The 72,089-nt window shown below is 38.5% G+C and overlaps 1 protein-coding gene across 1 annotated transcript; it reads right to left on the bottom strand.

The window, feature by feature from the left end:
* Positions 1-11,509: 11,509 nt before the first annotated feature.
* chrna6 (cholinergic receptor, nicotinic, alpha 6) lies at positions 11,510-57,818 on the bottom strand. The gene is made up of 7 exons (XM_041797541.1): positions 57,787-57,818; positions 25,821-25,960; positions 25,687-25,731; positions 25,500-25,609; positions 23,466-23,673; positions 21,818-22,810; positions 11,510-13,272 (listed from the first exon to the last, which is right to left on the bottom strand). The coding sequence occupies exons 3-7, from the start codon at positions 25,711-25,713 to the stop codon at positions 13,147-13,149; spliced, it is 1,464 nt and encodes a 487-aa protein (XP_041653475.1). The 5' UTR covers positions 25,714-25,731; positions 25,821-25,960; positions 57,787-57,818; the 3' UTR covers positions 11,510-13,146.
* Positions 57,819-72,089: the final 14,271 nt, after the last annotated feature.

Below are 72,089 nucleotides of genomic sequence, written 5' to 3'. Positions count from 1 at the left end.
AAACTACTTTAGATACACCAAATGGGGGAGAAAGAAAGACACAGAGGGAGGGGGGCATAATAGGCAAAATGAGATGTTTTATTTCATAAACATGACTTTTTCAAAATCTTGAGAAAAGATGCTAAAAAAGTTGAATATGCAGCAGAATTATTAAATAACAGTAAGCAAGGAAAAACATGGGGTGCCATACAACAGACTCCCATAATGTGACAAGTCTGTCATCCTGGTGTCCTGCTATCTAGGAGCTGGATGTTAGCAGTTGGCGTCAAGAGTGAAGAATCGTGTAAAATATTCATCCATGTGGCTGGCTTAATAATGTATTATCCCTCAATTTAGCACCCAGAGCTTTGCCGCTTTGCTCCGGCTGCCACCAAGTACTTGAAGTCCAATCATTCAGGAGCCATCCACAGCTTTAAAATATCAAACTTACACCATTACAAATTGAGATTAAAGTGGCTGCCACTTTCTACTAGCATCCAATTTTTTTTCTGTCTTAAAATATTACATAAGCTACATCCAAAAAAATCTTGAAGAGAAAAGGATTTGTTGAGGAAAGATTGGAGCCAGATATGAGAGAATGCAGCTTTGAAACAATAAAAACATGTTTGGCCTGTTTAAAATCTGAAGGGTGGCTCTCAAAGTTCAGGGAGAGTCAGTGATGAAAGTTAAATGCATCAGACAAATGTTTTCCAAATATAGCTGAGTTGCTGGTTCATTGGCTGATCTCTTCATTCTGTCATAGGCAAGCGCTGATATGACCCTGTCATGCAGCAGACTGAGACTGATAGGATACTGTGTGTGGCCGCTGTACAGCTGCTGCATCACCATATTTATAACTATCCATCCCATAATCCCCATGAAGTGAGAAGCACGCGGCTGAATGCACGTATGGACTTGCATGAAGACGCCAACGCTCTGTCACCATCTCGTCTCCCTCCCTCCCTCTTTTTCTCTCTGTCTTATTTGTATTTCCTCAGGTGACATGTGTAATCTTCCTCTTCCCGTCTTGAACACACACATGCACACACAGAAATGTGCACATGCTCACTCTGTAGTTGGATTAAATGTGAGCAGTTGTTGGGAGCCACGGGCTGTGCCAATTCAAAGCCAGAGTCAGACTCCAATCTGACTGGAAGGGGAAGGAGCTGTGCCTTAACTCCCCCAACTTTCAGTGTGTGTGCGTGTGTGTGTCACTGCTGACAGGCACATTCAGACTCACCCGTGACCTTTGATAGAGGGAGGGAAAGAGGGATAAGTCAGAAAAAGAGGGAGCTTCAAAGAAAAGTGCTTTGCTGTGCTTTTGCTTTGGAGATTCAGTTTGGCCCACACAGTTTTTCTGCAGTGAGACTGTGTATCTGAGAAGCCCCCTCAAGTAGGACATCAAACTCCATCTTCCATGTGACCTGAACTCACCTGAAACACTCAAAAAAAGTCTTTAGAAAACATTTCTTTGATAATTACACAACGAGTGGACAGTCGCATGCAATCCAGACAGGCAGCACAAGCTGCACTGATTTCATACTTGACATCTATCACCTATTACATGCATCCTTCCATTTCGCAGTCTGTTTATGCTGTAATATTTCTGGTTTTACTCTCTGCTTTGTCAGTGCTGTTGCTATACCATATTAGTGCTGTGCTTGTACTCCCAGCCCCACCACTCTTCAGCATCCATCTATAGGTTCCAACAGGGGTTAAAATACTCATCACTCCTCAGATTTCTGCATGTAAAATAAATCTGTGAGAAATGACACATGTTTTGCTGAAGTAGTAAACATTGTACTAGGGGTGTGAATCTCTCCTTCTCAAGACAATTCGATTCACTGACGATTCATTAAAATACAATTCGGTTCGAGTCAGTTTGATTCGGTCCAATTTGATCCGGTACAATCTGATTATAGAATCAAAATAACTTTTTGCTTTAACAAAAATTAGCAACAAATGGGAAAACAAGATAATTTCATAATAATCTTAGTTTGATTTTATTTATAAAACAGACTAAATGCCAGGCCTCCTGTGCTAACATTCTGAAATTATGTTTAAGAAAGTTTTCATCACACCCAGGTGCCCAGGTGCATGTTAAAGAGCTGTAAAGATTTTCGTATCTGTTAGTGGTGTTCTCAGGCTGCAGAAATACAAATTATGGGCTGTAAATTAGGCTGTACATTGTCATTAGAGTCTGCACATTCAAATGCAGACATGCGGTCGATATGTGTCGTTTTAACAATCACCGAGTGGAACAAGTGGCTATAGGGTTTTAATATTTAGTAACGCAAAAGTTCTCAAACGCGTTCGTTTTAGAAGTAGGTAACGCAGGAATGTAACAAGTTACTTTTCTCAGTATGTAACGCAGTAATCTAACGAGTTAGTTTCAAAAGTAATGCTTCCTAACTCTGCTCCTGATTAATGTGTAAGTATGATATGAAATCAGGATAATGAACCATACCTAAAGTAGGCTGTATTACTTTAGTTTAGCATTGTTTAGTGAGGCTTTCTCCTCACTGGAGATTGTAGAATCCACAGCAAGTCTTAACACTTTTCTTTTGGGAAACAGGACAGGCTGGAGTGCCTCACAGCTCCATGGACAGTGTAAGCAGTATGTTAGTATGTCAAACATAACATTGTAAACATTAAAGAGTCTGAGAGCTAGTGTTGCTAATGCTAACAGCTTTAGCATTAGTTTCAAATGTTTTTAGAAACATGTGGCTCTGGTGTGAATTTATTTCTCCAGCACCTCCAATAGTTGCCCACTGCAATTAAGCCTCAGAGAAGGACACCCCCCAAACAGCAGTCCACAGAAGACCTACATGTCCTTGTGATAAAGTTCAACAGTGAGCATCTGGTAGCCAAGCTTCAGGCCATGTGTCCGGGCATACCACAGCAAAACAAAGAATTCAGTCTCTTTCCTTCAGGCTGCCCGCCAGCAATGTAAGCATCAGTGTCAGCTTCTTTGTAGGTCAGACTGCAAGCAAAGGACAAGTCCTTGGTCTGTTGTCTCCTTGCATCCCACTTTGGACATACAGATGTGAAATGTTCCCACTCTGGTTGGAGGGAACCATAGCTTTTGTGGATGTAACATCGTACCGCCCACATTTGTCGTAGCTTACCTCTAGCTCTGGGACAAAACTCCTAGACTCTCACTTTTTCACAGTCCCAGCACCAGAGGTAAGCACCTGGCAAGGAAATTTGATTTATATGGCTGACCCAACTTTTTAGAATAAGAGATTCACACTGATGAGCTCAGTATGTATCGTATATTATTATTTTTTTAAATACCACAATTTAGTACAGGCTATAATATGCTTATTTACTGTAGGCTCATATTTTAACCAGTCATCTGAGGTGGGTTATGATAGAACTAGGACACAAATGAACCTTGCGTCTGCAACTGACACCATACATGTTTACAAGACTGGCAAAGTGACCTCTGAAACAAGTCATGTCATCTCACAACACTGTCACAACTTACAGTTCATCTATAAACAGTCTGAGACTTCAGCGAGTTATTAGTGCAAAAAAATACAACCTGTAACACTGTGGCATCATGACAAATATCGACCCACCTATAGCACCTGGTCTGCTTCATATAGTTTCACAGGGTATGAATCACAAGCTTGTGTGGTGATACTCCAGAGTCTACAGCTGAGGGAAGCTGGGCTAGAGTTCTCCCCGGGGACAGAAAAGTTGTCTCCATATGACTTTGATGTAAGGCTCAGACTTTTGTGTGTCGTTATGCACCAACAGAGTATGACGCCTTCTTGAAGTGTCTTGTAGGCGTCCTGGAGAGGATTATGTTGAGGGATTCCAAAATTATGCTGGGTGACTTCAAAACTGATGTAGGCAGACAGAGACACCTGGAAAGGGATAAACGCAAGGAACGGCCAGCCCAGACTGTGCCACAGGAATATGAAGTTAAAGGGATAGTTCCTTTTTTGAAGTGGGGCTTGTTTGAGATACTTTACAATAACAAGTGTATTATCCACAGGAGATGTCAGTCAGCTCAACTCCTTGAAGGATAGATGGGTCAGATTGCCAACACAGATGCTAGGCTATACATAATAATAATAATAATAATAATAATAATAATAATAATGATAATAATACACCTTATTTATATAGCACTTTTTAAAACACAGTTACAAAATGCTTCATGTGATTTAGCTAGTTGTCTGTGACCTCGAAATCAATGATGATGTAAGTATACACCATACTGTACGTCTTTGCAATCAAGTGATCCTGAATGCCTGTTGGGGGTCAGGAAGTGGGGGACAGAATTGAAACAGAGGAAAGTAAGTTTTTCACACTTATACATGAATCCGTAGGCTGTAACTATCATCAGGGAATTTCTACATACATTGAATACAATCCCTGATTTACCTGGATGATAGGCTCCACCTGCTAAGATGACCCTGTTATAAAGTCAGCTTGAAATCACACAGTGCACACCTGGCATTAGTTTGTCTGGCATAATCATAATCATAAAGTTGACTGGTAAACTGCAGATCCATTGAGTTGCAATTGGGAAAACTTTGAACAAAGCAGCTTGCTTGAGGCAAAGTCAAGCACTTAAGAATCCTCAGTAGATAAAAAAGTATATTGTTATTGATTTTCAGGTTAGAATTAGCTTATTTGTGTGGTACAAATGATCCCATCTGCAGCAATACAGTGCCCATAAAAGGTTTCACCCCCTTGGATGTTTTATCCTTTTATTGGTTTTATAAATCAATCATGGTCAGTAAAATGTGTCTTTTGACAAAAAAAAAAAGTTACAAAAAAGAAAACCTTTTATTGCTGAAGTAAAAGTAAAAGGTAAAGTAAAAGTAAAATTCATTTGAATTAAAAAAAATGTAATGTAAAAGAAGTGACCACCTTTCACCACCTTAAAAGTGACTGACCTAATTCAACAGAGGTCCAGCCAATTGGTGCTAGTAACCTCACAATTAGTGGAATGGAGAGCACCTGAGTGCAGTGAATGTCGTCTCAAGTGATTGTAGTGTAAAGACACCTGTGTCTAGATGGTCCAGTCACTGGTTAATCAGTATTCCTGGCTATCATTTCACCATGAAGACAAAAGAACACTCCAACAAACTCAGAGAAAAGGTTATTGAAAAGTTTAAGTCAAGGGATGGATACAGAAAAAAAAAAATCCAGGGCACTGAACATCCCCCTGAAGTTCAGTTAAAGCCATCATCAATAAATTGAAGGAATATAGCACATGTGTAAATCTGCCCAGATCAGGCTGTCCTCACAAACTGAGTGAGTGTGCAAGAAGGAGACTAGTGAAGAGGCCACCAATACATCCATGACCTTGAAGGAATTACAAGCTTCAGCAGCCTCAATGGGAGAGACTCTGCATAAAACTGTTCCCATGGCTCTTCATCAACCAAACCTTTAGCTATAGGAAACTGGCAACTCTTGACTAGAGTTCACCAAAAGGCATGTGAGAGACTCCATGGTCAAGTGGAAAAAAGTTCTTTGGTATAAATATAACCATAAACACACCATCCCCATTATGAAGTATAGTGGTGGCAGCATCATGCTGTGGGGATGCTTCTCAGCAGCCGACCCTGGAAGTCAAGGTAAAGGGTAAAATGAATAAGGCAAAATATAGGAAAATCCTGGAGGACAGTCTAATTCAGTCTGCAAGAGAACTACATCTTGGGAGATTTTTTTCAGCAAGACCATGACTTGATGCATACAGTGAAACATGTACAAAAATGGTTTAAAGACAACAAGATGAATGTGCTGGAGTAAAAGCCCAGACCTCAATCCAATACAGAATTTGTGGCTGAACTTGCAAAGGGCTGTTCATGCCCGGTCCCCATTCAACCTGACAGAGCTTGAGCAGTTTTGCAAAGAAGAATGGAGAAAATTGCAGTAATTTAAATGTGCAGGCCCGATTGAGGCTGTTTTCAAAATCACTCCCTATTAAATTTATAGTGCACTATAAAGTGAATATGCCATTTTGTGGTGGTGTCCGAATTCTGAGTGAGCATTGTTATTCACTATATAGTGCACTCATTCTATCCCACAATGCATTTTGAAAAGTAGTGAACAACTGGTGCTCACTAGCCCAGCAATATTTACCATCATGCATAGTAGTTGCTGCTCTCAAACATGACGGACGAATGAGGGGAGCACAGGAACACATATAGAAACTTTATTTTATACCTTTTGTTTGTTGGTTTTAACCAAATCTGTAAGAAAATGTTAAGGATTTAAAAAGGAGTAACTCTGAGGATTGCAAGACATGAGACCATCATCTTAAGTTACATTACACACAAAAATGTACACTACTTTGCCACTAAAGACACAAGCTTTTTTATCTATTAGTATTTTTATTTTTAAGGGGAAAATACATCACATTTACTATTAGTTTTCAGTTAATTTCGATCCTCAGCCATTGTCATAAAAACTACAGACCGTTGTTGCTAAACGATTTAATTGTGAGACGGCGTTGATGTCATTGCCTGCGGCCGGGGTAATGTTCAAAATCATTTTTGTGTTTTGCAGTTGAGTCCACTATATAGTCCACTATATGCTGCTCACTATACAGTATAGTGGATAGGAAGAAGGGAATGAGTGAGTGGTTTTGGACACAGCCTGAGACTATCCACAAAGACTGAGTGCTGCAAAGATTCATCTATTGAATACTGATTTGAAGGGGGTGAATATTTATGCAGTCACTTATTTTACATACATTAAGTGACATTACTTTGCTGAAATCTGTTTTCACTTTGATATTAAAGAGGGTTTTTTTTTTTGCCAAAAAGCCAAATAAAATTGACCATGATTGAGTTATAAAATGAATTAAAGGGTAAAACATCCAAGGGGGTGAATACCTTTTATAGGCACTGTTTTATAGCCTACTGAAGAGCTGGCATTTGGCTGGTTAATGATATAAGGGCTATGCTGAACAGCATCTCCTCAAATAACCCCACTTCCAAAGGTCTGAACCATCCCTTTAAGCTAACATGGGTTGACTTAAACAACAGGCTACTATTTTTGTATGTAGGTTGGTTGTACATATGATTGTAAGGAGAGTGTCTTTATACTGTTGTGATAAGACATGTGGACGTTTGTGTGTTGTACTGAGGTAACAAGCAGAGCAGCTGTCACCTGGAGATGAGTAAAATCATCTGAAGCTGTGTGACCATCCTCATTAACCTTTATTTGTTGTATAAAAGCACTGGTGGTGGCTGTGGAAGCCCTCTGTTAGTCAGGTCTTAAACTCCCACTTAGGAGGGAAAACACATTAAAAATTAAGAGGGAACACCCCAAGCAATTGCTTGGCAGAGGTTGTTGTAGTTGTCAGTAAGGTTCATCATTGCCACACTTAATGTTGTTGAGTCAGCACTAAGATGATGAAGGTTCTGGATGTTTTTGTGTTGTTATGGCTGACCTCTTTTGAGTTGCAAAGAGGAATAATGATGCTTTTGTGAATTGAATGCCCAAAATTGTGTTTTTCTTTTGTCTTCCTTTTTTTCCCAAAGCTTAAAGTTGAAGGCTGTTCGGGCATCACACTGCTCTGACTGCCCGGGAAATGTCATCACAGAGAGCTGCAGAGGAAAAGCAATCTGTCTTCTATAAAACAGAGGATAGGTTTTTACCCTTGCGGTGTGTTGGTGGGGTCATGGAGTTCACTGATCAGTTCTATGTCTGTTTTTGTAGAGAAGACTAACGAACCTTGTTGGACTTACTGTAGGACCTTGAGATAGCAAAGGCTCATTGATGCAGTATAAGCAATACTACTTAAGTTTCAGCTAGCTGTTGCAGTGACTAAGAAGTTTCCTTACTCCTCTCCTCCCTCCCTGTAATCATATTTCATGTCTTTTAATGCTGTGCCAGCTGTTTTTATATAGAACTTGCTGTTCCCACTGTGTCATTTATTTTGTGGCCGGTGGCTCCAAATTAGAGTATTACCCTCTGTAATAAAAAAAAATTATTCTCACCTGCCTGCACCAAGTCCCGTTTGTCTTAGCTGAGACCCAGCTGCAGATGGTGGTGAAAAGCCTTGCCCTAAATTTGATTTTAGCTGAATGGCTGTGCAATATTCATTCAGTTCATTACACCGATTTCCTCAAATCTTCAAAATGCACTGTATGGACAGAGGTGTTTGGCTACCAGACCATTACACCAGCAGGGACTGTAATGCCATTTTATTTAAACACATGCACTTTAATATGGAGTTGTTCCTCCTTTTGCAGCTATATCAGCCTCCATTCTTCTTGGAAGGCTTTCCCTCAGATTTTGGAGTGTTTCTGTGAAAATTTGTGCTCATTCATTCTGCAGAGCATTGAAGAGGTCAGGCACTTACACTGGAAGAGGAGGCCTTTGCCTGCAATCTCCATTCCAATTCATCTCTAAGGTGCTTGATGGGGTTGGGGTCAGGGTTCAGCACTGGCCAGTCAAGTTCTTCCACACTGAACTCATCAAATCATGTCCTATGTCTTAAATCATACTGGCCCAAAAGTGCGTCGACCCACCAGGAAATGTCCAGTATGCCAGATAGCGAGTCCATCCCTGCTTGCAAAGTTGTCTAAGTGTTTCCACGGTAAACAATCCAGCATGGCTAGGGGGGCGGCTCTCTGCATTGGTGGTGTGCTCGGCCAGCGAGTGATACTGGGTATGGGGTATTTTTTATATTTTTTGGAGATCAAAGGACAAGATCATTGGCCCTCATACACATCCTTTGCTTACCAGGCCATTCTTCTGAACACAATATCGTAAGAACATTTTGAAGAATTTTCTTTAAACTTTGCACAAATATTTGTCCTGGCTCAGGGGTGATTACAATTTAGAGGTCAAAAGTCTCTGAAATGTGAGTTTGTCTTCAAACTCAAGCGTACAAATTTCTTCTAAGACTCACGGATAAGCTGATCAAAGGTGATGGAGCTTATGTACATCCTTTGCTCAACCACACAATTTCTCAATCATGCTTTAAGGATTTTTTTCAAACTTTGCACAAGTGTCCACATCACTCAAGGATAAACTGATTAGATTTTGGTGGTAAAAGGTCCAAGGTAAAGGTCATTAGGCCTCATGATGAGCCATTCCTAATAACATTTGTACTGCAGAAAACACCCCTATCTTACATCTTAACCCATTACTATACTTTTACGGCTCAGCAGCTGGAAACTTTGTGCAGGTATATCACAGCCAAGCAGTAATTCTTAGACCTTCCCACCCTTTTTATTTGTGTCTGGGCAAATCTAATCAATATGCAGATCAGCATTACACAAGCCACTACAAACAGAAGTTGTGAGGGATCTTTTTTTTTTATTATTACATGATTTGACACAATATGGCCTTTTTGCGTTTTCATACAAGTTTATTCTACATTGTGCATTTCAAAGTGTTTCTATACATTGTCAGTTTACAGTGAGGTTGTGAATTGATGTTAGATGCATAAACATACTTTGTGTGCCCAAAATGTGGAAAAAACATAACATGTTTATTGCCATAGCCAGTGTCCTTCTCGGTAGCCATGCATAACCCGCTTCTAATTTACAAATGTTTACACAGGTCATCAAAAAAGCAAATAAACTGACAAAGAAACATTGTGGATTCATAGAGGCAGCCATTACCACATCTTCAGATAACATTATGTATGACATCATCAACAAGGGATGTAATGTTAGACTCAATTTACAATATAATATGCATCATGATATTGTGTTCATGATTCCATTTATCAGGTTATTTAACATTTCTCCAATTTCTACATAGACAAGACTGACATCTTTTTTTTTCAGTTCTCTGCCATACAAAAAAAAATACAAAATATCCCTTTTTCCCTTTTTGTTTTCATAAGAATACGTAATTGTGTGTTCATGATCCTCATGATCCTCCTCTTAGCTGGCAGCTGAGAGGAGGATCAGGAGAGGAGGGCAGAACTCTCCTCCAAGCGGGGAGGGCCAACCGAACCTGGGGACGGTGCTAACTTCCCACATGACTTCATGAGGGGGAAATCTGAGAATGGCTTGTTTCAGCACACATTTTCTGAAAGATGGAGAAAGGAGGGGGGCTCTGATTCTTGGGGGGTTGTGGACAGGCCAGGGGCACATATTTTTGTTAGAGAAGCCCGAAAAAGTGTATTTTGCATAATATGTGACCTTTAAATTAACATAAAGTATCTGGTATTCTGTATTTATTTGGTCAAAGACTTAGGACTTATACAAAATTATGTGACCCAGGCTTTACAAGAATATTTCAGAGATATCTTTACTTTCAGATGGATCAGGGCACGTTGTTTATCTGTTGTTATATTATATTATATTATATTATATTATATTATATTATATTATATTATATTACAGTTTATTATTGCAGCTGACCCCTCTCACCCCAGACTCTTTGAGGCCCTCTTCTCTGGCAGGAGGCTGAGGTCCATCAGGACCAAAACCTGCCACAAGAAGTTTCTCCACCTCTGCTGTCAGTCTAATGAACAGTACTCTGGCCCTCCCCTCTCCCCCCACAGTCTCTGTGAGCACAAAAATCAGTCAACAGAAAAATGCATGTTTATGCTCTCTGTGCGTTTCATTAACTCACATCAGACTTTATCTCTTCTGTTCACAACTACACACTGTGTGTTAAACTCATTTAAAAAATGGCACTATTCTCCAGTACACTTGCCCATCTGTACACTTTCACTCTTTTTCACCTTTGCACACACTTTTATGATGTTTTTATTGTATTTTGTTATTACATTGTTATAATAATCTATTTGTTTCTTGCATCTTAATATTTTTATTAGCTGGAAAATATTTCTATTAGCCTCTTATTTTTTATTCTTTCCACTGTTACTTGATTTGCACCAAACACCAAGTCCAATTCCTTGTATGTGAAAATTTACTTGGCAGTTAAACTTAATTGTGATTCTATTATTTGGATGAAATGTTGTTATTTTTCATAATTTTATACATAACATGTTATGTTTTTTAGACCTGCCCTGCACAATGCTTGTAAAATACAATAAATAAAATAGATTCTAAAATCTGTGAGCCGGCCATTTCCACTTAAATGTTGCTCCAGTAACTAAATTACCATGTATTTGCATTTTTTATTGAGGGCATTCTGTTAAGTCTGGGCACTAGCCAGAGTAAAAATAGGTTCATGGAGGGAATGACTATTTTTTAAATCTCACACTAGAGCGTGACATGTAACATAAGTAAGAAGCGTTATATATACAATGCTTAACAAATGTATTAGACCACCTGGCAGATTTGTCTCAGAGACCATCCAGCATCATGAAGTGCTTTAATGTGGACTCTTTCATTTTCAGTCAACTCTCCATGTTTTACCATTTTGAACAGGAATGAGGGATTTCACACTGAATTCACCCAAATTTGAGCTGGCTCACTGGGTTTCTCTGAGAAGTCAGAAATTAATCAAACATAACATTCAACCACTAAAACTAATTTTTCTGTTCAGGAATGCAAGTAAGTAACTATAATTTGACATATTAATCAAGAAATAATAATGTGCTTTACTGTTTTTTTCAGTTTTTTGGGAATCAGTAAATTTAAAAATTCATGGATAACAATAATATTTATATTTTAGCATTAATATGGGTTATATAATGGGCATATGGGTTAAAGAGCTTCCACATATTGGTGTATTAACCATTGCAGAAACATAAAAAATGATTTTGGTAATTACCAATGCTGTTAATTTAGGGCAGCTGTGGCATAAACCTTACTTTGGTTAGGGTTAGGGTGGTCTAATAAATTTGTTAAACACTGTATATACAAGCTATTTAGGTGTTCGGTCATTTTAAAAGCACACAAATGAGACACCAAACAGCTTAAGTGTCCCACATTTGTCGTTTATGATCTCACATTTCGAGCATGGCTCTATTACATACTATTTATGATGCTGGGTAGGCTTTATAGCGACATGCAACTGTTACGCTAATGCTGCCCATCATCTTCCTACTAATGGGCCAGCCAGCTAGAACTCAAGCGAACCAGTGAACATGTCTGTGTGTTTGTCACTGAGGTGCTTGGTGACCTGCTCCATGGGAGACATCGCTAGCCCGTGCTGCTCAACTGTGCAGGACGCAGATTACAGTGGATGACTCGCTGTAGTTGTTATTGGTAACAGACATGCTTTTCTCTCATTGCTGTGGCTTGGGCTGTGTAAAACTGAATAAATGAGTGGAGTCAGCTGTCTGACCTCACCATTGACACTGTGCCATATTTGACCTACAAATACCAAACATCAAGAAACACCAGTAACGTACTGAATACCAACATTTTTTATACCATCCATCAGTTTTAAGTAATACTTTTTAATCCTGAGGTTGAAAACATATTAAGAACACCCTCTGTTGGTTTAAGAATGGATTAGCAATATATATTTTGGACAAATTGATTTAAATTGTCCATGTTAGTACTGAGTTTTAATTGTACAGTGAGGTATCATTACATCCCTATAAAAAGCTGTCCAACAAACTGAAGTGTTTGTTTTTATAAGACATTAAACACTGATATACAGCACTATATTTCTCAAGTGTTTGTCTTAGTTGTAATGGTTTAAAATGTCAGTGGTTCTGAAAAACAAAAAACATTTGAGTCCTTCCCCCTCAATGATCTGAATGTTGACAGATTCTTGCATGGTAATTATAATACCAACTAAAATAATTCATCATTGTTAAACATAGTATAAGCAATAGTGATGATAAAGTGGACATATTGAGATAAACACAGTATAAAACAGAGAGAATAACAGACACAATGAGAGCAAGATAAGCTGCAGGCAGTGACAGGTCAAACCATGGCACTAGAGAAAAAAAGAGAAAGAGCAAGGAAAAGGAAACAGATGTAGTAATTGTTTCAGCAAAAAAATGAGGAGGAGGAGACTGGATAACAGCACGGTGTGCAAATTGAAGGGGCAAGGCAAAAGAGAAATGGGGAAATGAGAAGTCATACAAGGAAATGGAGAGATAAATGCTAGAATTGATAGGTGATTGAAGAGAAGCCGCAGGAAGAGGAGAGACAAAAAGCCAGAAAGAGAGAAAGAAGACATCTCAGCTCTGTGATGTGAAAGAGCTGCAGGAGGTGTAATTCCCAGAGCAATTCAAACGAGGGGGGAGGAGACGGGCAGAAGAAGTCAAAAAGAGAGAAAGAGAAGTGAGAATGTGCTTCATTTCATGAAGCTGATGAGTGGCTGGAGGAAGAGTCCCAGTGTTCCCAGCACACACACCATCACAAAAACCCACAGGAAGATCCTGTCGATCACCATGGCCACATATTTCCAGTCATCCTCCACCTGGAGAAAGGAAAAGATTACAAGAATGTAAGCATAGACAAAACATCAATGGCACACAAGTTCAACTGCAGCAACACTGAATGCTCTTCCTCTCTATCTCTCTTTGACTTTCTACCTTCTTTTTCTTTTTCTCTGTCCTCTTTATCTCACATGCTTACTTTCATTGTCTTCCCACTCTTTGTATTAGGGTTTACAGATGCCACAGTTCGGTTAATTAAAATTAATCTAATAAAAGGCAGCACATTAATAAATATTATCCCTTGAATTGAATTATATAATAATAACCAAAAAAAGTGCAGAAAATACGTGCATGCTGGAGCAACGTACCATACTTAAGATTTATGATAGCATCATCTGTGGCCTTCTCTGCTTTCACATCCAGAGACTTTTTTGAAGGTACGATACTGTCCACTTTATTTATATATCACATTTTAAAAACATTAAAGTTCACCAAAGTGCTGTATAGTAAAAACAGACACAAACAGGGATAAAAACATTAAGAGGAAGATATAAAAGAAAATATGAAGACCATAATATCAATAAAAGGAATAAAAAACACATAATAAAAACATACAAAAATAAGATATAAAACACAAGGATTAAGAAATTAAAGACATCACACAACTCTCATGCCAAATCACCGTAAAAGCCAGAGAATAAAAATGAGAAAAATGATGTAAAATATTGGTTAGGGTGGGGGACATTTTTGATATCCAGAGGTAATTTGTTCCACAATTTAGAAGCCGCCACAGAAAAGGCTTAATCATCTTGGTTTTTAATCTGGATTTTTGGAAGCACAACGTACATTTAGTGGGAAAAAAAAAACATTGTAAAAAGGGAACATGATATTCATAAGTAGACCTAACTATTATATTCAGGTCATCAGTTTTACACTTTCCTGTTTTTCAGTCTCTAACTTTTTCTCTGCCTCTTTCTCTCTTCTACGCTTTATCTCTCTCCTTCTGTTTGTTCCTTCTTTTCTAATGCCCTCCTTCTCCCTCCTTTGTTCCCTCAAGGTCAAGTTCAAATGTGTTTTATTTGCTCGTAGAAGTAAGTGATGTTATGTGCAGCACTATCTTTATCTAATCTTTCCTCCCACTTTTTTTTCTTTCACTTTCTGACTGTAGAGGGGTTTTCATACACCAGTTTTCACACGCATTTTTAATTTGCACATAAAAATCTGGCTAGAATTGTTTCAGATTAAGAAAAAAATAATACATATTTAACAAATGTATGCCTGGGAGAGACTGAAAGTTTGCAGATCTATACAAGGAAAATAAGCACATTTAGAGAGGAAACGTTGACATCTCAGTATCAACATTATTAAGTATGCACCCAGGGCTGTTAGGAGATCTCTTTCAAGAGCACATAGGTTTAGACAGTTGTTCAAAACTCTCCATTTCCACAGATAAACCCCTTTTTGTTTTGTTTATCTCCACACTACTTTCTGCTGTAGCTTCTAAGTCATAGCCCAGGGTTTTCAGACTTTTTTGCCAAAGGGTGCAACTTAGATCAAGTCAAAATCTCAAGGTATACCATATTCATATATATAATATAGCCTCTTTAAACATGTTACAGTGTCTGCTATGTAGTTGTGGTAAGGGCTTTCAGCATTAATGCATAAATTGTGATTAATTAAAGTGTTAAGTTAAGTTAACACTCGGAGCTTACTCTTGAGGAATGTGAAAAATGCACAGTCTGGAACTGAGAAGAAGGAGAGTAATGCTGCATCCATTTACCTCAGAACTCAGATGTTGGAGCTGGGAATGATCTTACACTTGAGTTGAATGTGTTCCTTTTTCTATGAGCTCATACCTAGGGGTACTGGGGGTTCAGGCTTTCCGAAATCAGAATTTCCAAGTTTTGAGATTAAATGGAAAGCACCATTCCTTCATAACACTGCACCTTTTATTTAAATTTGTGATGTAGAAAGCTACCAGGTTGTCAGTTTGAGCTCAAGTCAAGTCATAAAATGCACATTTTAATCAGTTTGGTAGTTTACTACCTCTTTAAGGTCAACAAATTATTATTATTATTATCAATGTTTTATTGTCTCCTTTAGCACTCTTTGGTTTAGCCACTGCAACATCTTTCTGCTGTAAGTATAATACTTCTCCTTAATGTCCCAGTTCACTTTTAAAAAAACTTGCACAAACTTTAGTGGACCAAAGTCATCTGCACCTTTGTTAACAAACACTGACTGTTTTACTGTTGGGTTGCATAATAATATCCGAATGACATCGGTATCATATCTGTATCATAGCTATGAATATTCCTGCTGATATTTACAACCAATATTTTGCCAATAAAAATCTGCCTATATCAGGTATAAAAACTGGTTTTATGAACATATAACTTAGTGAAGTTTTGGGCTGGACCAACAGACCGACTACAGCCTAAGTCTTTTCTTCATTCATCATCTTTCCTTAAAATACAAAGGACTGAAATAGTGTTATTTTGATCATCCTCATACTTTGAATTGTGTGTTTTAAGGACTGAGGTTTAAGGTCTGAAACACAGTTGAAAATCGGTATTGATACTGGTATCGGCTAAATTAATTTGTAACTATCAGTATTTCAGATATTGGCAAATTTTAAGTATAAATGATTGCTACAATAATTGTGATGAAAGCTATATATTTGTCCCTTTCATTGAATTATATTATATTTGTGAGTATCTTCTCTGTAGCCCTCTGACAGTGATAATAAAATGTAAATGGCCCTTTCAGTTACCAAAGTTGCCCATACCTGGTTTAGATCATGCCATGTTCATTAATCTACCTGAACTTCCTTATTTTATTGCAAAATTAAGGCAGGTCTATATTAAAAAAGGATGTAAAATGCCCTTAGTTGAAGACAAGACAAAATTGCAAACTACAGAAATTCTGGGATCAATCAATTAAAAAATGTCAATTGTTAGTCAACCCTAGTAATAACGTGTAGATATAAATTCGCATGGCACTAGGCTTGCCTCATCCCACACCATCATGCCTTGGCAGTCCATCAGGGAACAACTGGTATAGGCTATCACCCATATTTCAATGCAGTGTTAAGCCCTCGCCCTCTGCAGTGTTTTTCTTTTTTCATGAGTTCTGTCCGACTGCTCGACCTGCTGACTCCTGTTTAAGGCTGGGCGATTTGCAAAAATAATCTGATTTTTTTCCCCCAAATAGTGTGATTGCAATTAATATGCAATTATTTTTAGGTTCCTCACTTCATCTCACATAGGCAAGAAATCACTCTATATCATGACAAGCACAATATTAAATAACTTAAACTAGGGATAAACCATTTAGAAAAAAAATATCTCCTTGAGATTTTGGCTAATATATTGTAGCAAGTTTGATATCAATTGCTATATTGAAGGGAAAGATCATTTATATTATTTTCATTTGATTAAGAAAAACATACATGACAAAAAAGTAGCATTTTTGTAAAAAAAAAAAAAAAGAAAAAGAAAGGAAAAAGACACTTGAATGTTTGCATAATCTGAAGAGCAAAAAAAAAGAAAAACGATTGTATTAAACTAGTGTTTTGACACATTTCTTGACACATTCACTTTCTGCAATTTAAAAATTGCAGCATGCCATATTGTGATTTAATGTAATTTGCGATTATTTGTCCAGCCCTTCCTTCTTCATTTACTTCTAAAACAGGAGATGGAAACATGCATACATTTGCATCTTCTTTTGACAAATTTCTAACAATTTTCAGCATTTTTGTGATAAATTTGAATGGAAACCAAACTTTTGTCTTAACACTCTTTTCCTGTGCTTTCTTCTCTTTATTTTCTCTCTAATACTTTCTCTTTCTCACTACTTTGCTTTCTCTTTCTCACACTCTTCTTTCTCTGTCTTTCTTTTTACCTTTCTTTCTCCGCTCCCTTTAATGCAACACTTATTCCAACTCCTTCTCTTCTTTTGTGTCTTTTGCTTTTCTTTCTCACGCTCTTTCTCCATTTGTCGTTTTCTCACATACTGTCCTGATCCCTGCCCCTTCTCTCCCCCTACTATACTTCCACTGACCTTTGTTTCATAACAGTGGTGGAATTTCTAGCTATAGCACAAACTGCCAGATTCACTTTGTCATTGTGTGTCTACTATGACACTGTAAGGCTCTAAGTGGTCATATGTAAGCAAGGCTAGGAGAACCACCACTGTTTACCTCCATGCATCTGGCTTTTGTGGTCTATACAGTGTGTGCCTGTATTTAGTGTGAGTGTTCTTTCAGTCAGGTGTGAACAATAGGATCATGGCTGCACTGACCATAATGCCATTGTGCACCTAAACAGAAGGCAGTATGGCTATTCTGCATGCATCAAAGAAAGATCCCAGCTCTGCTAAGAAAAGATAGAGCTGGAGCAACAAACATATCAGGGCTGTCCAGAGTGTGCAGGAGGCATCCGTAAAGCCTTCCATCTGTAAAAAGCAAGCAGCTTTACGCTCCCGTTATAGCTCTGTGTACATGCTTTTTACAGCATTTACTAAACTAGGTGGAAATCATTCTCTGTAGAAATAGAGCACATAATAAAGATTTCTTTGTACATTTTAAGAATGAAAACATCAATTTTTAGATGGTTTTGGTTTTCTGGATCCTTGGCTAAAATCAGAGCCATTTTAACTTACAGGGAAGGGATGATAAAATAGTCTTTAAAGCCAGTGTGGTGGAAAGTGCAAACTCTACACATTTCCTCTCTGTTACAGAGTGGATGATATTTGAATTCATAGCAAATTATAGAGATGTGCTCCCACTGTGTGTCTGTGATTAAATAAGGCCGCTGTGCCGTTAATAATAAATGATGAATTCTGCATATGAACAATCAGATGCTGTCATACATAATGTGCTGACATATACAAAGTATCCCTGCAGATGTTCATGGCTATTTGTTTAATTATCATCAATATGCTGTGTAATCTGCCTATAGAAATAATTTCACATGTTTGGTAGTTTAGTAAAACCAGGCTGAGGTGGCACACTGTTAGTTAACAGTGAGTGATACGCTGCTCTGTCTGCAGTCTGTGGTGCTGATCAGAGGCTGCTTTTGGATGACATTTTGATAGTCTTTTTTGCTGCATAGTGACATTAATTAATTGTAGTGGAATTGTCTAGAGGGCTGCATGGAAGTGCAGGGACCTCACAGCAAAAAGGTTTCTTTACAAATCTCGGTCAGAGAGGGCTTTTCTGTGTGGAGTTTGGATGTTCTCCCTGCGGCTTCTCTCCAGGTACTATGACTTTCTCCTTCAGACATGCTCGTTAAGTTAAGTGGAGACTCTAAATTGTCCGTAGGTGTGAGAGAGGCTGCTCTTTTGTCTCTTTTGTTAGCCCTGTTATTAACTGGTGACCAGTTCAAGGTGTACCCCACCTCTTATGAAAAAAGACAGCTCTGTGACAGGGTAGGCTGCTCTGTTGGTTGGATGGATGGAGAGACTTATGTTCCTAGGCAACCAATTTCCCATCCAGTAGAGAAAAATATAATTGTGTTTTGCTGACTGGTCTAAAGTGAAAGAAATACATTCTATAAGCCAACTTCACACTGCATCAGTAAACTATTTCACACCATAAAGGTGCAAAGTTGTTTTTCAGAATACGGCCAATGTTAGCAGTGCAGGCAACACTGTAGTTTGACCCTTTTTGCAGGTGAAAGTCCACATTCCTGAACTGAATATTGTCACACAATACTCCAGTTACATGTGAGTATAATCTGACACAGCCTCTGGATAGCTTGGTTACCATTTTCAGGATTGTGGGCTCAACTGATAAAACATGTTGATACTTGAACCAACTCATAATTCTGGTGCTGCGGACCAAGGAATCTGAATCTATCGATTTAGTCAGCTAATCACCTGCATCCCAATATGTAATTGTCTGAGAAAGTTGTAAATGTCTGTGCCTGTTATCACAAACGATGTGTTTGGGACAAAAATATCAATCTGTGCTAGAGCCAAGCACAAACTTGTTACACAAATTTCACTGATTTCACTGTTGTTCTACTCTTCATTTATTTGAGATTTTTTTTTTTTAATGGGACAATATGCATTAATGGATATTTACATGTAAATACATGGGATTACAGCCCAATGGCTAATTTTCATCCCCAGTCCCATTAGCAGGTTGGTGTAAACACAGGGAACAAAAATAAACATCAGTAAATAGGAATAAAACACACAGAGCATATTAAAAGACAAGCAACATACATAAGTTATGAACAAACTAAAGGACATACAGTTTGGATTAAGAACAGGCTGGGAGTTGGGGAACCATGGTAATTATATACACTAGATTAAAAAGTGCTAGTGCTAATTAAAGTGCCATAGTGCTAAAGTGCCAAGTGCTAAAGTGCATGGTGCTAGCTGCCTGAGAACTCAGGTCCTCATATTGCACATTGCTGAAATTATTGCACAGAAATATGAAGTATATGTTGTATTGCACATAGCCCTGCTGTCCAAGATTATAAAGTGCCATGTTGAGTATAGTATTGCACCATGCCCACAGCACACTGTTGCACATGCAGATGTGTGAGTAAATACTGCACCAAAAAAGCATACATAGATGTCTTATGTAAGCACTAATTCACAATAACATTAGGGCAAAAGTCTTTATTTTAAAGTCTATCGCTGTTCCTAAGGGGATTTTTTCTTTTGTGTTCATACAAAACTGCAAAGACCAGCTTTTCTGAGAGCACAGTAAATGTTACAAAGATGTGTAACTGTTAATATGATTAAGTTTTGGCAGTTGTAACATTGCTAAAATATGTTTTTTGAAAATATATGAGGATATCTCCTTTTTTCAGGATGTGTTGATTAGTTTTGATCTTCACTCTACCTCTGCTCAAACAATACCTCTTGATATAGGAAAATGCTTTTTCCCAACAAGCTGCAGACTTCTAAGACATCAATAAGCTTGGGAAGAAGGTGTTACATTGTTCTTAGACCCCCTATTGTGAGAAATCTCACATTAAATGAATAAATAACTTCCCAAAATAAACGTCAACCATTAGTGTTTTTTGTATCCTTGGAGGGGTTTCATTAAAAAATGCAAATCAAAACAAAAGCAGAGCTTATTAATTATTTGAAGTCTTCAAAAGTAGGTATGCAACCATCTGCTGCAAATACTGTTTAATTATAATCATTCTGCTGGTAATCTCTTGATTGATTTCTGTTGTAAATGTCAGAAAATAGTAAATATGGCTTTCAAAGAGTATATTTTCTAAGACCAAGGTGAAGTCTTCAATCCCTGGTGCTGACTCAGTAGGTGTAAAAGCCAAATGATTAGTTTACTAAAGTATCACACAGAAACTCATCATACACCTAGCGCTAGTGCTGTGATGTACAGTGTTCTCCCAACACAGTTGTCACTTATACACCTTGTGCCTACATTATGTGACAAGCAAATTAATCTATGCTTGTTAAGGTCCAGGGCCTTTTTGCCTAAAAATGAGGTAAGATCAGGTCCATGATGATGTGACATTGCTAACCTTAGAGCACAATAAGACTCCACCAAGGAGCAACCAAGAACTGCTCTAAAGTCTTTGTCAGTTCTATATGTCCCTATTATGAAGAGGGCCCATTACAGCTATAATAGATGGAGATTCATAGGCTGTTATTGTACACACAGAGCTGAACAGCAGTATCCCCATTTTCAGTTCAAATTCAGTGCATCTGCTTATACTGATCCCGTCTAAAACTGCAAAATAAATTGTAGCGATTTGAATAATAAAGATGCATTAATGTTAGGGCTGTCAGCATTAATGCATTAATGGCAATTAATTAAGTTCCATAAAAAGTACATAAATTCTTTCAAACATGATCGATTGCATGCTTTGTTGTCTCTTTTGGTTAAGCCACTGCACTCTCTCTCTACAGCCACAGTGATGTAAAATAAGTACACGGCTGTTTCTTTACATCTCAGTTCAGTTTTAAAAACTCAGACAACTCAGAGGACAAGCCAGAAGCTGTCTGCACCACGTTTTATCAAACATTTACCTAGTCAATTTACTTTTTGGTCTACTAAAGTTAGTTTTTCTGGTGTTAAGTTCATGTCATAATGTTCCATCTACCCAGGTTTCTTTTTTATTTTCAGGATAAAGGCAGAACTGTATCCAATCAGGAAGTCCATTACCCTTAGTTCAAGTTAGTACAAAAACAAAAATAGTTTAGAATGCAAAATTTTCGAATTTGTGGCGACAGCTCTAATTATTGTGCACAGTACAAAAATGCACATGGAGTCTCTCTTAAATCGTACAGACTAATAATTTCTGATTTTGTGGCATTTGCTCAGGAGTCACACAAAGTCACCTCAAGTAGCAACCCAGATCGTATGTCTCTTAACCAGCAATATGTAGTTCTACATGCACTAAATGATCACACACCATTTGCTTGAGTGCACTTAAGATCATCAAAACAGGCCTGTTTTGTTTAATGAATTTAAGACCCTAAATTATCAACATTTTACTAAAAGTGACTCAAATAGTTAATTTTTGTCCAGCCAATAAATAAATGATAAAATACTTTAGACTCATGCGGACAGACATGAAACAAACTTTGTACCTCTTTGGCTTTGTTGCGAGTCCTCATGTTCTCTGCAATGTACTTCACACTCTCGATGGCCTGCTTGATCTCAGGTGAAACCACAGAGAAGGCAACAACAGCGTTAACTGGTGAGGGTGTATTCAGTTGCCTCGGCAGCTTGGGCAGCTCTGAATCCTGGGGCCCCTGGCTCTGGGGTGCCTGTGGAGGTGGCGGTGGTACCATCGGAGGAGGGACAGGAGTGGGCACCTCCTTGCCTCTGTAGGGAAACCTTCTGTTTAAATCCCGCTTCTTATCCCGGTTCAGGTCACCATACTCCACACAGTTCATGGGACCACCAGCTGAAGTAGACCCCCCTCCTGCACCACCGTCCACCGACGGACATGGTACCCCACCAGTTATGCCCCCGACACTAACACTTGTGGAGCTACTTCCTCCCCCTATGCTGTTCTTTCTGTTCTTGTTCCCTCCCATGCCCCCTCCTCCTGCTGTAATCGCAGGCGAGGAGCAGCCCTGGTCGATAGGCCGCCTCATCAGCATCACCCTGGGCAGCACCCCGAGGAACACAGTCCTCACCCACTCTGGCATAGTGTGAGTCATGGGGGTGCGATAGTGGACATTCAGCACAAACACAGTGATGACAATGCTGAGCGTGACAAAAATCATGGTGAAGAGGAGGTACTCCCCAATCAGAGGGATGACGAGGGACGTTGAAGGGATGGTTTCAGTGATGACCAGCAGGAACACAGTGAGGGACAGGAGGACTGAGATACACAGGGTGACCTTCTCGCCACAGTCAGATGGGAGGTAGAAGACTAGAACGGTGAGGAAGGAGATGAGCAGGCAGGGGATGATGAGGTTGATGGTGTAGAAAAGAGGCAGGCGGCGTATGTAGAAGGAGTAGGTGATGTCTGGGTAGATCTCCTCACAGCAGTTGTACTTAATGTCGTGCTTGTATCCTGGTGCATCAATGATCTCCCACTCTCCACTTTCCCAGAAGTCTTTCAGGTTCACCTGTAAAGACATATGATTAATACTTTCTGTATGAAAATAAATCCACGAAGCTTAAAGAAAATCAGTGCATGCACTTGCAGTTTACATTTGAAAATCTTGACAACTTGGAAGCACAAACAGAGAGATCTGGTTCACTATGGTATAGATCAGTGTTTCTCAGCTGGTCTAGCCACGGGTCCCAATCCTACCTGTATGATAACAAATACAAACCCAATTTCTTACAAAATATGCAGTTAAAACCTGATATAAATCTCAACTGCTTCAGAACTCCCCTTAGTCCCATTTGTCCCAAAAGAGAATCCATATTTCAAGTACACCATTTTTTACGCCATGCTTTGCTAAACTACCAGCATAAAGTCAAGGATGGCAACAATCATTCACGACGTACCACAGGGTACCACACACCCTATTACTTCCTAAGAGTAACTGTGCAACAAAGACTTCTTTCCCCAACTTTTCTCTCAAAATCATCCACAGGCCACTGATTTTTGAGTCCCAATCCAACAGTTGAGAACCACTGCTATAGAGAAGATTTGACCTCAAATACTGTTTGTTTTTTTTGGCTCAGTACAGATATCCTCTGGCTAGTATTTCTACAATTTCCAGGTCTTTAAATTTCTACTGTTACCGTTGTGACCCAGTGACTCTTTCTGACCTTTGAGCCAATCAGCACCAGGTCGATCTTAGCCTTGTCATAGGTCCAGGAGCCAAACTTCATGGAGCAGTTCTGGTAGTCAAAGGGGAAGTAAGTGATATCCATGGGGCAGGAGGATTTGAAAATGGCTGGAGGAACCCAGGTGATGGTACCATCGAACTTCAGCAGAGCCTTGGTTTTGTCTTCCACAAGAAAGTCACCGACAGCACTGTGAGAGAGTTTTCAGGGAGATGAAAATGCCATTTCACTGAAAGGCTGTTACAACATTTAACTCAAAAGGTCAGAAGATGGAGGGCATAAATAAATAACGTAAGAATGTACTGTAGCAGCCTCCGGGCTAGCTCTGCATTTTAGACTTACAGTGAGCACATTGTTAGACTAATAACAGAAGACTTAATAAAGCCATTTAATTGGTGGCTGTAACATAAATGATGATGATATACAAGACATGATTTTTCTAATAGCAATTTGAGGCAGTCTTTACCTTGAACCCACCTTGAGCTAATTTTAAGCTTGGTCTGGAGATGCTCTTGTTCTAGGTTCAAACTTCTAAAGCTCATTTATGCTCCAAGTCCAACACTCGCATGGATACAGAATTCATACAGCATTCAGCCAGTACTGTTTATTAATTTCATTTGTATTTCTACATGTTTTCTGCAGTCTTGATGCCTTTACACATCAAGGGGGACATGAATAAATGGCAAAAATGCAAATAATTCAGAGCCAAAATCTGACGGTCCTTCCTATTCACATTGGGAGTAACGTAATTTTCGGAATAAATCATGCATATTCTAATAAACATTAACACTGTGCAATTTTACAGTGAGTTCTTGTCTTCTACCTCCTCTGGTTAATAGATAAACAGCACAACAGGAGACAAAATTAAGTTTTTGCCACTACTTCCTCCTGGTCATGTTTCAGTTTTGTTTTAGTCAACGAAAACTCCAAAACATTTTAGTCTAGTTTTAGTCCTTAAAAAGTCCTCACGTTTTAGTCTTTACTTTTAGTCCAAGCATTTATTCTCTTGCCTAAACCTGGTACCGAGTCATGGTAGTGTGTTCTATGCAATATTTTTCTTGTTGCTCTGATTGGCCCGTAATGAATGTGACGGACAGAACGTTCATCCAAGAATATTTTTAAAAGCCCTGCCCTTTCCAACCGTGTTATATGGGAACTTTCCCAGATGAATGTGGAATACATTCACACAGCAGATATATGAAATAGTCTATCTGTTGTGTCAGGTTACAGGTTTTCCTTTTAACCCCCCCTGCTTGTATCTAAGAAAACTTGAGTTCCCCCAGGACAGACACAAAAAAGTAGTGATACTTTGTGGCCAAAATAAACATCTGAATCTTTTTTTTATGTGTAAATTCAAACAAAGCAGCCCTAAAAACAATTTATTTTACTCAACAATCATTGTATGAAGTATTTACAAGTGTTACACCATGATTTCTGTTATTATAAGCAAATTAAATTTTTTACAGCCTCAGGGCAGGCAGACCCCCTAAGGGGGTCCCCGACCCCAGGTTGGGAACCAAGGCTGTAGTGGATGCTTTTTTTTTGTACGTCCAGCTCCATGTAGATCCAGAATTTCCCCTCTGGGGATCAATAAAGTATTATTTTATTTTATTATTTTATTTAAAGCATATAAAGATACATAAATGAGTCCTAAGCTGATGAGACATTTCTTACACATACAACAAAAATGGCAGCAGCTGATGTGAAATGCAACTACTTGACAAGACTAGCTACAGCTCTACCAAAATACATCTGTATTTTTTAATGTTAATGTTATATTTTATAATGTTTGGATACTTTGCATTTCTACACTGCTGATGAGTAAATGTTTGGTGATGTCAGTTTAAAAGGAGCTTTAGTCTCTATTTAAAAAGGGAGAGCTCACTAACTCAGTCCTATTACTGAATTAAAGGAATTCCAACTTGTGCTTTACATCAATTTTAAACATAGCTTGGAAATACATTTGTCTCTGATATTACTTTCAGAATAAAAGAACCTTTTAGCTGCAAAACTTACTTGTTGTACAAGACAATATCTGGCCTCCAAATTTTATTTGAAGGAACTCGTATGAATTCAATCCCATCAAACTCTACAGGAGTCCATTTGAGTTTGTAGTCATTCCAGACCTGAAAAAAACAGACAAAACATAGCAAAATTCCCTCTTATATGATAAGTGAAGCACAGTTTGTCACTTAAAACTCACGTGTCTCAGCCACAGATTGGTTTCCATAATCTGATTGACCTCATCCTGTAAGGACATAAAGGGGAAAAACAAACTTAGATACTTTGATGAGCTTTTATGGCACATTTCAGAGACAAGTAGTTGTTGACTCTTACCACTTTGACCAACTGAGATATGGAGACCTCGAACTCCACTGTGACGGGGTCAGATACATTCTCCACAGGTCGGATGAACTGGTTATACCTCCTGAACAACCTCCGAAATAGTCTGTCCTCTGCCTTAGATGTAAAACATCCTAATGAAACAGAAAAACATTACTGTAAACAAACTAACTCACCCTTTCTGGTGTCCTGTCATTAGACTAAAAGTTGTAGAATAGATTTAGCTCTTCATGCTCTTGTGACACAAAATGTTTCACCCTCTGTCCATATTTTCTTTGTTTCATGGTAGTCACTATCAGTCACAGGTTGGTAGTTGTGATTTAAAGGTCACATATTATGCAAAAAACATTTTTCAGGCTTTTTCAGCAAAAATATGTGCCCCTGGCCTGTCCAAGAATCAGAAAAATCCATTCCCTCCCCCCTTCTCTTTCTCTGCCTTTCAGAAAATCTGTGCTAAAACAAGTCGTTCTCAGATTTTCCCCTGTAGCACCCTCCCCAGGTTCAGTTTGCCCTGCCTGCTTGGAGGAAAGTTCCACCCTCCTCTCCTCATCCTGAGGATCAGGAGTGCCACATCCATTTCCAGAGAGGGGTGTATTCAGGGGAGGAGTCAGACAGCTCACTAACATTTAAAGCCACAGACACAGAAACAGCTCGTTCTGAGAAGGGCTGAAACAGAGGGGTTTTTAGACATGTAAAAATCCAATACTGGAGTGTTTTTTCAGCGACAAACTTCACAGGCATGTTTTAGGGACCTCTGAGACTAAGGTAAACTAGTCTTCAAAGGGTAAAATATGTGACCTTTAACTCTTTCCGTATATATAAATGATAACATGCCAAGACAATTAGCCCAGTTAACCTCCATACATACGTACAGCTTCACTGTATGCAGACATAAATCCCTGGGGGGAGAAAAAGCAGGGGCTTGTATAATGTCCCTCTGGTCAATGATGACAGAAAGATAAGAGAAAGTGCTCTCCTGTTGGTAGGCATCAGGATACACATCATTGATGTCTGGTCAGGGTGTCAAACTAGACGACAATGCTAGAAAAATTCTGACATCCTCATCTTTCTAGTTGTGGTCATGAAGTGTCTTGGATGAGCCACTTGGATGATTATGTCAGACGACAAGTGTGTTTGCTCATTATTGGGTCCATTTGATGTTTGCCAAAGTGCTACTACTGTGCAGTCAGGCAAAATCTGCCTGGATTCCTGTAGTCTGAGCCCGCTTTAAACTACTTTAGAACAGGCCTGCAGCTGCAGTGATGTAAAATCAGTAAAAAGTCATCTGCACCTTGTGTTATCAAGCATTTCACTTTTTACTGCTCTCTTATTTGTTTTTCAATCTATGACAACTTCCTTTTCCGTGGTAAATTTTATATCATTATCTTTGATCTACCCAAACTTCCTTATTTTCTGTCAAAATAAAGGCAGGCCTGTTTCCAAACAGGAAGTCAGCTACCCTCAGTTTGATTTAGTACAAAAATCCAAAATAAAACAAAAGCCTTTTTAAAGGCAAAATAAGGGAATTCCAAAACATAACAAAAAAGGGAGAATAAAGGTGATTTTGAGATGCATCGTGATCAAAAAAATTTTTGCCATAAAATTTGGCAGCCCAAACCACATGCTATTCCATTAACATCGGCATAGAGCCTTTTAAGACAATAATTGCAGGCAACACTACTGACTCATCAGCCACCATAAATCAACTTATGCACAAGACTGTCATACAGCTTATTAGAAGAATTCCATTATCTCATGATTAAGGGGTGAATTCTCAACACTTCTGTAAAATGTTCATTAAAAGGGGTCAAACGGATCAATTAAAGTCTGAAAAATACAAAAACTGAGGAGTAAATACTTTAAAGACCTTTCTTATGATGTTTTATCATTCAAAAATCCAACGTAGTTCAACCATTAAGGGCTTCATCAGTCTTCTAACACTGATGAAGACCTTAACAGTCAAAACATGTTGGCTTTTAAAATATTTCATCCTTTATAATAAAAAATAGAGACCACTCAAGCGTTTCCTTCCTAATTTACACTTTTTTCATGCTTGAATTGCCTGGTCTCTTCCCTTTAGCATGCATAACGTTTTCCAAAAGCAACCAATAACTGTTTGACATCTACTATGACCACACTGAGTATCCCACCGTTCTTTAAGAATGTTGCACTTCTTCAAAAAGATTCACCAAGGTGAATATAAACAGGAAAAGAACAGTTATGCAGGAAAACAGCAAAGTATGACAAATTAATACAAAATTCACCACGTTTACAGAACGGTGTGAACATTTTCAGACTTCATTTTACTGTTACAGCCTTTGATTTTTTGCAAATAAAGAATGACTAAGACATAACTCTATATTTAACAAAGGAAATGACAATATTCTTCTAGTCTAAATTGGAATAAAAAGGTCATTTAACAGTTTATTAAGTGTGTTTTGCTCTCAATGGAGTGAAGCCTGTGAGAGACAGAAGTGTGAGAGAGACAGAGTGAGAGAGGGAGACAATTTGATTGCTAGTCTTAAGAAATAAAAAGCCCTCAAGCTTTTAAAATTTGCTGCGGGCCAAAAAATAGTCTGCTATTAGTGAGAGTGTGTCAAGAGTGTGGAAGAGTGTTTGTGCTTTTGTGTGTGTGCACAGACTTTGGGAGGCTGGACTGAAGGTCATACTGTGGAAAACTGCCAGTAGTAACACTGGTGCCTTGGATGGCACATAGATCCACGCCTGTCCAAGCAGAAAATGTGGCCTCACTTGGGACAGCACACACTCACTCCACCAGCAGAACCTCAGAAACACTGTGCCAGTGGCTTCAAAGGCTTCAAATCCTCAATACATTAGCACAAAATTACACAGAGAAGCACGCAATCGCTCTTCTTTTCACATCCTCTGCTTCATCTCATTCTTTTTCACAACCTCATCAACAAAAACAGCCTCATTTCTGTTTTGACATTTTTGTCAGGGTAACTAATCAAAAGAAACCATTGCAAATGAGTCAGACTATATTCTCAGCTCTTTAAACTGATTATTTTTTTCTGTAAAATATCAAAATGAAGATTCTTTTCCTTGTAAAGGAGGAGTCAGTGTCTCCCACCACAGCTTCCAATCCATGTAGTGATTCACCCGTTATTCAACACACGCCCGAACATCAAAATTGCACTTACAAAGCTGAAAGAACAGTTTTAGAAACCTGCAAAAATAAGCTTCAAAAAGAGGGCAAAAGGAGAACCACCCATATATGCACACATAACCACATGCATTGAAAATGGTTGTTTCCTTGACAACAACTAAATAAAACATGGTTCTTTAATGGGACACTTTCTTTTACTTTCAGTTTGCTGCATGCAAACCAACAAAGGAGCAATGGAGAATGGGTTCACTTTAGAGTTGTTCATATGTTCTCTTTCATCTACAGAAATATTATACCCTCAACATTTCCACATCATCTTTCAGGTTAACTCTTAATACTGAGATGTAATACTACCTACATTTACAAAGATTTGAGAGAAAACAGCCAACTAGAGAAAACGTTTTAACCAAAAATATGAAAGTATGAATATGAAATATGAACCTAAAGGATTTGTCGCTGCCTGCAGAACTAGTTCCCTTTAGTTTTACTCAAACAAGAGTCAAATCAGGTAAGAAGTATGTTATTTTCATTTTTAAAGCGGTAAAAGGCACATGCACTGTTGCATCAAGCTATAGTTAAAGCTCGAGTAGGAGATTTGATTGGATGCTGGATTTGTCCTGGTATGCAAGTACAACAGGGAATCGATTTATTGATTTTAAACTCTGCTATATTAGGCGGTGATTTGCCTCCTCCATTTAATATTGGACCTTTTTACAAACATAATCCAACGCAATTGACAGGTCACACAAATAATGATGTTAAGGATGTATATATACACACATACTCACATACAGTGCCATGAAAATGTATTTGCCCCTTTCTGATTCCTGATTTTTTGCATATTTATCTCACTTAAATGTTTTGGATCATTAAACCAATTTTTATATTTTACAAAAACAACCTAAGTAAATACAAAATGTAGTTTCTAAATGATGAATTTATTAAGGGGGGAAAAAATCCATACCTATCTGTGGAAAAGTAATTGCACCCTGAACCTAATAACTGGTTGTGCCACCCTTGGCAGCAATAACTGAAATCAAGCGTTTGTGATAACTGGTGATGAGTCTTTCACATCACTGTGAAGGAATTTTGGTCCACTCTTCTTCGCAGAATTGTTTTTAACTCAGCCATATTGAAAGGTTTTCCAGCATGAACTGGCTGTTAGAGGTCACACCACAGCATCTTAGTTGGATCTAAGTCCAGACTTTGACTTGGCCACTCCAAAATCTTTATTTTTTTTTAATTGGATTGCTGCGTAATCCAAGAGCGCTTGAGCTTGAGGGCACAAACTGATGGACCAACGTTGGCCTTCAGGATTTTCTGGTAGGCAGCAGAATTCATTGTTCCATCAATTATAGCAAGTGGTTCAGGTCCTGAAACAGCAAAGCAGACCCAGACCATCACACTGCCACCACTATGTTTGACTGTTGGCATGATGTTCTTCTTATCAAATGCTGTGTTATTTTTATGCCAGATGTAACGGGCCACACACCTTCCAAAAAGTTCAACTTTTGTCTCGTCAGTCCACAGAATATTTTTCCAAAAGTCTTGGGGCCATCAAGATGTTTCTTGGCAAATGTGAGACGAGCCTTTGTGATCTATTTTGTCAGCAGTGGTTTTGGCTGTGGAACTCTCCCATGGATGCCATTTTTGCCCAGTGTCTTTCTTATGGTTGAGTCATGAACACTGACCTTAGCTGAGGCCAGTGAGGCCTGCAGGTCTTTGGATGTTGTTCTAGGTTCTTTTGTGACCTCCTGGGTGAGTCCTTGTTGCACTCCTGGAGTAATTTTCATTGGACGACCACTCCTAAGAGGGTTCACCACTGTTCCCAGTTTTCTCCATTTGTGGATAATGGCTCTGACCATGGTTTGCTGGAGTCCCAAAGCCTTGGAAATGGCTTTGTAACCTTTTCCAGACTGATCGATTTCATCACTTTGTTTCTCATTTGTTCTTGAATTTCTTTGGATCATGGCATGATGCATTTCTTTTTGAGATCTTGTAGCCTACTTCACTTTGTCTGACAGCTTCTATTTAAATGATCTCTGGATTCAAAATCTGGCGGTAATCAGGCCTGGGTGTGAAATTCTCAGCTTTCCAAGAACTGTGGTTAATCACAGTTAACTCATGATTTAACAAGGAGGGGGCAATTACTTTTTCACATAGGGCCAGATAGGTTTGGATTTATTTTTAACTCTTAATAAATAAAATCATCATTTAGAAACTGCATTTTGTATCGTAAAATTACAAGACAGAATTATGACAGCCAAAAGAATGATCCACAGCAACAAATGGAATAAAGGGCAGATGTATTAACACCCTCTGAAGAGGCATACGCTCCTACGTGTCTATCACATCTTTCTCGCTCTTTTACATGCAAAGCAGGTGTAGAGACACAAGCGCAACAGAAAGAGAGAGACCTTCATCTAGTTTATCGATAACAGATGGCAATCTGATATGAATAACAAAGAAAAATCCCTCTATGGTCTGAAAATGCTACAGTAGGCCACCCACTGGAAAACCTTTATCTGTGGCCATTGTGCTTCTATTGCCTCTGTTCTTCCACAGATAAACGGGACAGGAGGAACTTAAAAACATCAAAGCAGAGCACTTTAAGTTTAAAATTATGCTTAAGTATGAAATTTTGTTTGTTTCACCAAATAAAAATGTGTCTCATATACACTGATTTTCAACATTCTCATGAGGAGCCATTACAAATGGCAAACTTTACTTTATATACTACTTCACTCGTAGTAATAGTCCTGTTACCATTATACACTTTTGTCAGCATATTCATGTATGCTGGGTAAAAATGGACTTTGAGAAAGGCTTGTACTTTATTAAAGTATCTTTTTTCTTTAGAGGGGACCTACAGTATGTCCTGAAACAAATATTTCATATTCACTGTCAGTACAGTAAACTCAGTTTGTCCTTTTATTTCCTTGGGGAGTACAGATAAATATCTCGCAGACATCTCAGATTACAGTCTGTCTGCTTTCACAAAATTAGACTTGCCAGGATCGGTGATATAATAATGCAAGTTTATCCCTTGTCAGGTCATATGATGGGTTGTGTGTGTCTGAAGCATTTCAGAGAATATCAGCAGATATGATACACACACATAGTGATTATAGTATTGAGCCTCACACATTTAACTGGTTTAAACAAAATATTTTACCACCATGTGAGAGAGGGCTGACACAGCTCAGAGGTAGAACATGCTTACCAAACCAAAAGTTCAAAAAGCATTTACAACACTTACATAATCACAACATCTGGTGCACATAAAACAATGACCAAACACAAACACGCTAGAACTCAAGACAAAATTCAGCCCTGCATGAAGGTCAGCATTGCTTCATGAACCAAAGGACAAAAAAGGAAGGCGTGCCACGTTCAAGTGTATTTCCACGTCTCACGTACATTAAAAACCTTGTCAGTCCAAACTTCATGGTGTGAGACTCACTAGATTGAAATTCACACAGCTGAATTTAGATCATGGAGGCAGAAGCAACCTAAGTCCACTGATGTGAATAAAAATCAGGTCACACCGCCTTTCCGCACTCATGTTTATTCCCCCAAATATTTTCCGCTGCTTTAATTTCACTTAATGAAGTTTGTAGTCTCATTTTTAAAGGCAGAATTATCTTTTCTAACTTAACTCAACGTGTATTAAAACCTGTCTGATCCAGTTCCAATACACAATGGGTAAGAAATTGCATAATACTATAGTGGCTTCAGAGCTCTCCAGAAGTTTTCTGAGGTCACCGCATGAGACGAGTTGAGTTTTAAAGCTTAATGAAAGGGCCTCCCTCCTGAGACACTTTGGTAATTCCAGCTCTTGGTACCTGACTTGAAAACTGCCCGCCGCTCCCTGATTCGCTGCACTCACAGAACCTTGTGTAAGCCTCTAATTGGCCGAGGAGAAACCGGGGCAATTATAATCAGTCAATTAATTGGACCTTTTGTTCACTGTGACTTAAAAAAATGAAGCCAATATTTTTTGCTCTCTCTTGGCGCAGTCACTAAAGATTTAAGAAGTCTTAATTTGACAGCAGTTAATTATAACCTTAGACCTTTAACCTCAGTGGATTCTGCATGCCACTTTTACTGTGTACTATGCTTCACTTTGAAGCATAAAGAACACTGGAGAGCAGCAACAACAAGAAACAGAACTTTTTCAGTTTAAGGATGATATGTAAAAATTAATTTAATTATACACATGTACAGTCCCTCTTATAGAAACAAGGTCAATATCAAATCTAGGGATGTGCACAAGTCGATTGCCAGACATTATCTGCTGTCTGCATGACTGTGCAGTGTGCACAATTCCATAGGTTGTCAGGGAGTGTCAATCATAGCCACAGTAAAGGTGCTATGGGTGATGCTGGTGGTCTTGTGCTTTGAAAAGAAGTAAACAACAAATATGAAGGGCCGTGGAATATCAATTCATTCTGGACCCTTCACATACATTCTTCCCTCATACACATATATTCTTCTTTCACATTTAAACATTCTTCTCTCATACACATATATTCTTCTTTCACATACATATATTCTTCTTTCACATATAAACATTCTTCCCTCATACACATATATTCTTCTTTCACATACATATATTCTTCTTTCACATTTAAACATTCTTCTCTCATACACATATATTCATCTTTCACATACATATATTCTTCTTTCACATACATATATTCTTTTCTCATACATATATATTCTTCTTTCACATACAGTGTTTAACAAATTTATTAGGCCACCTGTCATATTTGTCTCAAAGACCATCCAGCATCATGAAGTGCTTTAATGCGGACTCTTTCATTTTCAGTGAGCTCTCCACGTTTTACCATTTTGAACAGGAATGAGGAATTTCAAACTGAATTCACCTTTTTATACCCAAATTTGAGACGGCTCACTGGACTTTTCTGAGAAGTCAGAAATGAATCAAGCATAACATTCAACCACTAAAACTCATTTTTCTGTTCAGAAATGCAAGTAAATAACTATAATTTGGCATATTAATCAAGAAATAATAATATGCTTTACTATTTTTTGAAATTTTAAAATACATGGATAACAATGATAATTATATTTTAGCATTAAAAATATAATATACATATTGGTGTATTAACCATTGCAGAAACATAAAACATGATTTTGGTAATTACCAACGCTGTTAATTTAGGGCATCTGTGGCATAAACCTTACTTGGGTTGTGGTCTAAAAAATTTGTTAAGCACTGTACATATATTCCTCTTTCACATACATATATTCGTCTCTCATACATATATATTCTTCTTTCACATACATATACTTTTCTTTCATACATAAATATTCTTCTTTCACATACATATATTCTTCTCTTGTACACAAAATTTTTTTCACATACATATATTCTTCTCTCATACATATATTCTTCTTTCACATACATAAATTCTTCTCTAATACACATATGTTCTTCTTTCGCATACACATATTCTTCTCATATACACATACATTCCCCTTAACATACATTTATTCTTCTCTCATACACACAGTCTTCTTTCACATACATATATTATTCTCTCACACATCTAGTCTTTGTTCACACACATACATATATTTTTCACACACATACATATATTTTTCACACACATACATATATTCTTCTCACACATACATATATTCTTCTCACACATACATATATTCTCCTTTCACATACATACATTCTTCTGTCACATACATATTTGCTTCTTGCACATGCATTCTTCTTTCACACACGTGTTCTTCTCTCACACACATATACTGGACTTTACCTATGATGCAGCTGCAGACATGATTGAGTCCCCTCTCCTCCTCTGAGGCTGACTGTTGAAGGTACGCGTTTAGAATTAATTTGATACACAAAACCAGAGCAACATTGTTATAATAAAAAGATCTTAAATCAGGGGAAATTCTATCCTTGCAAAGCAAATGGATTCACCCATTTCCATGTTTCTTACTGGCAAATACATCTTGCAAAGCTTCCATCTAAACCGTTTGGGCCCGGTTAGCAAGTGACAGGACCAATCAGTGTTGAAGGGCAGTGCTTTCAGGCGTGACAGAGTCGTGAAGTATGCAAGCACCGAGATGAGGCCAGTGCAAGTATGGAGGATTACATTAGCGTGGATGCTGCTAAAGCATAAGTTTTATCAGAACTTGATGACATTTCTTCATTAAAAGAAGATGTTTTCTTTTCGAAAGCGACATAAGTCTGTAGACTGTAGACCTGTACTGACAGGTCTACAGTCGCCATGGTTCATGTTATACTGCTATCTATGGAGTTTATTCGTTGTTAGCGGCGCACCTCAGTTTAGGGCTACAACGTCATGTGTTTTGTTGCTCTGATTGGCCTGTATAGATGTGACAGACAGAATGTTCATGTTGCTCTGCCCTTTCCCAGACACATCTATTGAAAGTTTTCCAGATGGCGTGCCAGGTTAAGGAAATTCTTAACCGGCTGGTGGGACTTTTTATTGTTCCTCCTTGTTACATTGACATTCTTGTTTGAGTGGTGCCTTTTTATGGGCTGAGATTTGTGCCACTAGAAACTAAATTTGAATAATGATATTAAATTTGAATAGAATAATTTTAATTTTAGTATTTTCCTCCAGTGCATGTAATGCCCAGCTAGATTGAAGTAGAAGCTGGCTGGGGCAGGGTGGTGGAAATTTTTCCTCTCAAACAGCCAAGTTACCTTAACGCCATTTTAAATTAGGGCTGAAATGATTCCTCGACCTATTTGGGTAATTCGATTAAAAAAATTCCTCGAGGCAATTTATCTGCCTCAAGGCTACTCATCCTGTGTGTTTACGCAGCCACCGGATTAATGGCAGAAACGGCACTACGCCTGCACCTGTAAACCTACGCAAACCTCTGAGTTTACGCGCTGCCTGCATGACTCGCAGTGCTCATTTCGTGTCTGCATACTTCAGGGAATTTCATAAACTTCTCTGATTGACCCGACAGTTTTACAGAACACCGTCAGGCTTCACGATTCAAGTCCTGTTTTGGGGCTTCCCCCCTCACACTCTTTCTCTTTCTCTCTTCCACATGCGCACATTGCACATTGAATTTTAAATTATCTAAAATTCAGTGCACTGACGTGTTGATTGCAGCGTATTTTTTTTTTATGTTTAGTATCCCGAATGATTTGATAAGACATAACAATAATGAATTGACACCAATTAAATAGAAACATCTTATTGCCAAAGACAGTGACAGAGACTAAATAGGTTAAAGTTCATCATTATACAGTCAGGATTCAACAGGTCATAGAAGCAGCTTTATCCCTTAAAATGTGTGTTCTTAAAAGGTCATATTTTTGTTTTATGGTGGATGAACTCACAAAAAAATGTGCAAAAATTGAAAGTGAACACCTTTTTGAAAAATAGACCATATTCCTGTAATCTAAAGGTTCACCTTTCAGACATCACCAGACCACTGTGTGAATGATGAAGCTTTATTCTTGCTATAATGTGAAATATTACATTCATGCATAAAATAGAGGATTTTAAAATGATTAAGTTTCCTTTTACTTTAATGACATCTTGGAGAATAGCAATAAACTACAATGAAAGAAATTAAGTGTTGGCACCAAACTATTCCTGGTAAAGGATCCCTAAAACCCAAATATGGCATAATTTAACTTCCTTTCCCTGTAACTTTAAGAAATGTAAACTGTCATCAGAACTTCATTGCACTTTGTAAAATATATTTTCTTTAGCAAACCTGTTAATACTAATTTTTAATACAGAGGTAGTTAATGTAAGGGATCAAACATCTTTTCTCATTTTTCTTGTACTTCTTCTCTTGAAAAAAGCAAAAGTGACTGATTAAAAAAATGCAATCTATTATTTTGCTATTCTGTGCTCTGTGTATGAATGAGGCTTTTAAATAATAACGGAGCCAAAGAGAGAGGAGTGCCCCGCCAGAGGAGACTGTTCAGTCGTTTAATGATCACGGAGAGAAAACTTTTATGAAATTAAGTAAAGTTGTCAGATGGTCAGCAAAAATCCCTCTCAGGTATAATCAGTCACTGATGTGAAACCCTGTGCTGTCAGACAGCCATTGCCCCTGTTCATGCTTACCTGTTCAGTAACAGGTGCACTGCGGCAGTCAAACAGCCTGTCTGTCCCATTTCCTTGCATGCAAAAATCACTAATAGTGATTAATAGTGACCAAAAAATATTTCACATACATCTTAGTGAATAAAATCAAGTGAATAAAATAAAATTTCAAAGCAAACAAAATTAAATTTCAAAGCACATAAATTCAGTTTCAAAGCAAAAAAATTCAATTTCAAAGCAAATTAATTCCATTTCAAAGCACATAAATTCAGTTTCAAAACATTAAGTTCAGTTTCAAAACATTAAATTCAAATTCAAATCACGCTTTTCAAATTCAATATCATTACTCAAATTCAGTTTCTAGTGGCACAAATCTCAGCCCATACCTTTTCAAACACTTTTATCCGCTTTATCACGTTTTAAGTGCTGTCAGCGACACAGCTGCTGAATAATGTCAGCACTACTGTTGTTGTCTTTGTCCACTGTTGTATTTTACTGGGAAACAAAGTGTTCCTAAACAGGACACTTTTATTTGGGAATTTTCAGGCTGTTGCTGTCATTTGCTGTGGTTGTGTGGTTGCCAGGACAGTGTGACAGTGAGTTGCGCTCTGGTTTTCCATCTGTGTATGAGCTTCGTTTAACATGTAGCTGTTCAGTACATGTCTGCACCATACCTTGAGGCCTGTGCCGAATGGATATGATACTAATACACACACCTTTACACCCCTACTTCCTTGGCTTTGAGTATTGTCTTGTCTGTCAGCCTTGTAGACTTACACTGTAGTCATGTGAAAATCAATTTGTTCTGAGATTGCAATTTACCAGAAAAAGGACACATCAACACAAAACCTCTGGTAACCTCTTAGTTTTAAAAACCTCATTCAGAACCACAACCTCTTATTGTGGAGTAATAAGTAAGTCCAGCAATCAATGAAATCATTTGATATATCATCTGGGGACCATGAACTGTTGTTCATTTATCGAGTAGCTATCAATCTCACAACAGCAAACATTGCTATTCAAAGTTAACCATTAGGATTGTCTAAATTGCTCCTCAAGTAGTACTAAACAAAACAATTTTACTGTTTTACTTCACTTCCTCTTTGAAGGTTAGTTCCGAACTGTCTGGGATAATGAAAACAACGTGTGCCTTTCCTTTCTCTGTCTTTCTAATGCTGTAACAAAGAGATGAGGCTTTGTTCTGACGCAGAAGAAGCCAAGTCAAGCAGTCATGCATTTTACCCCTTAACAGCCACATTGATTCAGAATTAGCAAACCAAACACTGAGTCTGTCTCTGTCTCCTGTAGCAACAGGAGCCTAAATGCTACAGATAGAGCCGTGGCCTGTGGGAAGCTCTTTGATCAGGCATGTGCTTAACAGGATGAGCCTGGGAGCGAGTGGTGGACACTGAAGGAACTAATTACCCTCCAATAATACACTGCTGACAGGGTGTGTGAGTGCATGGAAATGGGGCACAAAGAGAGAGCGGGAGAAAGGCGATATGAGGAGAAAAGTGGCTGCAAGAACAAGCAGAGAAAAGCTAGATAGCATGTCTTGGCTCTCCAGGGTTTTTGATGCCCTGACTGTGACATGTTGAATGACGCACAAGAGGCTCCACGGTGATTTCTACGTGTGCTGTGGCTGTTCCATTAAGCATATGGTGCACACTGCAACCTTCAGTGTCTTCATGTACAAGGACTCGCCTTTACTCTGTACATACATGTTACTATGTTTGTGCCAGTGTGTGCACATGTCCATATTTATGTGCAGTGTGCCCATTCCCCTTTGATTTGACTCACACTGAACAGCATATGATTTGTTTTCACTGAGGCATGAAATTCGTGCTTACATGATTTCATCTGAAAAGATGTGGGAGTGCTGAGGTTATATTTTCTACATATTTTATAAAGAAAGCATATTTCCCTTTCTTACAAAAAAATAGCACATTTCTTTACCCAGTTATCAATGTGAATCCTGATTAAATGATTTTTTTTAAATACACTGAGATAAAAGAAGAACCACAGAAATATTTTGTTTTTAGGTTATCTGGGAATATTTCCCTTGGTTTGATGAGTGATGTGAACCTGAGACACTCAGGCAGCCCAAATGTGGAAAATTCACCCTTGGATGTGCTCTGAGCTTGTGTAACAGAAGAGCGCAGAGAAAGTCTGCGGGTGTTGCGTGTCTTCAGTAAGCTCATTCATTAAGGTGTGCTGTCTTGTGTTCAAACTGAAGCTTCCCATTCCCTTGTTTTAACTTTTTCTCCAGCCACTTCCTGCCGATGTTCTTTCACACCCATAACTTATGACAATTATGCCAATGCATGTTATCAACGAGCACATCACACACGGATCACACGTGGAGATAATGTAATATCTACTGAAAGTTGTCCAAACGTGGGTGTTTTATTTGATCTTTAATGCACTAATGATCATAAATACTGTCAAAACAGCAGAAATATAAAACTAAAGCTCCTAAATGAGGCAGGGTGAAACGATGTGTCTGGAGAGCTGTAGGTGTGAGGCAGGGCTGGTTTTAGTCATTTAACAGGAAAAAATTAGGAAGTTATGTTAATAAAGCCACAGAACTCCAGTAAATGCCCAAATGTGAGATATAAATACCCAAATAGCTAACCATAATTCATAATTTTCTTTGAAAAACATCTCATAGCTCAAACTCAGCAGATTCTAATATCTTAGAAAATCTTTAGGCCAGGTGGAACTTTCATAACTCTGGTGTTGGGCCAAAGATTGGTGTCTCCAAAATGACCACTTCTCAGTGAATGAAAAAATGTATCTTTTGACATATTTTATTGCTTTTAAATTAGTTAGAACCACTGGCAGATGTAAAGAGCAACCAACAGCACTGATTTATAAAAACAAATTAAAATCATGAAAAATTGAGAGGTTTTAGCCTGATGTCAGTGATAAATAAAATTAAAAAATAAAATAAAAATCAGTGACATATTGTTTCATCTGACATTATACAGACATCTGTGTCCCATTAACCTCATAATTATCCACCAATTTACAGTTTTATTTTATTTCGACTATGGATTATCTGATCTATTATCTACCTTACATTCCCGGTTTGTATTGTGGCTCTCACTAAGTATTTTTTAGACAATGTGGCTCTTTGGTAAAATAAGGTTGACTACCACTGCTTTAAAGTGAACAAGCTAAATGTGGCTAGCTGTTAGCTACCGGCTACATCAATCTAAGCAGTAATTTCAGTCCAGCTTCTCTCATTTTCAGCTGGATTGTTGTACATTTTATAAGACCCATTGCATAAGCACTTGTTTTGTTGTCACTAATCATCAAGTTGATCCTCCATTTCTGACGTCCATCCAACTGTATGCATGTATTGTTTCCATTGCTGTGTTTGTTGTGCTTCCTCCTTCAGTCAGCTTGCTTCCTGAGTTGCTGTTTCTCAATTCTGTGTATGGATATAAATACGTAGATGCTGCATTCCGGCTTCTCAGATGCGGCATGCGGGCGCCATAGGCAATAAGGCTAACGAAAGTAGGTCACTGACAGATACAGGTCTATCGACAATTAAAACTTCTTAAACAATTAAAGCTCACAACTCACTGAAATATGTACCTATTTTAAAGTTGTTTGTCTTGTCACAGATGTCAGACACATTTATGATGCAGGATACCTGATCCAATGAAAAACAAAGGAAATCATACCAAATTGCTTTACCTAATACAAGGTTCCAGTGATTCTTTATAGAACATATGTAATCTCCAAACATGTAACCAATACAATTTCTGTTCTCAGTCAACAAGATAATTTCAGAACCCCCAAAATGTTACAAATAAAAGAAAGACACATTATATATTTTATTTTTATAGTTTGTTCCAACATGCTTTGGCTAAGTGTCCTCAACCTCACATGACTCGTATTGACCTTTTACCTTTACACAAGAGTTATGTTAGCTCTAGGTGCTCATTAGAAGGTTAAGTGTGTTACATGGAGCACTACCGAAGCATCTTACAGTTACAGGTCTTTCTTCAAGTCATGTAGACTTAATATGGAGGAAGGATAACTTTTTAAATGTTTGCTTGGGTTTGTACGCTTTGGAGAAAAACTATGAAGAGCAATGGCAGCACATAACTCTCACTTGCTGAGATGGCAGAACTGAACTTTCCCAAGTCACAACTTTTAGAAGTCTTCAATTATCACAGTCTCCACAGCCAGTTTTATTCCTCAGGCTCACAACCGTAATGTGTTGTTGAGAAAGATTTATTTGGTGACTTAATTAGCATTCGCACCCACTAACATATTAAATGGAGTATTTCACTGAGCTGTATATCAATTCAAGAATGAAAACAAAAAAGATGGTCAGGTACAGAGTGAGTGGATATAATGATGTCTATTTCATGAATAAACTCAAAGACCTTTAACCTATCTTGAGCTGATCTTGTTTTCCCCCTTTCTCTGGTTTGTTAATGAAAAAAAAAGTTATTGGGATTCCACAACAAATTTTGACAGTATTGCTTTAACACTAGGATCTCTGTATACCTAAAACAGCCAACAGGTCAAATTTACCTGTCATTAAAGTGCCTTGATTTTCATAAGTAGCACTGATCAAGGACTAAGTTAACCACTGACACTGAACAGCTTTTTAACTACAGATAGCAAACTAGATCACTGTTGGAAGATGATCTGTCACATAGAAAATCTTCTTTGGACTGATTGCTAATCCTGAAACTTCCTCATCACCGTATTCTTCTTCATTAAAAGCACTGAGATTACCTTTAGACATTTATCAATGGTCAGTGTCTTTTCCCCTGTTGTATCCATGTTGAAGGTTGATCTATCAACTTCTGAACAGGCATTGCTGCAATAGAGAGAAGGTATTTAATTGCACCATCTATTTATTGCTGGTGTGAAATAAAACAGTGGGAAAATTAAGGCTTTCTTATGGGGTAAATTTGACCTGCATGGTGGTTCTAGATATTAAAGTCCATTAACAAAATTTGGGTTCAGGCAAAGATTTTTTCAGAACACCAGGTGCTATAAAACAAACTTTCAGGAAAAGTCAAAGACTGACAGTCTTTAAAATTGTAAGCACATCAAGTAAGATACAATTAAAGAACAGCCTCAGGTAAATTTGACCCACTGGCAGTTCTAGTGTTAATTACAGTCATGAAGACAGTACTGCATAAAACGGGCACATTTCTAAAAAATGCCTTGAGATTCTGTGTCCATTCCCACCAGTAGCACCACTGTGTGTGTGTGAAGGTGCTTTAAAGGTGACGAAAGAACTTCTGCAAATGATGTCAAGCCAATTTGCAAAATGACAAATGCGCGCATACATACTGGCGCATAGAAACTTGTGCACCACAGCCTGGCACAAGCACTGCAAGGCACCGCAGTACGATCTTCTTTAAAGGAAAACTGTTTAACATGGCTGCGCTGTAATACACCACAGTGTAAGTTTACTTTAATCTGAAAGTACTGCCCCTCGACGCTGATTGGTCCTGTCACTTTCTAACTGGGCCCAAACGGTTCAGATGGGAGCTTTGCAAGATGGATTCACCAGTGAGAAACACGGAAACAGGTGTATCCATCTGCTATGCAAGGTTAGAGCTGCAGCATACAAGCCAGTAATTATTGCATTTCAGTACACGCTGATAAAAGCTTCATTCTGAAACACTTTCATTGCTGGAATGTACGCTGCAACTGCAACTACAAGATGTTAAAGGACATTTTGTGTTTTTATGCACAGGTAACCCTGCAGATAAGAACAGAGCATGATAAGAGAGATGACTCCAATTACCTCTGATCATTTATATGATAGATAAACAGTGTGAATTTGCATAAATGTCCAGATAAAACCATTTGTTTAAAAAAGTAACTTTACACCGTCACATTTATAAACATGCCTACAGCAGCAGGAAGTCAAAATGTAAAAGCATCTGGTCTTCTAGACAGTGTTTTGGAGTTTTGACTGTGGGAAGTGGGAGGTTGTGTTGGTGTTTAAAGCCCTGCAGACTCAGCTGCTGTTTATTTGGTAATCAGTGAAAATGCCGCCTTATCTCTGTTGCAGTGAAGCTGAAGGAGGCCTGTTGATCTTTCATGCCAGCAGCATTAGCCGTGGTTACATGCACACTTTATTTTCATTCTGACTGAAGTCTTTCCAATTGAAGATTAGTGGTGTTTACATGGACTGTGCTCTAATACAACCAGGTGTTACAGCACCAACACTTGTTTTTTTTTCCCCAAACTATTTTAAATGTGAATTCATTATGAAACAGTCTTACTAAAGGCCTCATCAGCACCAAAGCAACTAGAAAATCTTTTTGACCATCTGGAAACAGATATTTATCTTCTGCTCTGTGCAGTTTCTATTGGTGAAAATCTGGTTAAACAGATAAATTCCAAGCACATAATCAGCAAGCTTAAAATAAACAGTCAGAAACCATCGAAGACCACATTTTACTTAACATGAGATTACAGTATCAGCAGGTTTATGATGTGAATGGGGTTTGCAGAGTATAGCTAACATTAGCAGTGCTAACACCACCAGGTGTTAGTATGTTAATATCCATATTCCTTGACTGAATGCAGTAACCCATTGCCTCTATTGTATGTGAGTAAAATCTGACAGTCTGGGTACAACTGTATCACCTTTTTTAAGATCAATGCTGTGCTGTTGCTATGAGATGCTATCAATGCTGTCTATCCACGACTGTTTATATTCCGACTAAAGACTGCTACAACAGCCAAAAATAACCATTAACCAACAATGCTTAATGACCTTCAACCAGCCACTTTGGCCAGTTGAAGGTCATTAAAAATGTGATATTAAAATTTCCATGCATGGACTCCAACAAAGTTAAAATCAGATTTCAGACTTGAAGTAAATCAGAGATGCAGCAGCAGAAGATCTTCCTCCGTCACTGGGTTGTCAAGTACAATAGAGGAGTTTTGAAGCACAATTTGATGGTAATTTGGAGGAGAAGGTGCATACTTTAACAATTGGAGAGCTGCGTCACCATTGCACTTAGTTACTGACACTTACATGGTTACTACAGCAACCCCAGCAGAAAGGTTGATGTTGTCTGGACACACAAATCTGATCTGGTCATTTGAAAAATTGTTCTCCTGAAAAAGCTGCACACTTGTCAAAGAAAAGGGTTACATGTTACTAATGATAGTTATTCTAGGTCAAGGAAGGCTAGGTGTTACTAATAATGTTGATTATTCTACGTCGAGGAACCAAGGACAACAGAAAGCAGCTCTGTGACCTTTCAGTGAAGATGTGTATCGCCCAAAGGTAGTGACTTGTCATAAATTATCCAGCTAATCCTCTGCCCTACTCTCACAAAACACCTCGGCTCTGAGTGGTGGGAAAGCAGTGAGATAATGGAAACATTAGATCAAAGAAGCAGACAGATGAAGATGATCTTAAAGCCCAGCTGAGACAGGACGACACTTAAAGCTTCTGTCATACTGACAGGAGCCACTCAAGATGGAAACAAAGGAGCCGGACAACATCCTCCTTCTGGAGATATACCAGCAAAACTGAATGATTTATGCTGAATCAAACTAGAGAAATGCTGTAAGGAGTTTTATTTTCCACACTGAAAAAATTCAAGGATCCATCAAGAGGAAGGTAATTGTCAAAGACAGGATGCTGGGCTTCTGACCCCCAGACAAGGTTAAGTAAAAGGAAAGTGGCTGAATGGATCAATGGAGACGGTACTTCTGTACTTCTGGTGGATTCTGAGCAGGAAGCTTTCACATTACAGAGGATCCTGGAATATTTTGTCTTTCTTAAATCAGTCTTTACTACCATATCTGAGCAGTTTCTTGGGGGATCAAAACAATCATAAGCTATGTTTACATGGACCACTTGTAATCAGAATAAACGTCTGATCTGAATAAAAATGCTTCATATAAACACTTCATTCAGAATAAAATCCTCTGATTTAGCTCATCTGGAGAGAAATTTCATTCTGCCCCATGGGCGAAACAGACAGAAACATGGCAGGAGGAAAATGAAACTGGTCTGTTGCCGAGACAGCTTTTCTACTCCAAACTTAAAAAATAAAAAAAAACACTAAATTGTTGAACAGATGATATAAGGTACAGACAAGAAATAGTCAAACAATCCAATATTTCGTGCGAGTAGAAGTTGAAAAAACGAGTAAGTGCCGGTGATTTATTTACAACAAAGACAAATAAGAAGTTCTTCTACAGCATATTTTCAGTGGATTTGACCAGCGGGACGATGCTGCGCATGTCAGAGCAGTTAGACTGTAGATTATTAGATGTATGATGCATGAGAACACACATCTGAATCAGATCACATCTTTTAGTGTCCATGTAAAAAGATAAGTTTAAATCTCTTATCAGAATAAATTCAATTGGACTGTGAAAAAAGTACTCATGCAACCGCAGCTAATGATCTGTAAAAGCAAAAACTTTTATGATTACATTAGGACAATCTGTACAGACTTTACAACTCATGGAGAGGGCAACATCCAGCTTCGTTTCAGGAATGCACAACATCAACAACATGATGTTGGCACCAGCAGATAGTAGTTTAAGAAGTTAATTGATGGCATCGGTGTAGCTAAGGTACAGCAGGTGCCCATAAGCACTGACTCTAGTCCTTAACGCACTGGTAGTAGGATCCATTCCAAGACTTGATGCATGTTTGGGGCATATCTTCCCCCCACTCTCTCTCCCCCACGTTTTCAGTCTCTCTTCAGCTGTCCTATCAAATAAAGGCAGAATGCCCAAAAATTCCTCTTTAAAACAGAAAAAATATTAAGGCCAACAATTTCATTCAATTCTACTCAATTAAATTCAATTCTGTCTCAAGATGCATCACAATTAGGGGTGTAAAGGTACAGAAAACTTTCAGTTCAGTACGTACCACAGTTTTGAAGTTGGTTCAGTCTGCCTTTGGTATGGTAGTTAAAGCAAACATGACAAAGAATTTCTTTTTCCAAATTGGGAACGTGGAAACTTCCGTTGTGCACATTGTCTAAACTGCATCAACAGTTCAGGCTCGCAGGCCTGCTTAGATTTTTAGTTTTTTTTTTTTTTTTTTTACATTAAAAAAATTAAATATATAAAATAGACAAGCTAAATAAATTAAATTGCAACCTCCTTCTAAAAGGACCCTTAAAAATCTAAAAACAGAAATTGATTTTGCAAATAATGGGTTATTTATTTTTATTAATATAATGGCATATTTCTACCCTACCCTCTAATCTTCAAATGTCCCAACCAACCTTGAACACATCATAATAGCACTGTTAGTTAGCTTGTTAAGTGCTCTAATTGAATACCAGCTGACTTCAACACAGACTTTAGCATTGGATTACTTTTTTAACTGAGGGGACCTACTACTATATTTGGGAGCTCTTTTCACAGCCCATCTAAGCAGGTGAGGAGGATGGAGTCTGTCTGGAATCTGAGGATAACTGTTACCAGTGCTATGACACAGCTGCAGACATGATGGAGTCTGATGGATGTGCTGTCAGCGACGCACCAGCTGAATAATGTCCGTGCTTCTTTTGTCTCGGCCTTATCTTTGTCCACTGTTGTATTTCACTGGGAAACAAAGTGTTCCCAAACATAAGACTTCGGGCGCACTCACACTGGGCCCGTTTCAGCCTAAAGTCTGGTACGTTTGGCCAGTGTGAGTGCAATCGTTCCGTGCTTCGGCGCAGCACGCTTCGCGGCCCCGGCACAGATGGACGAGGTGTGCCTTGGCACAGCACGGATGCAAATAAAGGAGCACAAGTGCAGGAATGTGACGTAGCATGAAGTAACAACAAGAGGACCCGCCTCAGAGAGCCCACCAGGCAGCAGCTGCATGCTAGAGACAGCAGGATCCCAGTCCAGTCTACATTTCTGACTAGTTTCTGTCAAAGTCAGGCTTTAACGACTGTGAGAGGATTTTTAGTTCGTAAAATAAAACTTCTTCCCTTGTTTTAGTCAAAAACAGCAGCTCACTAACCTTGCAAAGCAGATGGATACGCCCATTTCCATGTTTCTCACTGGCGAATCCATCTTGCAAACCTCCCATCTGAACCATTTGGGCCCGGTTAGAAAGTGACAGGACCAATCAGCGACAAGGGGCAGTACTTTCAGGAGCAGCAGAGTCGTGGCATAAACAATCAGCAGCAAGAGCTGGTGCAGTTAGGAAGGAAGAGATTAGCGTGGATGCTGCTAAAGCACCAGTTTTATCAGAACTTGACAACATTTCTCCGTTAAAAGAACAAAGAACAGCAGTGAGTTGTTTTCTTTTCAAAAACGACAAAAGTCAAGTACTTACACTTCTATATTCGCCATGTTTTGCGTTATTCCTCAGTAGCTGCGCACACGCAGCTTGGTAGCCGCTACGTCACGTGCTTTGTTGCTCTGATTGGCCCATAGAGATGTGACAGAACGTTCACCCAATCATACCCCGAGGATTTTTCAAAGCCTCTGCCTTTTCTCAAATGTTTCCTATCGAAGCTTTCCCAGATGGATGTGTGAAACACATCTGTCTGGCGTGTCAAGTTAGCAGATAACAAACACCTTTCATCCTCCGTACATAAAGGAGAGTGCCAAATACGCGGACAAGTGTGTGCTGGGGTTAATCACACAGCTGATTTAACCTCTTTTATTAAAAACATAATGCCAAACTAACATCCACTGAAATAACTTGCCTCTAATTCTGTTTTATGTCACCAAGAAGTGAAAGCGGGATCTTGATCGCTGACGTTTGAACGGAGTATCGTTTAATAATCCTGAGGCATTTTCACCTCCAGCTCTTATTAGATGGTTAAAGTTGCTCTCGTAATGGTAAAAAAAAAAACTTTTAACTGAACATTGAATCCTGCTCTAGGCACATGACAGCTTGTTTGGTGCATCAGGCATCCAGGATCACGCTAAAAAAAAGGCACAGTTCATGGCACATAAAGGTAAACTCTCCGCTATTAACCGCTTTCTCTCTCTCTCTTCACTGGGCTCTGTTTAGTTAATGTAGCTAAATTTCAGGTCAGGGGAAATTATTCTGGTGTCAGATCAGATATTGTATAAATCCGTAACTGTTTTATAGCCTAAAAAACAACACTTATGCATACTGAGTCATCAGCGGTGGATGCTTTGTGTAATGACGTCGGCGCGTGACATATCTGTTCCCAGGCCTGGATGCGTTGAGCAGTGTGAGTGTGGGCCAAAGGAGGGACAGGGGAGGGGGTCAAATGGGCTTCAGCATGGTCAGAATACGGCACGGTGCGGATGGCCTAGTGTGAGTACACCCTTAGATGGGAATATTGTGGCTGTTGCTATTGTTTACTGTGATTGTGTGGCTGCCAGGACTGTGTTCTTTGTGCTCCCGTTTTCATGTATGAGCCTTGTCCACATGTACGTTTCATGACTGTACCAAACTAAGAGGCTCGTGCTGAATTGAAACAGTAGGAATTTGCATACCTTTACACCCCTAATCACAATTCATCCAATGCATCCTCCATTTTCAATGTAAATGCACATGACTTCCTTTTTTCAATGGAGGCAAGCAGTCTGATAAACAAACACCTAATGTTGATGTAAATTCCTTCATGAAAACAGGTTATAAATTAAATGATTAAAATAATACTCTTCTCTCTATCAAGGTAAAGATTTGCACGAAAAATAACAGCCAAGAGAGAAACCATGGCATCCTGTATTAAAGGTGTAATTTATGTGATAACAACCTCGAGTAAACGGGTACATCAATAATTAATTACAACTCATGCGAGACTAAAACCTGTAATAGCCTGCATCAGCTTGACATACTCAAAGTACTTTGGACACATGGGAAAAACACTCATTATAAAAGCAAATTAAAGGAAAGGAGCTGGGTTCAGCTACAAAATAATCTTTTAAGGTGCAGGCAAATGGAAGTGAAGGCAAAAAGCTCAAATGTCCCTGTCCATTATCTGCAGCATCTGTTGTTTGTTCAACCTCTTTCCAATTTTTCTACTTCTCACCGTCTCTCCATCCATCCTAATGCGTGACTCAGTTCATCACCAGCACTCAACACCAGGATGTCCCAGAGGAATCAGGAAGTATGGCTGTCTGAAGAGGATTTCTGAAAGTGTGTGTGTGTGTTGAGTGGTTGGAGGGGGGTATGATGATTTAAGCCAATCCATAAGGGGGCTTCCTCTGCCTGTGGTTACGTAGCATGTGTGTGAGGGAAGAAGCAGGGGGTTCAGTTGCAATAATCACACGACAATCGTGTTAAGAGGATCCTCAAGCCACCACACAGTCCTTAAGCCACACGCACAGTAACACACATATACACATCAGTCGCCTGTCAGACTTTAATGCAACTCTATTGCTTCTGGGAGGGAAACCAGGGAGCTGTTCTGTACTTCTGAGCTCTGAAAAGCATTTAAGTCTGGCTGCAGTGCTAGCAGACAACTCCATACAAGCAGGAACAGATAACAGCTTCATGGGTTTAATAAAATGGAAGGATGTCTGCCCTGTTGTGGCCTCACAACAACCTCCACCGATTTAAGCCATTAAGGAGCCTTTTCTCCGTTTGAGCATCTTGTGGGTTGATTAGCAGCCAGCACTTGCTACTTTCTCAGACAGAACTTGTTTGAAAAGGCAGATCCTCTTCACTCTGTCAACACACAGACTCAGCCTATTAAAATGTACAGTCAAGTGAGATGAAGCCTGAAACATGATGCGGATCAGATCAGTGTAATGCAGGCACGGCTGGACATCTCTCTCAGCTATTTCTGCTGGGGATGATGTGGTCAAAATGCTGCAGGGAAATGCATCATGCAATTTCACAAATTTTAATCCACCACTGTCTGCTGATGTGCATTTCAGTCTACTGCACTGGCTGTGACTTTATCTCCAATGTCACTATACAGGTCTCCCACCCCTTACATTCATGCTACTACAACCTAATTCTGTTTAAACTAAAACCACAATCCCGTGGATGGCAGGATCAGCATTCCTCTGTCACGGGGACAAATCTACTGATCCTGGATGGCAGGAGACAATACCTTCTGTCGCCTGCTAATCAGACCCCCGCTGGGAGTGTGAGTGTGTCAATGTGTGTTTTTCAGGCACTTATCTACATACACAGCCCCAGTACAGAATCATAAAAAAGCCCACACAGCCAATGAGAGGGAAGGAGATGTAGAGGACATAAGGGAGAAAAGAGGAGAGTGAGGGCAAAATCCTTTCATCTAACCAGGGTTGCCCCCCAGAAATAGCCGAGTTATCCACCTCTAACAAGGAAGGACACAGACTAGATTTCCTTTCACTCTTACAAAATCTGTTCTTCTGTAAGAGTATTCACTCTGTCATCCCTCCCTGGCACCATTTTTCTTGTTCCTTTTGAAATTTGTTCAGTTCAAGGGCAGAACGACAAAGCAGTCATCTGTAGCAAATCTCTCCAGCTGGAGAGAATGACAGAGAGAGTGAGAGAGTCCATCCCACGTGTCATACAGAGACACATCCCTTTCCCTGCGACTCTGCATCAGGTTACAGCGTAAGTGGGGCTTGTGTCTTTTACATGCTGACTGAGGTGTGACGGTAGTACGGCACTTAGTGTTGCTCCCACTGAGGATCACATCTGGGACAAACTCTACATTGCACTCACGGCTCTGGAATTGAAAGAAGTCACAGAATATTTAACTTTATAACTTGGGAAAAAAAATATATAACTGATTATTTTGACTCAGTTTGCCAATGCCAACTGTTGTAAAGAAGGGAATGAGCATTTTATGGCATTCTCATTTTTAATTAAAAAGATTTTAAAATATGGAAAGGATTTTCTACAAACTTCTGGGAAAAATATCAACATTTGAATGTTTGCATAATGTGTAGCATGTCTGTTGAAACAAATTCACTTAAAGACTTACCCTTATGTTTAAGGACACATTACATTAGAGTCAAAAACCTTTTCAGAAACAAGCACTTGCTTGATTTAGTTTATGACTTTATCATGCAGTAAACTTTGATGTTAAATTAAAAAAACACAACAGTGCACAACACTGTAACAGTGCATGCAGTGTGATGCTGCTTTGTGTTTTACTCCTGACTGCAATGGTTCTCTCATCTCCCTCCATCCTTCGCTGTCTGTGCATCTGTCTCATATCAGACCGCTACATTAATGCAGACATGTAATAGCTCATTAAGCAACCAAAGGGAACTACAGTATCTACGGAGGAATTATTGAGCTAATTGATACTCAAATGTAACATAATTTAGACTACAGGACTTGATAAAATCCCGAGTCTGTCCAACTCAAGTTTGAAGCCTCCAAGGGGTGAGCAGGTCCTCAAGTTGTGACTTCAGCTGTGTGCCTCGCACATAGACACTCCTCTATCATGACGTTCTGGTGTGGTGAGGTAAAATAACTTGAAGTACGGATGAGTTTTCTTGTAGGTGCAACATTATGTCGCATGGTACTGCCCAGTGTTGAGCTACGTGATGTTTGCCAGTGTTTCTTGCAGCTGCTTTGACATGCTTTGTATTGTTTAGGAGTGGGCGGGGTGAGTGTTTGTGAAGTGAGGCACAAGTTGTGCCACGCTTTATATTGATTCCTCTGGAACATATTCCCCAGATATACGTTCCTCTTTCTGCAGTGATGTGAAAAAGCCCACGAGTTGCTCTGCCCTCCTCTGCCGTCACCTAGACCTATTGTCCTTACTGAGAAGTGTTTCAGTCAAGCCAGGGATCCATGTGCTTTATTTACTTAATGGTTTACTTCCTGTTTTCTTTAAATGCATGCTCTGACCTAATGAAAGCAATCCAGCAGTGACACCAACCCCTGCTAGTGTGGTCTGTGTCATCACATATTCCAGCACATTCTAAACAGTGTGTGCAATACACAATGAATAGAGATGAATTTTTGATTGCATAAGGTCTTGTTCAGTCTGTGATGATGGAAGCTACATGCTGATAATGACGATGCATATCTCATCGATTTATTCTGTGTTAAAGTGTGGCTCATACACTAGACTTTACAGTAACTGAGTCTGTCTGCAGAAGCAGAAGTCACACACACACCCGTGTTGAACTGATGAGTTCTTGTGTAGAAATAGATTGAATTGCTTGTGTCATGTCTCATGCTGATAGAGATAACACTAAATTGCTTATTTTCCTTCATTTTTTAATAATGTTATTTAAATTTTGTCGTTTTAAGTACATTGCACATCATAATCAATGCATATCAGCTATCTGACTCATGAACTACAAATATTTGGTATCAGTATCTGCTCCGAAAAAAACAACATCAGTCAACCACGTAATCCTTATACACAATAGTATAGTTGACTCTTGCAAATTTCAACCAATTTAGTAAAGTGACTGCCTAAAAATTATGTTAACACATATAGTTTAAATAGGGCTGTCAAAGTTAATGGGTTAAGATCATGTCATGTAAGACTTAAGTTCTTTGCACTTACTGCTAACATGACCTGAGTCACCTGGAGTTAAATACCCGATACAACTTGTTAGCCAAGCACATCGCCAATGCAGAGAGCCCCCCCCCCCAGCCAAAGGCAGGCCATGCTGGATGATTTACAACAGAGACGCTCAGACAACTCTGCAAGCAACAAACTTTGAACAGCGGTTACTAAATGGGTGGCTACAGATTGCAGGCTGATTAAGATGGAGGAGGACGACATTCTGCTAGAAATAATTTGCATCCAACTACTGAACTTATGAAATTTCTTTGAGAGACATTATTGTAAGTAAAATACTAAAAGGCTCTCTCGTCTTCATGTATGCTCTCTCCAGAGACTTGAATTCTGTAGTGTAACTCTTAGTATAAAGGGATGTTTCTGTGAGCCTTTATTTACCCCCATGGTAGGTTGAAATTCTCTGCTTTAAGGATCCAGGGAATGATCTTTAAGTAGGGGTGTAAGGGTACGTGTAGTCGTACCATAGAAAACCACAGTAGCGCTGACATTATTCAGCAGGTGTGTTGACAGCACGTCGTCCAGTGAATCAATCAAACATTTGAAAAGGCACTACCCAAACAAGAACGTCATTGTAACGAGGAGGAACAACAAAAAGTCTCACCAGCCGGTTATGAATTTTCCATGATTTAAGATATTTTATTGTAACAATGGTGCTCTGACTCTGTGAATCAAATTAATTCTACCTTCAACCGTCAGCCTCGGAGGAGGGGGAGAGGGGACTCCATCATGTCTGCAGCTGCATCATGGGTAAAGTTATCCTCAGATTTCACATGGTTCTAACCTCTTTATCGGCCAAGATGGGCTGTGAAAAGTTCTCCCAAACTTTGTAGAATGTCCCATTGGTTAAAAAAGTAATCCAGTGCTGAAGTTTGTGTTCAGATCAGCAGGATAGACTTTTATTAGCATACTTAACAAGCTAACTTTCGGTTGTGTGATGATGCGTTCAGGTTGGCCGGGAATTTTTGTGTTTAAAGAATGGGTATAAATATGTTAATATATCAATTAAAATAACCTAGTCATTAAAAAATGTATTATTTATTAATACTTTTATTAATTGAAGACCTTTTGGTAGAAGGTTGCAGCATTATGAATAATTTAATTGTAATTTATTCAGCCTATTTATTTTAATACAAATTAATATAATAAAATAAAAAAAATCTGTTATTCATTCCCTTTAGTTACTGTACCAAACCATGACCTCAAAACCGAGGTACGTACCAAACCGAAATATTTCCGTACTAATACACCTCTATCTTTAAGTGATTTAAAACTTAACTGACCATGTCCTTTATGTACATGTGTAATGCATGAGATCTGTTATGTGTTAAGCTGCTGAGAACAGAGGCGTTAATTTCTAGTAGAGTTCACCATGTTGTGATCACAGCATATTTTTTGGAGCATTCAGTATCTTTGAGCTTAATTTAGAGAACTTTTAAGACCTTATCTGTCATTGTTTTGGGTTGCTGCATAAAAGAAAGCATGTTCGCCTACTCATGTTGGTAAGAGTATTTAAATCTTGAGAAATATTCCTGTATGGAACATTTAGAACAAATAAAAATGTTGTGATTAATCACAAGTTAACTATGAAAGTTGCAACCGTGATTAAAAAAAAATATGTACCTCTTGAAATCCCTAGTTTTGAATTAATTAGTTGTTTTAAAATTATTTTTTGAAATATAAATAGTTTGGATGCTCAGCATCCCCTCTAATTATGCAGACCATGTTTGAAGGATGCAAATAGGAGGGAAAATAGTTTTTTGTATTCTTTTTCTAAAGATTGACATCTCCTATGAGGAGTTTTAATTAGTTGTAAATCTACAAAAAAACATGAAAACAAGTAATTAGCTACAAGACTGATTATTTTTATCAGATTTCTATTTTGTTGTGTAATATTGGATTGTTGCAGATATCAGATATGCCCATGTTTCCAAACTCATTTCACTGATACAGATACAAATGTACACACTTTTTTAATGTCTGTTGTGAAGAACATGAAGTCTCTCCTGTACTGGAAATGAGCCAATGCTCTTAATATGGCAGTCAGACATAAAACAAGACAAAAAACATTTGATTCTATATTTAAGTATAGCTGTAGCTCTTCAAATACAGACACTGTATAATGAAAAACACTTGACTTCTTTGGATTGCATGTGTATCATATGATGTCAATTCAGCCACTGAGCTCTGTAGAGAATAGCCCACCTTTGTTATGAAGTTTATACTTTCAAATTAAGATTAATTCTCTTAGTTATGCCAATGTGCATGCTGATGTGAAGCAAACCCTGTTTCTCAACTACTGAGTCCCAAAAGTGGGTCGCAAAGCCATTTTCAGTGGGTCACAGATGTGTACCAGGGAAACAAATATCTGGCAGAAAGTCTATGATGTGCTTTTATTTTGAAGGATATACCTCCATCTCTTTATTGCATCACATTTCTTGCTCCATCTCACGTCCACACTGCCCCATTTTTCATGGAAATATTTGGTTGCAGGGCATTTAGCATTTATGTACTGAAAGTAAAATGTTACAATCCATAATTACAACCCTTGATTAGTGGGTGGATTCTTTTCTTCACAGTTAATTGTATGCTTTATTTTCCTTTTCAGGACCCACTGGTTAAAGTTACTGCAATGTCATCCTTCAGTCACAGTGATGTAAAGTAAGTCCAATTTCACGTAAAAAAAAAAAAAATCCTCACAGGTAGCTCAGTGGACAAGTCTAAAGTCATATGCACCTTGTACTATCATTTTTAGCTATTCTCTTTTTTCTTCTTCAGTCCATAACAAGTTTAACCTTTCAAAGCAGATTGATACGCCCCTTTACTTGTTTCCTTTTCAAAAACGACAAAAGTCGTGTACTGACATGTCTACAGTCGCTATGGTTCGCGTTATTCCTTGGTAGCTGTGCACGCGCACCTCAGTCTCGGCTACGTCATGTGTTTTGTTGCCCTGATTGGCTCGTAAAGATGTGACAGACAGAACATTCATCCAATCACACTCCGAGTTTTTTTTTTTTCAAATCCTCTGCCCTTTCCCCAAACGCTTGGTATTCAAGGTTTTCCAGATGGATGTGTGAAACAAATCCATCTGGCGTGTCAGGTTATAACAAGTTCCTTTTTCTGTGGTTAAATCCACATCGTAATCCTACCTGAAGTTACTTATTTTCTTTCAAAATTAAAGCAGGTCTGTATCCAAACAGAAAGTCAACATCCTTACTTAAGGGATGCAAATAGACTAGCGGTTAGTTGTCACCCACAGGTGCCCCGGGTTTTAGCTCGGCCTGTAGCTCCTTTCCTGCATGTCTGTCCCCCCGCTCTCTCATCCCTGTTTCTGATTCTGTCCACTGACCTCCACTGTCAATAAAAGCCTCAAACTATATCTTTACAAAAATAAAATCCTTAGTTTAAGATGGAACAGAAATCCAACATGAAACATGAACAGTTAAATTTTGCAAATTCAATATGTGACAAGATAAGAGATTAAGTGTGATTAACAACCAATATTTTGATATTAATCACAATCAAAATTATAATCCTTTGACAGTCTTAGTTTGAATTGAGAATTAAAGAAAAAAACTGTGACTATTAGTCGTTGAGGAGGCTTTGTGGGTCCTGATGCTAGACCAGTAGAGATCCACTTAAATAGGGATACCAACATTATGCCAATAATGTAATTTATCCCTGAAATCATTTTAAATATCTGACACTTCTGCTAGGTGTCAGACAAGGTGATTACCAACACACTACAGAGACAGAGTTTTGTTTTGGAGCATTGTCCAGAGTAAAGAAACACTCTTCACACATGTGGAAAACGGAATCAGCAGATTTAATGTTAAACCCATTCTTTCTACTCCGCTGCTTCAGTAGTTACTGCACTGTGCCTTTATATAGGCAGCTTCAACTACAAAACAATCTACAGAGGCATCCCACACATTACAGTCCCACACTGTGTGACTGACAGACATTAAAGGTAAAAACTGCAGTGAGTACTTAGAAAACAAGATGCTGCCATAAATGTAGCTATAGCACTTTAAAGTAAGACATCTGAGTCCTCCACAGAGATGCACAGATACCTATTATGCTCTGTGGTCCCTTCGGTAACCACGTTCTCCCAAGAAATCTGTGTCGAAATTCAGGATTAAAATAACAATTCAGCTGCATATGAATGCAGCACAAAGTTTTGCTTTCATGCATTTATCTACTCTTTGGTTTGGTTTGGGTCCCCTGGGACCCACTCAAGGACCCCATTACTAAATGTGCTGCTTTAAAACACGCTGGAGACTGCCAGCGTACCATGAAACAGATAGAAGAAGAGAGAAATAATGTGGAGAGGTTATTTTGGAAACAAAAGAGAAGAGCAAAATGGATCAAACAGGGAACAAAACAAAACATAGACAACCTGACAGAGTGCTCCTCTTGTGATCCTATGACAGACATGAAACCACAGGGGAGACGAGAGTTTGCCTCACAAGTCGCTCCACAATCTTAACTGGCTACAGAAGACTTTTAGTTTCCATTAGCAACCACTTAACAGCAAAAAAAAGCCACTGAGAGATACCTTCACCCTGACCTTTGAGCTCTGAGGTGGAGCGAGCACGCATCCCTCTACAGCTGGAGGACTCAAGCATGAAATAAACACTGATGATCAGTGAGCTGCTGCGGTTTGGAGCAAATAAGCAAACATATGTCATCCATGCGTTGGCTCGTTGATCATGGATGGCTGCTCCATGGTAGCTGGAGGGGCTGATATTAACCATGATGCTATATGTCATGACCACAGATCATTAGAAAACTGAACCACAGGAGAAGGCGGAAACGCATCCATTACTCCTCCATTAGCCCTCCACCTTAGCCCCAGCGGTGACTATACAAGTTTAAGACAATATTCAGGGTGTGTTTAACTGGAAAGCTCTCTATCGCTTTAATGTGGAGTACTTGGTGGAGATATTACGCAAAGATGGGGCTTCATATCAAAGCGTGATTGCATTTGCCACCTTCACGTCAAAGTTTTGCCCTTGTTTTGTAAGAGTAGTAAAGTTTGCACACTTTGTCCCTCCATAATTACGAACTTTCATCAAGCTTTAGTCGTTAGATTTTAGCGCTGTTTGTTTTCACTCCGCACACACAGGCGGTTACTTGAGGAAGAGGTTGCTACAATAACTTCGAAGTGAGGTAATAGCAAAGCAAGGTAAAGACAACCTTCTCCCATCAGCGCTAAAAGCAGTGATATTTTACTTAAGTAATGGGTATGATGGTACTTTCGCCATCTAAGCACCGATCCTCGGCGCGTTGCGTCTTACCTTGCGCTGCGAAGAGCACCAGCAGCAGGACGCCGATTAGTTTCCCGTAGAAATTCATCGACACATCGGCGCTCGGAGGCGCTTTTCGCGGGTGAAATCTCATGGATTTGGTTTAAGTCTTCACGATAACCTGCCACAAACGTCTGTAAAGCCTGGAGATCACAGGAACATTTTCCTTTGCGCTCCCGTGTGTGGAGAGGTTGGACTCGCGGTGCGCTCTGCCGACATGAATAACTTCTGCACATCCCGCCTTCCCCCTCCCTGCGTCCCTGCGTCCCTCACATACACACCCACCCACCCAAGGGCCAAACGTAGCGACCTGACTCACAGTGACTCACAGGTGATAAGTTTGGAATATTGAAATGGTTTTCAAACATGGCTGGATCAGACAGAACTGCCCGAGGACTCTGCAAGTCCAACTGCAAATATGTCTCTTTGAACATTTCCATGTTCACTCTGGGAATCAAATTTCCTTATTTCATAACTAGTTTAGCTGAATTTTAACATTTGTGATAAAGTAAAAAAAAAAAATCATTTGCAAAACATAAAAAATCCATCTTCCATCTTCTATGTTCATCTGTCTGGACAGTTACAGTGGATTCCTGTAAATTTAGCACCAACTGAAATATCACTAACCTGACTAATTATCCTCATATTATCTCAATTAACTGTAAAAAGAGATGCAGCCCACACACATGTGTAAAACACACACACATAACGTAGATCACATATTTTCTCTGCTGAGCTATAAATGACCTATTTAGTCACTTAATTGATTTTGTACGCATAACAATACTCAGGCAGCTTAAAGCATTAGCTGCTCTATAATAGAGTCTTGAAGGCTGCAGAGTCTGCCCAATTCAAATAATGGAAAGCTATTAATGCACAGCAGCAGTACATGGGGCTGTAGTGTTGAGCATGCACATTCACACTAGTCCTTAATCTGAATACATTTAGGCTACTTTCAGAACATCTGGAGTCAGTATTTTTCTGTAGGACATCTTCAGTTCATTTGTTTGCTTCAATCATTCATAAAACTGTGTACATGTGTGGCACATAATCAGCTGCATCCGTGGCTGCATCCAAAGGCTGTTCTTAAGGGGGGCTCTCTGGGGCCCACTCTCACTAGGGAGCCCAAAGAGATTAAGAAAAAATGTTCCATCCTAAATTCAAGCAATAATATTTTACTTATGACCTAAATATTCGTAATTATTCGTTGAAAAGCACACTTTTATTTATGTTAACCCTGTTTTTCTTAAAATGTAAATCCAACATTTTTGAAATGGTATAAGCCTCTTTTTCATCATGATAACAGTAGCTCTTAGGTTTTAAATGGTGGACTGTGTAATGCCTTTCAATGACTTGCACCAAAAGTGGATGGGCCCAAAAAAAGGAGGAAAAAGTTAAAAGTTAGTTCCTAATTTTCTTTAGGGATGCAAGAACTCATTTTAAATACCTTGGTTACTCATAGAGCAACATGTAGGGCTGAGTATTGAACTCCGATACAACATAGTACAGCTACCAGCACATCTGATGCCTACCAGACCAAGGTACAACACAGATATCAATACTTCATTCTGATACCCTGCCACCCTGAATATATGAAAGGTAAGAAATATGTTTTAAAATGTTTGCAATTTTATGTACGCTCACTTTATTCCAACTGAGCATTCGTGGCTTTGAATTGTTTTGCTGTCTGAAATAATGTCTCTACTCTGCTTGCACTTTCCTACAGAGGAAATAATCACTCTGAGTGACAGATTTACGTTAATGTTTTTCTCTGACACAATGCCAGAATTAGAATTTTGCTTGAGCCTCTTACATGAAGAAGTCACACTGGTTTCCTTATCTTATCCTGTGTTCAACTGACATCTTTTAAAGATATTTCTTTAAATACCCAGACAGTTTTCACCAACGCACTTTTTTTTCTCTCAAAAGTATTGATTCAGGCACCACTGTTGCACCAGCATCATATGAAATGTATCAATCTGTCACCAGTATCAGAAAAAAATAAAAAAAAACAGATAAAAACACTACCCAACCCTAGCAACTTGTAGTTCCTGCTGGGTTTTTATTTCAGAAATAAGACTGTTTCTTTTGCTGGAAAGAAAAGACTTGTTGCGGCAACTTTTATGCATCTGATTGATTACAGTGATGTTTTATATGCATGCATGCATCCTCTCAATGCCTTTAATCTTTAGAGACTATACCATGGAGCACTGAGGTTCCTTGCCAATCTTAAGACCTTAACCCATCATTGCATTCTCATGTCAGATGGCCCTCATTATCATAGCATCAGCTAAATCTTTAGCATGTCCTTATTTATAAGGCTTTACTCAATCTGCTACTCTCATACTTGTGTAATTTAATCCATGAAAAGTTCTGGAAGCCACAGTGTTCACCCTGTGACTCAGTCAGAAGATTTACATTTGTTATCTGTGCCCAACATGCCGCTTTAAATGTTTAAAAGGAGTTTCAGGTACGCTGCCCCTGCAGCCTGGAATCTGCTATAGATTGAAGGCACAGGATGATGTTTTAGGTTGTAGATGTTTTGACTAATGACTCTGAGCTCTTTGGCTCGGGACTGGTTGATCTGTGTTTGTATGCTATGCTATCTTTTATGCCTGTAACTTGGTTGAATGTGCTGCTCTTGGCAAGGACACTCTTGTAAAATAGAGTTTTGATCTCATTGAGGTTTTCCTGTTTAAATAAGTTTAAATTAATACATACATATCATTTTAACTGATCACAATATTGATTTAAGCACCTATTTTTATTGATTAAAAAAAACACCAAGTGTCTCCTGTGCAAAGAGAGGCTGGGTCAAAGGGAGCTGAGAAAGGAGCATGGAAGAAGACAGTCTGGTAGTTGTTAGATGTTTGGGGCTTCATTCAAAATGAGGGCTCATGATGGACCTCCTTGGGTGTATGGCACCCTAGGCAACCACCTGCACCTGATGGCTTAGATGTACATTTTGCCAATATTGAAGGCTGATATATGATTTTTATGGCTGATATATTGGCTGAAAGTTTGGTTTCTGCCAATACATAAAATCATGCCGATAAAATAATGCAGCAATTTTCAACCAGACAGCAGTCCATTTTTTAACTCCAAAAGCTGATCAGAGCCAAAGAGGCTCATGATTTCCCAGAGGCAGGTGCTATGCTAATGACCCTGCATGTATGCATTAAATGATTAAATCATGTCTGGAGGAGGCCCTTACCAGGACTTTTAGGGGCCCAGCCATTTCTATGAGCAAACCTTTGCATAAATACATAGCAGTTTAGGATGTATTTGTCTTTACCATGACACTTTTCTTGCTTAAATAAAAACTGGTTCATCTGCCTGAATTGAATCAGTATGTTTATTTAAAGGTTATTATTTAAAGTGAATTTACTGTATTAGTCCGACTGAAACTGGACTTTTTATTTGCATGTAAACATACTAAGTTAAATTTCTCTAAGTCTTACTTAAGCCTCATTCTCATTTATGCTCTTCGTATGTCCTTTTAAACGTTACAGTCTTCATTGCCCTTATACTTACATGCATCTGTTACGATAGATGTTTAATAATTAACTCACTAGAGGTTGCTGTCTCTCACTGAGCTACACAACTCCTTTGTTGCTGCTCTGTCCGTCCACATAGACTATAGGTAGAATAGTCTGTCATCTTCCTAGCTGTGCTCTTGTAGTTGTCTGTCACTGTGCCAAGGTCAGCCACCATCATGTATTTGTAGTAGTTTCTAACATCTCACTCAATATTTGGCGGTATTTCCTTGGAAAACTCTTCTGAGTTTCATCTGATTCTTCATCACTGAGTCCAGACAGAAAGGTTAGTATCCTTATGTGTTTCAAACATAGAGCATAAATGCGCTTTAACTCACTTAGGTAATGTGGTTAGGAGTGGGTTTACTCTCACATGTATACGCCTCAATCAGCCTTGAACTGGACTATTAACTCATATCCACATATGTATGGTTACAGAGTTAAGTCAACAGAAAGTCCATTCATTCCTATGGGAATCTCTGTGATGTCTGACACACCTGAAAAACTCCTTCCTTCTGTAATATTGTCATCATGAATGTGCTACGAGTACGTTGAAAAGCTGACCAAGCTGCCAACTAGCTAATAGGCTACAACAAGTCATATTTATCAGCTTGATATGATGGGCATTTATATTAACCACTTTGATATGAAATACTGTATATCAGGATTTATCAGTCAATATGAATTGCTGTAAGATCATTTTGGTAGTGTGATATATATATGTATTATTTAAAATATAAACAAATAATTGAAAGGCTTAACGAGTTAGCTTAGCTTAGCTCATACAGCAGTTCATATGCCCATATGAAATATATGCCACTTTCTGGGTTGGCTGACTTCAGGTGTTCTTCATATGCAATATTATTCCTGTTTTATCTCAGTAATTCCAGTAAACACAGATTCCAGTTTGCTTGGTGGCAAAAACCTGGACAAAATTATCCTCTCCCCAATGGCTACAGGTAGTTTAGTTTGTAATCTATAAAAAAACCTGTAGGTCCTTGCGTTGGACACTAGGAGGCATCACCGTATATTTACAGATACACGAACACCAGCCACATATGTATGAGAAAGCTAGGCGATAGTGCTTCAAGCATGCTCTACAGTTCCTGGACCAGACTTTGACCCAGAAGTCCAATAGCATAAATGCCAAGAAGGAAGATGAGAACAAACAAAAGAAAGTATCAACAGAGCAAGAACAAGAGTGAGAACCTAATACCTTGGATGGATGAGCAAAGTTTGTGAAGCCATCATAGGATACACATGCCCTGAATGGATGAGTGCTCAGCAAGAAATCCTTAAAGCCAGTTATGCCCTTAATGCTTGCCCCCAGAAGTCAACTGTGCAGACAGATGGGTAACAAAAGCCAACACATCAACAGGGTTGACAAGTAGGAACCCACCTTCACTGGTGTTTTGCTAAGTTGGTCCCACAACACCTCCAGAGAGCTGAAAAGGGATCTCCAGCATCCTAGAGCCAGCCCCCTCCATGTTTGCTCTCACCACCCACCATGCCAACACTGAGACTTTCCTTATCTTACCTGCCTTACAACACGCCTCAACAGCATTCCCACCTTCACCAGACCTAGACTTCATGCATGCAAGCTCCAGGTAGTGACCATGCTGACATTACCTACCTTAGCTCAATGTATACTTGCCACAACAAAAAGGCAACTCTTCTTGGTGCGAACATATGAAAAAGAGCTGCTGATCCTGCTATAAACCCTCTACATCCAACTTCCAGTGGACGAACTCTAACCTTCCATTCTTGCTGTTCAGCTTCAGCTCCTGAATCTGCATATCTTCGCATGATATCCGCGGACTTGCAGACCATTGCAAGTTTATGTTGTGTCTGGCAAAATTTACAGAGCTGTGAAGTTGTGCTTGTTTTACCATCTGGCACACAACTAGTTTTTGTGCCTATTAACCTGGTAATTGTGTGATATGTGATTAAATGGGGGTCAATCAGAGAAAGGTTCAATAGTAACTAACTGAAAGTAGGCATTTCATCAATGGTGTAACAAAGCTGGACTTACTTCTGTCAATAAACCTATAGTGCTTGTATACGGGATCAAGACAGTAGCCCAATTAAATGGCCTAATGGAGCTATCTGTTTAAATGGTATATACTGTATATGAGATATGTTTACACACCACAGAAGATAAAAGGCGGGTGAGCGCTAAAGACCCTAAAAGAAAGTTTCAGTTTGAATGCCTTGTATGCATTCTTATGTTTAGTCCTGGTGTGGTTTATGTCACTAGGACCAGTAAGTCTGATGTGATGTGTGATTTAGCCTAGAAAGGGCCTTCATGTTAGCAGCTGGCAGGTCAAGGAGCCAGTAGACTGAAGACAAGTGGAACTGTTCAAGCCCACATTCTCGGCCCTATTAGATTTATGGTTAAAAGATGTGAAATTTGCCAAGTATGAACCTCAGAGGGAAAAACTACAGCAAATGAAAGCTGCTCATTGGTCTGGTGCATTCAAAAGAGAGAAAATGCCAGAAGTAAGCAAGGTAAAGAGCACAGAAAACAGTATTACAGGGGAGAAAATGCAGAAAAGGTATGATGGATGAAACTGAAGGGATATATGCAGTTAAGAAGGAGAGAGAGAGATACACTCAAGTCAGCTTAGCATGAAATGTTAAAAAGCTCCAAACCTGACATTGTAGGATGAGGGAGTGTCACCCAATGAGAAGGGAGGGGAAAAGAAAAGAAACAAGGACACAGTTGGGCTGCTTGATGTGCTTCAGTCTGACAGAGACACTGAGTGTATTTGCACAAATGCTTTTTTTCATTATTTAACAAGATGGAGAAGAATTTTGAGGAAAAGTCTGCATCCAAAGGCTCAGACTTGGGTTAAAAGGGATCCGTTTTTGCTGTGTCATACTAGTGTGAGCCTTTCATTTCGCTTCTCTTTTTTTCTGCCTGTTTGTCTTCGTCTTTTCTCTGTCAGGCTTAATAACACTAAATCTGCTCCCACTGGCACAGAGAGGAAGTCTGCCTGTGAGACAATGATGGACAGTCACACAAGAAGATATTCAGTGCCAAAAACAAACATTTAAAGGTATTTCCCCATGGTACTGATGGCAATTAAAACTCAAAGGTCAACCTATGACCTTTGCTATAAGTGTTCATTGAATTATTTCCCATTGATTAACAAACATTGTGTTTAAAGGGATGAGGTTAGGTTTATGTTTGTCTTAGACTTTTTGGATTAGTCAGTAATAACTGATCAAAACCTCATTTAATTAACAGACTCAGGCCAAAATTTACCTTCAAATGAACATGGGAAACAATTAAACTCAATGTGCTGCAGTTCACTATGATACTATACAATAAAATACAATCTGAGGTTTGATATCATGGAAAACATTGCTATGAAATAGAATAGGTTAGCTAGAATAACACACAATACTATATGAAATCATACCATACCAAATCATGTCATACCATTGAGATGTGATGCAATATGATATGTTACCCAATCATCGATGATATGACACAATGTGATGCAATTTGATATCATATGATACAGAACAACACATTAAATTGCTTTTCAGTACAATGCCATACGATACAAATATTGCATGTTATGGTACAATATGATATTAAATGATACAATGCAGTGTAATTAGATGCAATGCAATACTTTTTGAAATTATGATATGTCTTGACATGGCACAATGCAACACAAAATGATATATTTCAAGTTTTTCATTGCGTCATTGCTGTGCATATCAAGCGGCCTGTATTATAGAATCAATTATGAAAACAATAGATCATGCCCTGTTTACAGAGAAGCACATGCCAGTTTAAATGTGAGCATAATGTGATACAAAAACGATACATTACATTGTGATACAATACAATATGATATGATACGATACAATAAAAAGGATGAAAAGGATAGATACAACATGATATGATACAAAAGGATATGATATGATACACTACAATTCATACAATACTTTATTATGCAATATGATACCCTACCTTACCTTGCCATACCATATGATGTGCCACAAAAGGATATGATACAATTCCACATGACATGATCAACAAGTTATGATATTCTCCACAAGGATATGATACAATAAGATATGCTAAACTAAAACTACACACATTATCCTGCCTCTACAGGGGAATTACTGGTTAAAAACAACAGAAACAAGCAAAAATTGTCACATAAACAGAGAAGCATGTACTGATGTAAAGCACAAAAATCACTTTATACATATTGTACATAGGCCCCAAAACCCAAACAAAATAATCAAGACAAAAATATGAAAAGGATAAAAAAGATGAGAATACCATGATGCTATTTCACAGCCCATACAACCTTAATAAACAGGATTCAATGTTTTAAGTAAGGGGAGTTTTAAAAAGTTGTCTTTTTTGCAGGAAGTGTTTGATTTTGTGATGTCACATCAGAAAGGAACTATTGCATGTTTCTAAAATCTGTCATGAATGTATTGTTCATGTTCAGTTACAGCTGCTGTTAGACAGTTACAGCTTTAAGCCCCTGCTCACCTCATCTACTTCTTATCTGTCTCTTTCTTTGTGATTAGTCTGAGTTTAATTAGGGACATTGAATGGGGCCGATGGCTTCACCTGGACTCAAAAACCTTATCTACATTTAAAAAACTAGGGCTTCTTAAATTAAGTTGTGTTAAATTTACAAGCATCCTGACATAGTTTCAAAACATCTTTGTGTAGTCCAAAATGGCATAAACCAACATGCTGTATAGCAGCATTATTGTGATTTTTAAAATAAATACACCCCAAAAGTCTATTAACCTAATCAGTGTGTCTGCACTCTGCTCTTAAACATATGCCTCTATAAACGCATATTCTTTTCACTCATGATATCAGGATATACTTCTTACATCAGGATAAATGCACAATCCTAGAAGAGTATCTTTCAGTGTGCACAATTATTATTTCTCTTTACAACCCTATTTCCAAAAAAGTTGGGACGCTGTGTAAAATGTCGATAAAATAGAATGCAGTGATTTACAAATCTCATAAACCCATATTTTATTCACAGTACTGTAGAACATATTAGAGGTTAGAACTGAGATATTTTACCATTTCACAATAGATATTTCATTTTGAATATGATGACAGCAACATATCTCAAAAAAGTAGGGACAGGGCCACAAAAGGCTGGAAAAGTAAGTGGTACTAATAAAAAAAAACAGCTGAGACTTTGAGTATCCCACCATCTACAGCGCATGATATCCGCAGAAGATTCAGAGAATCTGGAGAAATCTCTGCGTGCAAGGGACAAGGTCAAAGGTCAATATTGCATGCTTGTGATCATCAGGCCCTCAAGTAGAGCTGCATTAAAAACAGGCATGATTCTGTACTGAAATCACTGCATGGGCTCAGGAACATTTCCAGAAAGCATTGCCTGTCATCATAGTTCATATGTGAACATGATTCGGAAATGCCGCTGTTATCTCTGGACCAAAGCTCATTTAAAATGGACTGAGGCAAAACTGAAAACTGTTCTGTGGTCAGTTGAAACAAAATTGAAAATTTCTTTTGAAGACCACAGCTGCCGTGTTCTGTGGGCTAAAGAGGAGAAGGACCATACAGCTTTTTGAAAGCCTGCATCTCTGATGGTATGGAGTTGCATTAGTGCCTATGATGTGGGCAGTTTAAACATCTGGAAATTCACTCTAAATGCCAAAAAGCATTTTTAAAAAATGTGACCGCAAAGGAAGAGACTGCTGCATTGCGCAGGGATCAGTCATGTTCACAGGAGGAGAAGTCAACCCTACAGTGTCACCATGGGAGAGCTGGTGTTTGGGAGCATCTCCAGCTGAGCCAACATCCACGGGACACTTTCTTGCCCTCTTTCCAATTTTTTTTTTTTTTTATCCCTCTGTTACTTTCCTGTCGTTTGTCCTGTCTCTCTCTCTCTCTCTCTCTGTACAATCACACAGCCAGACAAACTGTTAAACAACAGCAGGCATCTGGTTGGACAGCTCGGACAAAGCAGAGGGACCTTGAGGGCCTGATGGAGACAGGAAAGGAAAAGGAAAAGGGCAAGTGTGGCTGTAACAGTGTGTGTCAGACAGGACTGTCCTGGCTCATACTCATCAACCTCGTACACGGTTTCTCTCTCCCCCTCTGGATCTCCCCGGGTTTTTGATCCCTATCCCTCTCTCTTTTCTATGTCCTCTATTACTTTCATGCTTACTTGTCTTTACATAACTCATCTTCAAGGCTTTTGTACCTAACCTTGCAAAGCAGATGGATATGACTTGTTTTTCACTGGCGAATCCATCTTGCAAAGCTCCCATCTGAACCATCTGGGCCCGGTTAGAAAATGACAGGACCAATCAGCGACAAGGGGCAGTACTTTCAGGCACAGTAGAGTCATGAACAAGCAGCTGCAAGAGCTGGTTCAGTTATGGGAAGAGCTTAGCGTGGATGCTGCTAAAGTGCCAGTTTTATCAGAACTTGACAACATTTCTCTGTTAAAAGAAGAACAAAGAACAGCAGTGAGTTGTTTTCATTCAAAAAAACGACAAAAGTCGAGTACTTACATGTCTACAGTCGCCATGTTTCACATTATTCCCCAGTAGCTGCGCATGCACAGCTCGATAGCAGCTACGTCACGTGTTTTGTTGCTCTTATTGGCCCGTAGAGATTTGATAGAACGTTCATCCAATCACACTCCAAGTTTTTTTCAAATCCTCTGCATTTTCTCAAACGTTTCCAATTGAAGCTTTCCCTGATGGATGTGTGAAACAAATCCATCTGTTGTGTCAGGTTATTTTGTACCCATATTTCACCGTAATATCCCCTTTTTTTCCACTATCTTGGACTTAAAATTTTAGGAACCTTAATTTAACCTGTCACTCAAAAGTGGGGCTGAATATCCTGGGTTGATGTGTTGCTGGAAGAGAGAGACATTATAACATTCTTAAGTATTTGCTTCTGAGACTTGAAGAACCTTATCACAGAGAGCAAAAAGGGAGCTGCACAGATCAGAGAGTGAAGTGCCGTATTAGAGGTGTACACATTAAAAAAGGTTGATGAAGTGTTGTTTTTTTCTCTCTCCTGATGAAGTCTGTTGTTTGATCCTTTTTCCTCCTATAGTCCTCAGTCTCACCTTGTCACTTGTCACTCACACTGATGTAATGTCTGCTGTTAAACAACCTGCAGTCTGACGTTGCACCTAGCATGACAGGTACCTGTATTATTAAATAGGTTGTGTCTGGTGTAGATTTAGCACCAGTTTAAACCCTAATATCCCTATGTATTTGATCTATTTTCTCCACAGTATATAAATTTTAAGAGCTTAGATATAATAATAACAGTCAGATGTAGACTCAGACTAAGATTAAAACTCTTTCCAATTAGTATGATTAGTCGTATTCTCCCAAAATAAACTATTGCTGTTCAATCTAGGCTCTCTCCTTTTTTTCTATGTGTGGAGGTGTTTTTCACAGGAAAATGCTGGTAATTCAGATAAGCTACCAGGAACAAAACAGCAAATGTACAAAATTATCAACAACTTTCAGTAATCCTTTTTTCCAAATGAGGAAAAAAAAATAAAAAAAACACTTTTTAACAGCAAAAAGGAGAAATCCTGTACTCGTACCTTTTACATTTAGATTGTAAAGTACCATTTCAGAAACGCATGCAACTACACACTGTTAAGGGGGTATCTCCATACTTATCTGAAACTGTTGGGTTAGGTTGTATAAGGCAGTGGTTCCCAAACTGGGGGTCGGGACCCCCAGTGGGGTCGCGAGGCACTGAAGGGGGGTTGCAGGATGCTTGAATATAAGTAAAACATACAAAAACTACCCAAAATGCACATTTGAACAAAATGCTTTGTGCAGCACTGTAGACTTTAACTACCTCCAGGGAAGGTCGGGCTCCCTGGTCTCTAACTCTGTCATTTTGGGGGTCATGGGCTGTATAGTTTGGGAACCCCTGGTATAAGGCACTTGGTGATAGTAGTGGCACGAGTCTTTACTAATTTCAGTGAGTGTTATTCCTTCAAACAGGACGCTCTTGGAGAAGCTAGGCTATATGGTGAGTTATGGGTGAAAATGGGCCAAAAAAACAATGTTTGTTCAATTTTATAGTGTATGGAACATTTTTGAACTATTAGATTTTTCACCCATGCAGAAATCCTCTGTGTTTGGTACTTACGTGTAATGCGTGCCTTGGTTACGTATCTGAACAGCTGTTTTGGCTTCATTAGAGGAAACGACAATTAACCAATCTAATGCAGTGTTTTAGCCTAGTTATTTCAGCTCAGTTTTCCATTTCAACAGCTAACTTTCATAAAGTAAATATATCATAAAGACTGTGGCTTGTCTAGTTATCAGCTATTAGAAGAATGAAGCAACAGACATAAGCTTCCTTGGTTGACCCATTTCCATTCAGCTCTTCTGGTCGGTGTCTCCAATTTATTCCTCAGAAAGTTAAAGAAGGTCCGTAAAACACCGGTGTTCAGTATGGCAGGGAACTCTGGATGGGGAGTGATGCAGGCTGCAGGCTGTGAGCTGCTATCCTTGATCAGAAATGTCCTGAAGAAGTGTTCTAACTACGTCCTACTTATGACAGCAGTAGCTCTTGTTTACATGAGCTCACAGTTTCCGCACCTTCTATACCAGCAGGTTAGTCAAGATCCCTCCTGCTAACCAGACACCACTTAAATTTCTCTCCCCTTTCTCTTCCCACTGAGTCTCCATCTGTAGAAGTTCTTCTGTGTACTCTGGTTAATGCAAGTTTCCCCTCATATTCACAATCAACAGCACATAATTGTTACTCGAGTAAGAAATCACTCATTTCTGTCTTGTTTAGCTAAGCATGTTGTTGTTTCTTCTGATGAAGCCTGCACACCCAAACAGCTGATCAGATACTGAAGCAGAAAGAGCACAAAGTTGGCAGCTGAAGCTCTCATTGCAAAATTGTGCCAAACACAGAAATACCCATCTGCTGCTAAGAATAAAGTTCACTGAAATTATTGGGGGCTAATGCCACTACTATTGCCAAATTCCTTATACAACCCAGCTTAAGAAATACTGAAATATCCCTTTAAGGATAAGTAAACCTCTTGTTAATACTCACATCATTTATTGATCATAGTTATAATCATACTTCATTGATAAACACAATTATGAAGTCTTAAAGACCCTGTAAAGTGAAATCCAAAATTTGCGTCATAACACACTAGATATGTTGGAATTTGATTGCTGTAAACATGTGAAAACACTGAGATCTACATGTGACTGAATTTTGGATTTAGATCGTAAGAAAGTTTTTCACTTCTTTCCTGGCTGGGTTTAATTTGAGTGGGGCAAATATGTGGCCGTTTGACGTAACGGCCCACAGTGAGGAATGACGCCGCCCCCCTAACACTATGATATAAAATCACCAAGGAGTTTAGATCCAGGCAGCTGTGCTCTGATCATAAGGTCAACGTAAGGTCAAGGTGCAGGCTAATGGCGTGAATGCTTTTCTCCATTCGGATTGTAGCATTTTTTTAAATTTGAGAGGATCGTATTTCTCGTGTGGGTGTGGCTTCAGCTCATTCAACCGACACACCCACACCATCCTAGAGCAGATTTTACTGCCTTAGTCAGTAGTGAAATTATCATTTATAAACAATTAATAATGAATCTTTATATCATTTATAATCACAGCTGTCAATGCTTATTGATACATTTATAAAGCATTTAAGTGGGGTATAGTTAGAGTTACAGAAAGTGTTAGGTTTACAAATGTTCTTCTGATATATTAATAAAGTGTTTATGGCTGTGTTTAAAAATTACATAGAAATAAATTATCAATGCTTTTCATATAATAATGTTGTTAATGCTTAATAACCATTATTGTAGCCTATATTAATGCTTTATTAACATTTATTGTAGCCTTTATTAATGCTTTGTTAATGACTATTGTAGCCCTTGTTAATACTTTATTAATGATTATTGTAGCCTTAATTAATTCTTTCATAATGATTATTGTAGACTTTATTAATGCTTTATTAATGATTATTGTAGCCTTTATTAATTCTTTATTAATGATTATTGTAGACTTTATTAATGCTTTATTAATGATTATTGTATACTTTATTAATGCTTTATTAATGATTATTGTAGCCTTTATTAATTCTTTATTAATGATTATTGTAGCCTTTATAAATGCTTAAATAATGATTATTGTAGCCTTTATTAATGCTTTGTTAATGATTATTGTAGACTTTATTAATGCTTTATTAATGATTATTGTAGCCTTTATTAATTCTTTATTAATGATTATTGTAGACTTTATTAATGCTTTATTAATGATTATTGTAGCCTTTATTAATTCTTTATTAATGATTATTGTAGACTTTATTAATGCTTTATTAATGATTATTGTATACTTTATTAATGCTTTATTAATGATTATTGTAGCCTTTATTAATGCTTTATTAATGTTAGATGTGGTCAGTTGTTAGAAAGGTATTACCAAAATTCCAAATATTGACTTTTAACATATTACATTTATTTCAGAACAAAATGTCTGTTGGATTTTTTCTTTTTTTACTGCCTGATTATTAGAATAGCTGAGACATTGTGTAAAGGCTTAATAACAAACCCAATGGGTTGATTTGCAAAAAGGTTGAAATGTCATTTATATTAAAGAAAAATACTGAATTTAAGATATTGTATTGTTTTTGGAAAACTATGTGCACATTTTGTTTATTGTTTTCCACTTTGTAACTTCACTTATTTCACCACATG

Source organism: Cheilinus undulatus, linkage group 10 (assembly GCF_018320785.1).
Source record: "Cheilinus undulatus linkage group 10, ASM1832078v1, whole genome shotgun sequence".
NCBI classification, from domain to species: Eukaryota; Metazoa; Chordata; class Actinopteri; order Labriformes; family Labridae; genus Cheilinus; species Cheilinus undulatus.
Note: the sequence above shows the minus strand (reverse complement) of the source record. Positions and strands in the feature narration are given on the sequence as shown.

Bases quoted from the DNA above. Each gene is read 5' to 3' on its own strand.
- chrna6 (XM_041797541.1), bottom strand. From the start codon at position 25,713: ATGGAAACCAATCTGTGGCTGAGACAC. The intron at 25,610-25,686 runs GTGAGTTTTAAG...TGTTTTTTTCAG, and splicing joins CCAATCTGTGGCTGAGACAC to GTCTGGAATGACTACAAACT. The intron at 23,674-25,499 runs GTAAGTTTTGCA...ACTCTCTCACAG, and splicing joins GATATTGTCTTGTACAACAA to TGCTGTCGGTGACTTTCTTG.